General features: G+C 38.9%; 1 protein-coding gene, 2 long non-coding RNA genes and 1 pseudogene across 3 annotated transcripts; all 4 read left to right on the top strand.

Moving 5' to 3' along the window:
* The first annotated feature begins 13,880 nt into the window (after positions 1-13,880).
* On the top strand, positions 13,881-18,272 carry LOC150057204 (uncharacterized). The gene is made up of 4 exons (XR_016537062.1): positions 13,881-13,935; positions 15,034-15,087; positions 16,848-16,901; positions 18,221-18,272. It is a non-coding gene; the product is annotated as an uncharacterized LOC150057204 (long non-coding RNA).
* A 1,782-nt stretch (positions 18,273-20,054) lies between these two features.
* LOC150057202 (uncharacterized) lies at positions 20,055-27,313 on the top strand. The gene is made up of 4 exons (XR_016537061.1): positions 20,055-20,291; positions 22,288-22,407; positions 25,716-25,992; positions 27,264-27,313. It is a non-coding gene; the product is annotated as an uncharacterized LOC150057202 (long non-coding RNA).
* On the top strand, positions 23,330-24,639 carry LOC150057203 (26S proteasome regulatory subunit 4 pseudogene; annotated as a pseudogene).
* A 4,945-nt stretch (positions 27,314-32,258) lies between the features above and the next one.
* Positions 32,259-43,753, top strand: LOC150057201 (phosphatidylinositol 3,4,5-trisphosphate 3-phosphatase TPTE2-like). Its single transcript, XM_090341813.1, has 4 exons — positions 32,259-32,310; positions 32,411-32,499; positions 40,999-41,060; positions 43,601-43,753. Exons 1-4 carry the CDS (start codon positions 32,279-32,281, stop codon positions 43,751-43,753), a joined length of 336 nt encoding a protein of 111 aa, XP_090197939.1. The 5' UTR covers positions 32,259-32,278.
* The last annotated feature ends 15,552 nt before the right edge of the window (positions 43,754-59,305 follow it).

Raw genomic sequence — 59,305 nt, 5'->3', positions numbered from 1 at the left:
ACCTTGCATGAAACCGGTCCATATTTAATTTCCTGACCAGATTCAACTGTATTTCTGTGGTAAAAGGAAAATACTACTTTTCATTTGGTTCTGGTCTGTTAGTTCACACCGGAGTACCAGAGCAAAGAGCTAGAGGGAACAGAGGAGCTGGAGATGGAGCTGTAGCTCAAGTGGCAGAACCTGTTCCTAGGATGAAGGCAGTTATGGTTTTAGTACCCAGCCTTGTAGAAAAGGTTTGATTTCCTCTACAGTTTCCAACTCAATTTTCTGTGTCTTTTTTTTTTTTTTACTTCACTTTTTAGGGATGACACAACGTTAACCGCCATTGCGGTTTGTGAATCGAGCATTAACATTTGGTGAGTTATCTGTCATCTGAATGTAAATTCATTTTTAGTGTGAGTTTAGTACACAGTCTATATGACAGCTGATCGTTGTCTTCATTATTCCTCCTCCTGTATTGAAACTAAATAGAAAATGATAGCATCTGGCAGCAGATACTTGGTCATGGTCTACTGTGAATTCAAACATAGCAACCGTATCTTTATTTACCTATCCTCTACCTTATTTACTTATTGCCTACATGAAACTTTTACTGAGCCAATGGAGGTAAGAATCACAGTCAGGCACATTGAGGTGGTCTCCGTGTTTCTGAGGTGAAAGAGCTGGTGGGCCTCTTTCATTCTCCAGAAATCTGATACTTGGACAGGCCCACTGACAGTTATGATGAGAGTCCAGCTTCTAGGCTGTTGTTCCTTGCCCTTTGGTGAGAAGAAGTTAAGAATACAGCCAAGTATGTGAAAAGAAGGAGGGAGAAGAGCAGACTTAGAAAGCTGAAAATCAGATTGTATAGTGGATTGATTTCTTCTGAAGTGAGTTACATGTACAAATGAACTAACGCATACCAATAAAGAGTGTGTTAGGTTTACTAAGAGAGAAAAATTATTTGACCATGCATAAAAGCTTTCTTTTGTAGAGGTAAAAATATAAGTTCCTGCATACGAATTTCCTTTCTAGGGAAAAAAATGGAAATACCTTGTTCCTTTAGCTAAATATGTAAAAGTTTCAATTTCTACAAATTTGTCAGTGTTAGATTAACTTACTACCTTAAGTAAAAAAGTAAAACTATGATTGCACATGGTATTTGACTGTATATAATTGAATTCTCTTTAGCTTGGATAAAAATGACCCAACAGAATTTGGGACAGAAGAATTCAAGCAAAGGTCAGATATCTATCAATAGAAAAACATACATAAATATATATGTTATGAAACAGACTGATCATTTCTGGGTAGTTTCCAAATATTGTCAGTGTACCTTCTGTCTGTCATATTACTCCTTTTCATTTTGATGAGTAAATGAGAAATGAGTTGCACAAAATGTTTTGCTATTTTAGGGAGCAGTGAAGGAAAACTCCTAACCCCCCCCCCACCACTACAACTGGTTGTGTTCCGTTGGTTTGGTGGCAATGACATACAATCCTTTGCATTTATTTCGTGCCATAACAGTTTCTTCACAGGTGAAGAAATACAAGTGTCAGATCAAAGTGACTACAAGTTTGTTCGGGTCTTTCCATATTTTATTGGCTATGTCCAGTTCTTTGATGGGTATACTCTTTCTCTATATCTATTCTTTTCATTGTGAACTTCATGCCAACTTTTCAAAACTGTGGTTCTAAGGTTTGTGACACTGTGAATACTTTATGGACACCATTTATATTGTATAGACAAATGACTCCACGGCGTTATGACAAGCTCCTTACTGCTCACACCTGTGACTACCGGGTTTGTGAATAAATTTATGTTTGCAATGAAAGAGCTAGGAGACTAAGAGAGAGAGTGTGTGTCCACACGTGTGCGGTAGTGGGGCTCCAAATCAGGTTTCCAGGATTAATCTGTTTTCTTGCTTATCATTGGGCCTCTGCTTCTTGATCCACACATGAAGTGCACCCTTTTGTTGATTCAGTGGAGATGTACTTCTGCAGAAAGGAATACCCTGGATGGCTTTCTATTGCTATCCTGTCTTATTTGCCCCATCTGTAAACCAAAGGTCTGCACATCTATCTAAAATTCTGTTGAAAGCCTAATGGGAAGGGTCATTGATCAGGCAAGCCTAGGCATGAAGGATCAACATGCCATGATCATGGGAGTAGCAAGGATAGTGCTCTGAGTTCTGACCTCAGGAAAAGAAGGGTTGACAGAGACAGAAGACCTAGACACATAGTACATTTGACAGACCACCTGTGTAGAAAAACAAGACCACAGTTTTCTAACCCGGTAGTGTTAGAACATTGTATCATTTCCTCCCACATTTTCCCACTTAATTTTTTTATGTTTTAATATGTCCACAACAAGAACAGCAACTTAACAACTGTTATTGTTCCTTAAAATGAAGACATAAGTAGTGTGCGAGCTGATTTTTTTTTTTTGTTCGTGACAAGGTATAGAGGGGTTACACTTACATTCGTCAGGTAATAGGAAGATTACTTGTCACAAACTGATTCCTCTTTTTCATATTTTTTCCCATTTCTTTTCCCCACCCCTCCCAATCATCTTGTCTTCCCTCCTTTCCTTTCCTATTTCAAATAACCAAATAAGAATATATACAATATACCAGATAATAAAGTCAGATACAATCCCAATAGGAAATTAACCATAAAGAGGAAAAAGGAAAAGAGAAATAACATAGTACCTTATAAACAACAATCACACAAAATAAAGCTCTTGGTTCCATTTTTTAAAGTTCCTTTCAATTAGTGTAAATTGATTTTTTTGTCATCAAGTGATAAATCAGAATTGGATGGTGGTGACTTTTGAGGATACAGAGGACTACCTATGAATATCATATGTAATCCAGATGTGTTTTGAAACTAAGCAGGATATGAAGAGCAGATCAAAAGAGAGTGGTTCATGGAGTGCTGTGATGTCAAGAACTAGCACCTAGAATCCCTAGGTGCCTGTCAGCTACTCACAATGAGCCAAGGTCGCAGGGAATCCTTTTCTGAAACAAAAAGGTACTCTCATTTGTCTGTAGTTCCCAGGAGGTAAGACACTGATAAAACACCAGCACAATGCAAGGGACATTTCACAATCCCTCTACCCACACTGGCAACGCCTTATCTCTGACTACTATTCCATCTTACACATCTGGAATATCAGCTTTACTACCACATCAAAGTTAGTGTGTTTTGCAATCGTATCAATTTTTTCCCATTTCCTTTAAGTAAGTTAAACTTTCTTTCTTGGTTTATCAGTCCTCTGATTGATCAATTACTTATCAGTTAACTTTCATATCTAATATAATCTCTAATACCTTTAGTATTTTTGTAGCTCTATGTCCTTAAATAAGATACACTGCTGCTGTCATTCTGGCCACTCAGCAGGCAGAGATCTGAGGATCACAGTTCAAAACCAGCCCTGGCCTGTGAGACTCTGTGAGTCTCTTACCTCCAATTAACCACTAGCAAAACCATAAGTGGTGCTGTGCCTCTAGGGACAGGGTAGTAGTAGTCTTGAGCTGAAGAGCTCACGGAAAGAGCCGAGGCCTAGTGTTGAAGCCACATGAATTGAAAAAAAGTAAGATACGCTTTTGATTTCAATTTTGTTTTTCGATTTCTTCAGATTAGGTTAGTAGCTCAGCATATGATCTTCTGATAGAATATATATTCTTCAGCTAAAAGATGAAATGTTTTCAAGTGTCTTCTAAACAAATTTGGAATGTAGTAAACTTTGGTGTTTCTTGCTTGATATTTTTTGTCTAACTGATCTTTCCTTACTAGCAATGGATAGAATGCATCTAATGTCATTCAAGTGTATGTCTCCTTGAAGATTTCATGCTGTTGGTTTTATAGAAGAGCAGTTTCCTGCACTATATACCTATATTGTTACAATGACTATTCATGGTTGTTGTTTTTTTGTCGGTCCTGGGGCTTGAACTCAAGGCCTGGGCAATGTGCTTGGACTTTCTCAAGGCTAGAGCTCTTCCACTTAAACCATATCACCATTTCTGGCTTTTTTCTATGTACATGGTACAGAGGAATCGAAACCGAGTCTTCCTGCATGCTTGGCCAGCACTCTACCAGTAGGCTAACCTCCCTTCCCCCCCTTTTAATACACTTATTTGAAATAGAGAAGAGGAGGGGGAAAACAAGATGGGGTTTCTATTTTTGTTAGTTTTATATATTTTAACCTGAGTTCTCCATAAAGAAAGTCTAGAGACAAGAACTTATGACTAATTTCCTTCTTTGGGAATAACACCTCAGAAAAGCAGAAATCAGGAGATATCTATGCTGCCATGGTTGTTTATTTGATATAGTTCACAAAATTTCCTGCCAGTCTTGATACTTTTCCACTGTTTACTGCGCTTTTCTTTTAATTGTGTAACAAGAATTTTCTGTCATTGCTTACATTTGATTGTTTTCCAGAAATAAATTCCTCCATTCCATACTCACTCATGAAATGCGTGTTTAGTGGGCAGTGTATCATTGAGTCAAGGTTAAATTCATTATATTTAAACCATTAAAACCATTGGCATCTTTCATTAAAGAGAATAGTCCTTATCACCCAAATTCTGCTTGATCATAAGGGACATATTGCTCACATTTCTTTTTCTTTACTGTATCCTTGTTTCTTTCCTCCTTTGTTGTTTGGAGAAAGTGTAGAGAAAGTTTTATTCTCTTCTTCTTTGTGTATCTGGCCTATCAATTTACTCTTTACTACTGGCAGTAGTTAACTTAATGAGCAACAGGAAGCATATGGTTAAAAGACTTAATAATCAGTAAAATCTGTGTGGGTGCAGAATTTACACTCTAACTTTCCAAGTGATACATGCCTTCATGTGCATATATGGTAATACTAAGAAACTGTTGTTAAGTGAGGGACAGTTCCACTATTAGTAATCATTAACAACATACTTTCATTTGAATCAAACTGATGACCTAGCTTCATTTATCTACTGATTTTAATTACTTATATGTATACTGAAGTATGAAGTATCAGCGTTATAGCAGTAGAGAAAATTGATCACTTCATGTATAAAGTAAGTAGCTATTTGACTGAAAATGTAGAGTATAGTTGTGCCTTATGACGAGACTTTCTTATCCTGGAAGAAGTGTCTGTAGAATGTTATGTGGGATCTAGCATTGAAATGTGAGTTCAAATCTAGGAAGACTCTCTGAATATATATATATATATATATATATATACATATCCACACATATTTCTAAAGGCAGCATGAAGGAAAGAAATATATTTGTGCGTACACCAACAGATGTCAAAATGTGAAATAAGAAGTATGGGAAGCAACTAAGACACAGGCATGACAGCCCAGCTACTGAGAGACAAATGCACATCTTTCTTCCTTCTTTATAACAACTAGGGTAAGAGAGGAATAGGTCATGAGGAGAATTTCTTCTAGTCATTATGTCAGCTACACTTCCCAAGATGTTACAAATGCAGTCAACCAAAGGATAGAATCCTTTCTGGAACAAAGCAGTGGCATTCTAAATAGGAATATCGGCAGGAAACCCTATGAGATTCTTATCCAGTTTACTTCCCGAAAGCCAGAAGTATGGTTCAAGTGGTAGAGTATTCATCTTAATAGAGAAAGCTAAAGTAGAACACCCAGGCCCTAAGAGGAAACCCAATAGTACCTGCAGAGAAACATAATAAGAAAGAGAAAGAAGGAAGTCCACCTCCCTAGCAGAGACAGTCACATGCTTGATGTGAATGGATGGAAAGAGATATTCCAAGAATGGCACCCAAAAGGAAGCAAATGTAAATGTATTCCTATCTGGCAAAGAAAACTTGAAAGTATTACAACATGAAAGTCATTTCATTTTGCTAAAGACACTGTAATGATTAACAACAAAAAGGCAACTAATCCTCAATGCACCCAATTTGACACAACAGACATCGCTGAACATAAGTGAGTTGATGGATCCCAACCATGTTAGATCCTTTCCAAAGAGTCAGCAAGAAACCATATTTAACTGAAGACCCAGAGCCAAAGGTAGCACATATCTGCAGAATATTCCATCCAGCAGTCCCAGAATAAGTATCATCCAGGCAACCCCAAGCTTTCCCCAAAGGAAATAATATTTAGAGCATAGAGGCAGCATTATTCTCTTTTTTCCTTTTCCTTTCTCTAATACTCCTCTGTAGTAATTATTCAAAGAGGTTTCTTGGCAGAGTCTAAAGAAAGTCTTAACAGGACATATAAGAAAAGATAATATTACCATGTGCTATCATACTAGCACATGGAATTCAACTAGAAATAGACATGGAAGTAAACAATAGAAAAAATTAAAATACATAGAAATGGAACAAAAATCTGAATGTTTAATGGGTTATGGAAGAAAGAAAGGAGGGACATGTAATCAAATGTAGAAAATCATTGGAGCCTCTGACTATATATTTTGGTTTCATTCTTTAGCGATATTTTATCTGATACCTCAACTGAACTTGACAAAGGATCCAACAATGAAGGGTAAGGTCCAAATAAACATACAATGTCACCCATGTGTATTTATGCATATTTACATGTATGTAAGTACAGTCATCCATGAAAGGACAGTCACAGAAAAGAAAGTAATTGAGATTAGGGACCTGTAAGTATAGATGACAATTGAAAGTCTTTGATATTTTTCTAATTTACTTTGGCCATAATATCAGTAGTTCCTTTCTAAAATGTTAGCTATTTCTAAGAAGAAATATCAAGAATGTTTCTTGTTCCTAATCTATTTTAATGGCCAAAAACAATTTAATGTTTTGCTGTAAGATTTAGCAGGTTAAGAAACTTCTTTCTATTGAATTTGTTTTCTCTAGCTAGAGGATGGTTCTCTCCCTCTCCCTCTCTCTCTTCCTCCCTCTCTCCCTCCCTCCGTTCCTCCAGAATGAATGAGTAAAGGCTGGTCATTACTGGGTTTTAATTTGATATGTATTATCCAAAAATGCCTTACCTCTAAGTTCACGTTCAGGCCTAAACAAAAATTTACACAGTTATGTGCTGGATGTCTATTTCAAGAGATGGTGATGAAAAGACCAGAGAATCTTTTCATGCCGTATTCATCCCTGATGTGTCTCCTTCAATTGGGAAGGAGACTGGTTAAAAGATAATGACTAGGATATCAGATGTTCATGGGAGACGTGACAGCTGAAGACACCTCCCTCATACCATTTGTGATTTATTTAGGGGATGAGAAGGCTTTTACCATCAAGTGAGGGTTAGAATTTTATGTGAATGTGAAATACTACTAAACAGTAAAAGCATGTCTGTGCGATCATTCCAACATATATTCTGGATATTAATGCGAATAACTCATGAAATACAAATCCTTTTTATCACTCAGAGAGGCTAGATGGATAGAGAACAATAGTGCCAGCATGGAGGGAAGAGAGAAAGCAGAAATGTAGGTGGTAGATCAGCTTGATTAATTCCATAGCAAGGGAAATGGAAGATAAGGAAACCCACAAAAACAGTGCTACCAGTGGTTTAGGAAAAGAATATTTCAGTCTTGCATAAGTGGTTGTTTAGCACAGGTGAATATTTCATTGAAGTGAGAGGCCATATTTTTAGGAAAGCACACGAAATAATCCCTTTCATATACAGTATATGTAGAGTTAGTTTTCAGGCAGTTATAGCTATTTGGGGAGAAAAAGTAGGTTTTGGAATTCTCACAGTATTTGACTGTGTGCAATTTAATTATTGATGTTGATAATAACTAGCAGGATGCACATGGATGCACACAAGACAGCCTTAAGTGGTCAGATACCCAAATGTCGACAGACTTGTGTAGAAAGCTGTACAGAGACTAAGCACCATGTTTGTGGGAACCATTTGGAAGGTCAGGGAAGTGCAATTTTTTGTGCCATTCTTTCTTTTTGCAAATTGGGTGAAGGATTGGGACTCCAGAGTAGAGGGAGTTCTCTCTGTCCTGGTTAGCAGTGGAGTGTTCTCTGCTTCTGGCCTGCCACCCATTGGTACTCTCTGCAAGTAAGTCAGTAAAGACATCCACGATTGTTGAAAATAAGAAGGGAATAGAAGGAACAGAGGAAGCAGAATATTGGCTGTGACCTCCGGGTTGAGCTCCCTTGAATTGCATTGCATTGAAAGTCATACAAGATGGCATTAGGTACTGTGGTAGGGGGAACAATTCTTCTATCTTGTGTGAAAACTTTACTTTTCTAAGTTCCATGTTTAAGTTCCTGAAGAGATTCAAATCCATTCTATTGTAAAATGGAAATACTGCTTTTCATTTAAGTACAGGTCTCCTACTTCACACCATAGTACCAGAGCAAATAGCTAGAGGGAACAGAAGAGCTGAAGATGGCGATGTAGCTCAAGTGGCAGAGCATGTTCCTCAGATGAACACAGTTATGGTTTTAGTACACAGCCTTGTAGAAACAGTTTGATTTCTTCTAAATGTTCCAACTGATTTTCGGTGGCTGATTTTCTATTATTTTATTTTTTAGAGATGACACAGCATTAACTGCCATTACAGTTTGTGACCCAAGCATTAACATTTGGTGAGTTGAATTTTCTGTCATCTGAGTGTAAATTCACTTGTAGGGTGAGGTTAGTACCCAATCTATATGACAGCTGATCAGTGTCCTCATGTATCCTTCTCTTGTATTGAAACTAAATTGAAAATGATAGCGTCAGGCAGCAGATACTTGGTCATGGTATACTGTGAAGTAAAACATAGTAACCGTATCCTTATTTACCTATTCTCTACCTTATTTACCTATTTCCTACATGCAACTTGTACTGAGACAATGGAGGAGAGAGTCCCAGTCAGGAACAATGAGGTGGTCTCAGTGTTTCTGAGGTGAAAATGTTGGTGGGCCTCTTTCCTTCCCTAGAAATCTGGTACTTAGTAGACAGGCTCATTTTCGGGTATGATGAGAGTCCAGCTTTTAGGCTGTAGTTTCTTGTCTTTTGGTGAGAAGCAGTTAAGAAATCAGCCAAGTTAGTGACAGGGAGAGAGAAGAGCAGACTTAGAAAGCTGAAAATCAGATTGTATAATGGATTGAGTTCTTCTGAAGTGAGTTGCATGTACAATTAAACTACATGATACCAATAATCAGTGTGTTAGGTTTAGTAAGAGAGGAAAATTCTTTGACCGTGCATAAAAGCTTTCTTTTGAAGTGATAAATATGTAAAAGTTTCCATTTCTACAAATTTGTTAGTGTTAGGTTAACTTACTACCTTAAGTAAAAAAGTAAAACTATGATTGCACTTGGTATTTGACTGTATATAATTTAATGCTCTTTAGCTTGAATAAAAATGATGCAGCAGAATTTGGGACAGAAGAATTCAAGCAAAGGTCAGATATAGACATATAGATCAACGTGTATAAGTATATGTTTAGGAAACATATTGATCATTTCTGGGAAATTTCCAAGTATTGTCAGTGTATCTTCTGTCTGTCATATTATTCCTTTTTCATTGTGATGAATAAATGAGAAATGAGTTGCACAAAAGTGTTTTGCTATTGTAGGGAGCAGTGTATTAGGTTTACTAAGAGAGAAAAATTCTTTGACCATGCATAAAAGATTTCTTTTGAAATGATAAAATGTAACTCCCCTACCCCAAATTAAATTCCTTTGTTCATTTAGCTAAATATGTAAAAGTTTTGATTTCTACAAATTTGTTAGTCTTAGATTAACTTACTACACTGAGTGAAAACGTAAAACTATGATTGCACATGGTATTTGATTATCTATAATTTAATTCTCTTTAGCTTCGATAAAAATGACCCACCAGATCTTGGGACGGAAGAATTCAAGCAAAGGTCAGATATCTACAAGTAGATAAACATACATAAATATAAATGTTATGAAACAGATTGATCATTTCTGGGTAGTTTCCAAATATTGTCAGTGTACCTTCTGTCTGTCAGATTGCCCCTTTTCCATTTTGATGAGTAAATGAGAAATGAGTTGCACAATAGTGTTTTGCTATTGTAGGGAGCAGTGAAGGGAAACTCCCACATTGCCAGTGTATGAGATCCTACTACAACTGGTTGTGTTCCTTTGGTCTGATGGCAAAGACACAGAATCCTATGCATTTATTTCCTGCCATAACAATTTCTTCACAGGTGAAGAAATACAAGTGTCAGATCGAAGTGGCTACATGTTTGTTCGGTCCTTTCCATATTCTGTTGGCTATGTCCAGTTCTTTGATGGTTATAGACTTTCTGTAGGCCTAGACCTTAAATTATACATATTATTTTTATTGTGCACTAATGCCAACTTTTCAAAACTGTGGTTGTAAGGTTTGTGACAGTGTGAGTACTTTATGGGCACCATTTCGATTGGATAGACAGATGGCTCCACAGCATTATGTCAAGCTCCTTACTGCTCACATCTGTGAATACAGGGTTCGTGAATAAATTTATGTTTACAATGAAAGAGGTAGGAGACAGAGAGAGAGAGAGATCGATCATGTCCACACGTGTGTGGCAGAGTGGCAATACTCTGATACTATGGCTTCAAGTCAGGGCTCCAGGAATATTTTACTTTCTTGTTTATCACTGTATCTCTTCTTCCTCATTCACACATGCAATGCATTTTGCTCATTCAGTGGAGATGGACTTCTGCCAGAAGGAATACTCTGGAAGGCTTCATATTGCTATCCTCTGCTGTTCACCCCCACTGTAGACAGAATCACACCTGTGAACCCAAGTCTACACATCCATCTACCATTCTGGTGAAATCCTAAGGGGAACTGTCATTGAATAGGCAAGCCTAGGTAGGAGGGATCACCATGCCATCACCATAGGAGTTGCAAGGACAGGGCTCTGAGTTCAGAGTTCAGTACTGGAGAGAAGTTTTGGCAGAGACAGAGGAGATAGAGGCATAGTACATTTGACAGAGCATCTGTGTAGCATGCACAAGCTATAGTTTTCTAACCTAATATTGTTATAAATACAACATTCCTTCCCACATTGTCCTACTTAGTTTTTATATGTTTCAATTTGTCCACAGCAAAGACAGCAACTTAACCACGGTTGTTGTTCATTCAAACGAAGACATCAGTACTGCGTGAGTTAAATTTTTTTTATTTTGGGGATCATGTATAGAGTGCTTATACTTATTTTCCCCAGATAGTAGGTGAATTTCTTCTCACACATTGATACGCCTGTTTATGTTTTCATCCCATTTCCCATTCCCTAGACCTTTCCAATCAACTTGCTTTATCCCCTCCCTCTCCTATTTCAAATAAACATATGTAATATTCCGGGTAACTTTTCAGATACAATGACAATATGAGATTAACAATTAAGGGGAAAAAGGAAAAGAGAAATAACATAGTACATTAAGAACAACTATCACACAAGGTAAAGCTGTTGTTTCTGTATTCTAGAATTTTTTTCATTTACTGTAAGTTGATTCATTTTTCATCTAATTGATAAATCATTTTGGAAAATGATGGCTTTTCAGAGCACACAGGACTACTGTTCGTATCACACGTAATCATGACATGTTTTCAAACTAAGTAGAAAATGATAGAGCAGATCAAAAGACAGTGGTTCTTGATGTGCTGTGAAGACAAATACTAGCACCCAAAACCCTTAGATTAGCATTTCTCATTATAGGCCCAAATTGTCACCATACCATGAGCAAAGGAATAGCAAGGACAGGGCTCTGGGGTGAGATCTCAGTAGTGGCAGGAGTAGCAGGGACAAAAATGGTAGAGATGAAGCTCTGTTGGCAGCATTTTTGTGTTGCATTCACAAGACCTTAGTTTCCTAACTTAGTGTTCTGGAAAAAAATGCATGATTAATTCCCACATTTTCCCAGTTAATTATTGTGTGTTTTTAATATGTCCACAGTGAGGATAGTGGCTTAAGAGCTGTTATAGTTCGTTCCAATGAAGACATCAGTAGTTGGTGAGTTGATTTTTTTTGTCATGTAAGTGATAACTCGTTTTGCACAATGATATCTTCAGGGTACACAAGCACTGCTTATCAATATTGAATGTAATCATGATGTGTTTTGAAACTCAATAGAAATGATAGAACCTGTCCAAAGACACTCGCTCATGGTGTGCTATGAAGGCAACTACTAGCACCCAAAATTCTTAGATTATCACGGTGCCTGTCAGCTACTCCGAATGTGGCAAGGGACCTGGGAATCCTTTGCTGAAACCAAAAAGTAGGCCTAGCACCAGTAGCTAAGAGGTGATCCTTCTTTCTTTTGAATGCTTAAACCCTGAGAGGCCCACATTCATACTGAAGGGGAGCCTTACTTTTAGACTGCTTTTTCTTATTCCTATCTGAAGAGCAGGAGCAGCAGCAGGGAATATTAGATGATAATTAGATGATATGTAAGTCTTGAGTTCTTCTGAAGTGAGTTGAACGTGAACAAGAAGTCATTATAGACTAGAGTAGGTAGACTTGTTGGGTTATGGTATACTTTTCTTTCTCCCTCTCTCTAATATTTTTGTTTGTTTTTTATTTTTTTGGTAATTCATTAGCTTGAACTGGGTGCTGTCCCTAAGTTCTTCAGCTCAAGGCTATTAATGCTCTACCGCTTGTGCCACAGCACCACCTTGGGTTTTCTGGTGGTAAATTGGACATAAGAGTCATGGATTTTCATGGCTGGGTTGGCTTTGAACCATGGTGCTCAGATCTCAGCCCCTGAGAGATTTGTGGATCACTTTCTTTTCTAATACCATTGAAGCGTTGGAGAAAGACTCAGTCATGACAATATGCTTCAAGTACATTGTTAACATTAGTAACATATTCCTCTAGAAAACATGACGTTTGCAACTTGTGAGTCTGTAATTGATTGGACCAAAGGAGCAGATCCTATGTGCAGAAAAGTAAAAGAAACAAAAATAGAGGCTACTGAGTCTGCACAGAACTGCATGTATAAGATCAAGATCATGCATGCATCCCTGATAGTTCAGAGCCCTGTCATTGTGAAATTAGTGTCTACAATGGCACTGTGTCTTGCTCTGCCACCATGGAAGACTTGTTCTTATCCAAGTCTGTTACACACTGAAAAGGCTCGACCTCGTGCCACACATAGTATTAGAGCAAGGCAGATATTTATAATGATGGCAATAAAAAGTTGGCACAAGGAGTGGAGAACCTGGAACTTAACTAGGAAGAAAGAGGAAATTTGGACTGAGAAAACAGAGGGCCATTAGGGAGAAAACACAAAAAGCTAAGAGCACTGCTTTCACTTAGTTGTAAGTCACGAACATAAAGATTTTGTTCTATCTAATCGTCTCAGATTAAATTTTTTCCTTCCCCTAATACTCACACTTATTTGCATGGAAAAGTGGTTGATAAGTTTCAAAGTGATGGATTGACATGGGAATAAATGTTCAATAGAGGGACTACACAAAAATTCCTTGCTCCAAGTCACTCTGATGATTTCCCCAGCATGTGAATGGAGGACACTGAAGTTTTCAGATCAGAAATGAGTCTGTAGCTACTTTTTCTCATCTAACTGTAGTTACTTGGAAAAACTGGAGGTTTTGATTAGATGTGAGGAAGGTCATGGATAGTCGATGAGCCCGCCTTCCCCTTAGTGATTTGAGGCCAAATTTCTTTGGTGGCTTGGTGAGTAATGTGGTTGTTTTCTCTTTTGGAGATGACCTTGCACCTGTCCTCCTTAATGACACACTGAACTAGAAACACACTCACTCCCAGAATGCCAGTCACGCTAACTGTCATTTTTGTGTCATCAAGTGTATTTCTTCATGGTCTGAAACTGTAAGGTTGCATTTATTTCAAATCAACGTGAGAAGAGAACCAGTTATAGGGAAGAACAGTGCATGAATGTAGGACCTGCATCAGAATTTGACCCAGAATTTGAACTCTTCTGTATTCATGTGATATGTGACCATAGGTGTTTTTGTTACTTTAGCACAACTGCACATGATCCTTGTCCAGCACCTGATGATGGCAATGTGACAGAAAGGTAAGCTATAAACCAAGACAAGTGTAGAGGTGGAAGTTTATGTTCATATTATATATATATATATATGTACAGACACATGTACTCATAAGTATGCACATACATATGGCTGGAGCTGAGCACTTGGACACAAAAAACACCAACACCATGAAAGGCGTGATGCAGGGCATGGCAGAAAGTAAAGATCCTGTGTTGGAGCACCAGTGCTGCTAGGAAAATGAAAGAAGCATACATCAGGAAGGGTCAGCCTGTCATACATGCCTCTCACATGGCTGTGTGGTGAGTGGAAGTTGGATGTGATCTCATTTAGAAGCCTGCTTGGGAAGGCACTTATCTCAAGCCGTATCATTTTTATTCTAATTAAATGGTGACCGAATTCACTTATCTTCTGATTTTAGCTACTAATATGTATGGTGTCATATGAAGTAGCAATATGACATGAGCAGTGAAAATCGATTGGTTCATATGTAATCAGTTTTTTGACTAAAAATTTATGCTAAAGAAAGAATCCTTTGTGGAGCAAAGTCGAGGATCACACATAAGCTCTTCTTTAACCAGTCCTAGGTCATCTTGTGAGCCTGTCTGCCTAATTCCACATTATGGTGAGATTTTTATGAATATGACGATACTTTTTCTTCCTATGGCATTTTGTCATCAGAGTCATGTAGTTTGGTTTCTGTTCAGATTGTATAAATCTTTCACTTTTTAATAAAGATACTTTTATAATACTATTTTCTGAGGTCCTCATTGCTAGCCTATAAAGTCCTATTGTAGTAAAAATAAGAAGTTCAACAATACATCTTTCGGCATTTTGCTGCTGTTGTTAATCCATGGTCTCAAGGTACTCTGAGCTCTCCTGGAATGATCTTTCTTCTCCTGCGTTCAGTGTGCATTGATTACAGGCATGCAGAACTATAACCAGGTTGAAATCTTCTGTCTTCACAGGCCTGATATGATCAATTAGAATCATTTTCTAGAACAGATGACATGGTAGATTGCTACATGTAAAGTTTAGAAGATCAGCTTGCTAGTTAAACATTAATTATAACTAACTTGACCCAAACTGACATGGTTTCTTTTGCATTCCTTTTTATTCTTTAGCAAAACTGAAGTAGAAACCAAAAGAGTACCTACAAGTGGATTACCATTTAAAATGTAAGATAGAAAGTTCAGTGTGTGTGTGTGTGTGTGTGTGTGTGTGTGTGTGTGTGTGTGTGTGTCTGTGTATAAAGAAGCAAACATGGAGGTCACTGCATTGGCATCCAAGTGTCCATAGATTTCTTTCAACACTGTTCTTAAAGTCTTCTCACAATTAAGATTTTTTAAAAGAATTATTCTTTATTTTTCAAAGAATTTTATTTTGAAAAGGTATACAGACTTGTTTATTTGCCTCATATTCAGAACAAAAAGAGCAAGGGCCCCACCCACTGATGCTGGCTGAGATGGAAGTGTAGCATTCCTGCCATTCTTACTGGCCCACAGCAATGGGAGAAAAGCCTGCTGTCAGGAGCAATAGCTCCTTAGTGTTCTGAGGCATGTAGTGGCATAGGCTTTCTCATGTTTTCTGAGGTTCCATGTCTTCACACTTGGTTATTTTTAAATTAGCTGCACTGCTCCAGAAGCAATCAGAGGAACAATACTGGATCGAGTGTTGGGAGTCCTCATCCAATCCATCTGTTCATCTGATTCGGGTTCTACCAAACTATGTTATTGCTGTTCTTTTACTCTCAGAAACACATATGAGTCTGGATCTAGTTTGGTAACTGCCCTCTAGAGGTCCACCTTCTGTAAGGTGGGCATGTGCTTTAAGGTGACATTTTTAAGATAAGTGTCCTTGTGAGCCATGTGCTCTTTGGTGAAGGGAAATTCCTCTGGAGAAAGGTTGCAAGGTTAGTTAATTTTCTAGCTATGTCCTTTGCCATACAGAAGATCTGCAGTTTAACGCAGTCCTACTTATCTAGACATAGAGCTCCCCTATGATCCAGCAATTCCACTACTTGGCATCTACCCAACCGTCCAGAAACAAGGACATACTAAAGCCACTAGCACAACGATGTTCATTGCAGCACTAGTTACCATAGCAAAGAATGGAACCAACCCAGATGCCCCTCAGTTGATGAGTGGATCAACAAGATGTGGTATTTATACACAATGGAATTCTATGCTGCTGTCAGGAAGAACAACATCGCCCCATTTGGAAGAAAATGGAAACACTTAGAAAAAATCATATTAAGTGAAGTAAGTCAGACTCAAAGGAACATAGGCTCTATGGTGTCCCTCATTTGTCATAATCAGTAGAAACCTTGAGCTCCCCTAGCAGAGATACACAATAGAACAAAACCTAGATACATAAGTCCATGTCGTATGACACTAAATGAAAGGACCTTCAGGATATAGAAACAAAAGCCATATAATGAGTGATTGTTGTCCTTAATGTACTGTTATCTCTCATCTCTTTTGCTGTCCCTTGGTTATCTCATATTGTTACAGTATTTCACCTTGTTATCTGATATATTGTATATAGGTATATTTGGTTATTTGAAAACAGATAGGGAAGGGGGGAAAACAAGATAATGTTCCGGGGGGAGGGGAGGGAAATGGGGACCAAGACATGAGAAAGGGTATCAATGTATGTGAAGTGATGCACCTTCAATCTGGTGAATATAATGTAACCCTTCTATTAATTACAAAAAATATATGGGAAAAAAGAAATGATTGTATTACTGCATGCTATCATCCCATGATGGAATTCCAGTAGAAATAGACAGCTAGATAAACTACAGAATATATTGAAACACATAGAAGTAGAACAAAACATTTTTGAACGGTTGGTTGATGGTTATTGGAGAAATATGGGGGGATATGTAATCAAGTCTAGAAGATACCTGACAATGTGCTTTGTTTTCATCCTGTAGCGATATCTTGTCTGATACCACAACAAAACGTGATGAACTTAACAACAATGAAGGGTATGTTCTGAACATATATGCACCACTCACCTAGGTATACTTATAGATATTAACATGAATGTAGGTACAGACATACATGAAAGTATAGTCAAAGAAAGGAAAGTGATTTAGATTAGAGAACTTTCTTGGAAGTATTGATGACAATACAGGATTTTTGATATTTTTCTAAGATGCATTGGATGTAATATCTGCAGCTACCTTTCTAAAACCTTAGCTGTCTTAAGAATAAATATCAAGAATTCTTCTTATTCCTAATCTATTGTGGTGGCCAAAGCCAATTCAGTGTTTTGATGGAAGCCCCAGCAGGGTAAGAAACTACTCTGCAGGTGCTCCATTATCTCCAGCTAGAGGATACAACACCAGCATTGATCCTCCTCCTCCTACACCACCACCACCTCCTCCTCCTCCTCCTCCTCCTCCTCTTCCTCCTTCTTCTTCCTCTTTCTCTCTCTCTCTTTCCCTCCCTCCCTCCCTCCCTCCCCCCTCTCTCTCTCCCCCCTCCCTCCCTCCTTCCCTCCCCCCTCTCTCTCTCCCCCCTCCCTCCTTTCCTCCCACCCCCCCTCTCTCCCTCCCTCCCTCCCTCCCTCCCTCCCTCCCCCCCCCTCTCTCTCTCTCAGAGTGAGAAAAGACTAGTCCTTAGGGAAGTTTTAATTTGAAATACGTTTTCCTATAATGGCCCACCTCCAAGGTGTATTTCAAGCCTTAAACAAAATTCTGCCCAACTACGTGTCAGATGTCTATATCAAGAGATGATGATGAAGACACGAGAATCTTTTTGGGCCTGTGTTTATTCTGATGTATCTCATTTCATTGCTCTGGGAATTGGGTTGGCCAATATATAATGACTTGACTAGGTTTCCAGTTGTTCATGGAGAACTGACAGCTGAGGACAGGCCCCTCATATTGTATGTGCTTTATTTAGTGGATGAAAAGTCTTTTACCATCAAGTCAGGGTTAGAATTTTATGTGAAAGGTAAATATGACACTAAAGATTCAAAACTTGGTGTATGGTATATGTATGTTTGTTTCCTCATATATTCTGGATGTGAAGGTGAAAAACTCATGAAACATAAATGTAAATATTTTAGTTGTTTATTAAAAGCATTTCATTATAAAACGGGTGTAGAATATCCCTTTAAATTGATATTATACAGGACTTTGGTTTTGGTTAATCTTGTACAATGCATGTACTTTTGTTTGGATTTGCACCAAAGTTTCGGTTCCTAAGACCAACAGATTACTATTTCCCTAAAAAGGTAACAAAGCCATATCAAGAGAGACAAAATGTGACTGATTTTATTTTTATTCACATTTTACAGCAACCACATGAAGAAAATTGCAAATAAAATTCTACTGTCGCTATCATTCAGGTGGGTAAGACTGTAGAAATACAAGCAATGAAGTATGTATATAAAATATAACATCAATATTTGAAGTGAAAAGAATCTAAGAAAGTCCAAACTGAGCAACAAGACTTTCTACTGTTAAGATGTTGAAAAATAACCCATGTGTGCCTTCATACTATAATTCAATTGATCTTGGAAAATTGTCTTAAGCTGGTCTTATAACTCAGAAAAAAATGGCATTTAAGCAAGTCTATGTAATGACATATGGCTATGTGTTTTTCTACTCATGAAAGTAAGTAAATATAAGTTGGGTGCTGGTGGCTCACATCTCTAATCCTTGCTGAAAGCTGAGGATTACCACTGGAAGCCAGCTTGGACAGGAAAGTTCTTGAGATTCTTATCTCAAATAAATGACCCAGAAAAAGCCAGAAGTGGCATTTTGGCTCAAGTGAGTTTGCTAGTCTTGAGCAAAAGCAGCTCAGGGACAGCACCTAGAGTACAAGGCTCAGGAATGGAAAAGGAAGAAGGAAAGACAGAAATACTGGAAGAATGAGAGGAGGGGTGTGAGGGAGAGGGAGAGGGAGATTGCGAGGGGGAGGGTGTGGGAGAGGGAGAGGGAGTGCAAGGAAGGAAGGAGGGAAGCAAGGAAGGAAGGAAAGTAGGAAAGAAGAAAACAGGGAAAAGTATGGAGGGAGGGAGGAAAGAAGGAAAGTAAAAATAAAGGAAAGAATAACAACGAAGTGTTAAACTTTTGGAAGTATAGGTTGTATTCTAATAACTCCCTTATTTATGTGATTCCTCCATTCTGGAAACACGTTCCTTAGGCTTCCACTCTACATATGAGAATAATTTTATACTGTGCCTTAGAGTACATAAAAATTAATAGTATTTTCATTTGAATTTCAGTTTTAAAGACTTTGAAATCTTCTCAATTCATCGTCATAACGACATAAACGATACAATCAACCAACGGGTAGTTTGTTTAAAATATGTGACAGAAAGGCTTCAAAGCACTTGGAGTTCAATTCCATAAATATGTATGGAATTGAATTCTTTTTCATGTGTCCATAGCTGCGCAAGTAGTACCCCCAAATAAATAATCATATACATGTTAAAATCCTCAATAAAAGTCTTAGGATCCAAGTGGGCATTAGTCGTTTTAGGGCCTCATGCTTCCTGGACAGGCATTTTACTGACTGAACTAGACTTCTAGCCCTTCCTACTTTCTTATTTCTGAGATAAGGTTTGGCTTTTTGCTCTGACTGACCTGGACTTCAGTAGGAAGACTGAAGTTGCCTTATTGACCTGGCTGGGACAAGAGGCTCACATCATCACACCTAGCTTGTCTTGTTGAAGTGGGTTTGTGGAATTTCTTTGCTGGGGCTGGCCTTGACCTGGTATCCTCCTCAGTCTCATGAATAGCTAATATCATAGCTATGAACCACCGCACACAGGCAGGTGGTCCTTCAAGCGCTTAGGTCAGTTATGCCTTCACTGAGCTTTAACTATTACAGTCTGACAAAGATTCAGATTGATGACTTTTAATGTGCTAAAAGAAACTGAGAGATTCATCTTCAGAATTTATCAATATTTAAAGAGTTTATACTGACAGACTAGTCATTTCATTTCCATTTTTGTTCTAGCTTGCAGTTATTGTGTGGTTTCTACATACCCTCCAGTATACTGTTTAGGAGGGAATGTTGTTCACTATTCAGTGCTTCTATTGGATAAACAACTGAACGATGTTTTTAGATAGGAATGCACTAATTCTTCATACCACTGGCCACTATAATCTTAAATAATGTCTTTTTAGCATCTGACATATAGTTTTAGGAATTGTTGAAATGTGGTGCCAAACTCTCATTGTCTTTATTTATTTTAGGATTTTGGCAATACTACTGATTTTTGTCGATCTTGGTCTAATGGTAACAGATATCATAGTTACGACCAGCAAACTACATATTCCATTAGAGTATAGAACAATTTCCCTTCTGATTGCTATATTTTTCCTTTTGGATGTTGTTCTACAATTATTTGTGACAGGGTAAGTTTTATTCTCTCTGAAGCCTAAATCTGAAGAACCCTACTGAGACTGGCTCCCCCACCAAGTAGCTCAGGCTCACTATTTCCCTTAACTGTGTGCTTGAAACTCCCATTTATCTCCTTGATTTACATAAAATAACATTTATTTGCCAGTCCTGGTGCTTGAACTCAGGGCCTGAGCGCTGTCCTTGGACATTTCTCAAGGCTAAAGAACTACCACTTGAGCCACAGCACCACTCCCAGTGTTTTTCTATATATGTGGTGCCAAGGAATTGCACCAGGGTCTTGGTGCATGATAGCAAACATTCTACTAGGACAAACTCACAGCCAAATTTTTTTCAGGATACTAAATTAATTAGAATATCAATCTAAACAAATGTGTGCCTCTTGAAAAGCATTCTTGAAGCCAAGGCCCAAACCCAGATTTTCATTGAGTAGCTTTAATTAGTTTTATATTGCTTGAGACACTCTCATGGAGTAGTTGAGAAAAGTCTTTGAACAGATAAAGCTTAAAGGGATTTACCAAAAGGGACCAGGTAATATGTCAATGTGTATGTTAAGAAGGAGAAGTATGAGTGCCAGGAGTCTGTCTTAATGGTGGAATGCCTGCCCAGCATGCAGAAAGACCCAAGTTCAATTCCTCGGTTCCACATATAGAAAAAGCCAGATGTGGTGCTGTGGCACAAGTAGTAAAGCTCTAACCTTGAGAAAGTCCAAGGACAGTGTTCAGGCCCTGAGTTGAAGCCCCAGGACTTGAGAAAAAAAAAAGAAGAAGAATCTGGGCCCAGTGTCTCATGCCTGTAATCCTAGCTACTCAGGAAACTGAGATCTGTGAATCACAGTTCCAAGCCAGCCCAGGTGCTAAAGTCTGTGAGATTCCTACCTCCAGTTAACTACTAGAAAATCAGAAGTGTTTCTCTGGCTCAAGTGTTGCATGGTATCTTTGAGCTAAATAGCTCAGGGACAGTACCCAGTCCCAGAGTTCAAGCCCCATGACTGTTAAAAAATAGAAGGAGAAGTATATACTTGAGGTCTATAGATCAATACTTTGATTCTGACTGGAATTTCAAGTAACGTTTGATAGTATGTGAAATACTAGATACTGCACTCTAAATAGTCCTGAGTTCATTGAAAGGAAAAGTTTCAATGAAAGCATCTGCAGGTGATGTGGAGATTGCTTATCTCATTAGTGAGATGTAGCAAGAAAGAAATAGATTGCTTCCCTTTCCTGCTTGCTGGTTTTCTGAAAAGTAGGGTGGGTGAGGCAAGCCTTGGGGATGGGCTGCTGGGCGAGTCAGGCACTAGGTTTCCTGGCCTCCCTTTCTCCAAGTCATTTCAGAAGGCAGTGTATGTTCTTTCCTGAGGACTTGTTCTCCTTCTTCTCTTGAGCTAAGGAGAGTTATTCACTGCCAGGTTAGTCTGATCCTGACAGACTGCCTCAGAGTGTGAAGATGCTTTTCCTGGAGGACTAGTGGGCACCTCTGCAGGAGTCAGTGGTGGAAAGGAGTCTGGTAGATGGATGTCTGTCTTTGTCCTTTTAAGGACACAGCAGCCCATTGGGATTCCATTGTGGGTGCAAGGACAGATTATGAGTTCAGAAGCGCAGTTCCTACCCATCTCATATGCTACTCCCATATTGATCTGGGGATAGTATGATGTACTGAAATTGTTGCTCAACAGAACTGTACACTTGCACTTGTCTTCTTCCAACTCCATTGGAGAAGGCAGTGCATACCTCTTGTCCAATGGCTGGGGTACATGGCTTATTCATTAAGCTTTGATTGTCATCAGGTATGCAAGTATGTAATAATACAAATTTACTACTTGAATACCTTCCACCAGTATTATGTTTTCTCTTTCCCAAATCCAGTCCATCCATTTCATAGAATCTATTACAATAACAATTTTAATGAAGTTGAGTCAAGTACTTTTTGCTCTAAAGATTTTCCTCTATCCTCTTAAAGAAGATAACCATTTTTTTAAACTTTCTCCTACAGGAAAAAGCATTATTTTTCAGATTTCCTCAATATTACAGATGCTGCCATCACTATCATTATTTTATTTATGGACATCACATACATATTCTTTAATGCTACATTTTTTAAAGATATCCAAAGGTAGGAAACCCATGACTTAACTGTCACACTTTTCTTTCATTTGTTCCTTAATTTGTGCTTATTCTTGTCTTAAATTGTGTATATTGAACTGATTTCTGTTTAAGTTCTGAACCTGATACATTTTTTTGAAAATAAAATATTAGGGATGATGACATGGATTGAGTGGTAGAGGCCTACTTAGCAAGTGTAAGAACCTGATTTCAAGGGACTGTAACACAAAAATGGAAGAACAAATGAAGGGAAAATGATACATTTTCATACCCTTGAGATCTAAAAAAAGACAGCATTTAAGGCCAGTTAAAGGTGTCTTCACTAAAGTACTTCCATTGGATATAGGAACTGGAACATCATTTTGAAATCCCCCCTTGATGATCTACTAATCTGCTTTTCCTAATATTGCAAGTGTATTGACTTGAACATGTATGAAGTTTCAGTGGCTCTAGTTATACTTCTCTAAAAAATAGCCGATGGAAACCAGGAAATCCCGTATATGGCAACCCACATAATGGATTTTTGCAATGGCAGTTTGGTAAAATGAAGAATGTTAAGGCAAAGTTAAAGCAGTAAGGGATTACTAAGTAATATGTGTATGGGTGTGGCTGTCTGTCTGTATCTGTGTCTGTGTCTGCCTCTGTCTCTATCTCCCTTTCCCTAAATGAGATAGAAAAATACCAATGTACATTGGAGGGCTAATGTTAGGAGGCTTTTAGCTATATTCATTAGAAGTCAAAGAAATAGATTCTTTCTTACCAAAGTTTCTGAGAGGTCCAGTGTGATCCCCAAGTAAATATTGCTTTGGCTAGGATTTGGATCTTGAAAATAACCTCAATCCATATGGTCCTTCAATGGGCAACCTCAACACCACTTGAGACCTTGGTAGCAAGACAACACTTGAGGTAGCAGCTACAGCAGCTGAATCAACATGGATCGGAGTCAGAGTCGTGGTCATGGCCAGAGGTAGCATGAAGGATGATAAGGACAAGAAAAGGAAATATGAAGTACCTGTACCAACTAGAGTGGAGAAATAGAAGAAGAAAACGAAGTGACCAGATGCTGCCAGCAAACTGCCACTGGTGACACCTTACACTCAGTGTCGCTTGAAATAACTGAAGTTAGAGAGAATTAAAGATTATCTTCTCATGGAAGAAGAATTTCGTAGAAATCAGGAACAAATGAAGCTATTAGAAGCAAAGCAAGAGGAGGAAAGATGGAAGGTGGATGACCTGGGGGGGACCCTGATGTCGGTAGGCACCTTGGAAGAGGATCACTGATGACATTTGTGCCATGGTGTCCACATCTGTGGGCTCTGAGCACTGTGTCATCATCCTTTCCATCCTGGACAAGAACCTGCTGGAACCAGGCTGCTCAGTCCTGCTCAACCACAAAGTGCATGCGGTGATAGGGATGCTAATGGATGACACGGTCCCCCTGGTCACAGTGATGAAGGTGGAGAGGCTCCCCAGGAGACATATGCAGATATGGGTGGCTTAGACAACCAAATCCAGTATATTAAGGAATCTGAGGAATTGCCTCTCACTCATCCTGAATATTATGAAGAGATTGGTATAAAACACCCATCATTCTCTATAGGCCACCTGGCACAGGTAAAACTGTTGGCTAAAGCAGTAGGAAATGAAACATTGGCCACTTTCTTGAGAGTGGTGGGCTCACAACTTATTCAAAAGCACCTAGGCAACGGGCCCCTACTTGCATGGGAATTGTTTCGAGTTGCAGAAGAACACGAACCATCCATTGTGTTTATTGATTAAATTGATGTCATTGGCACCAGAATGTTAGATTTGGACTCTGGAGGTGAGAGAGAAGTTCAGAGAACCATGTTGGTGCTGTTAAGCCACTTGAATCGTTTTGATTCAAGGGGGGATGTGAAAGTGATCATGGCCCCAAACCAGATAGAAACTTTGGATCCAGCACTGATCAGACCAGGCTGCATTGACAGAAAGATTGAGTTCCCCCTGCCAGATGAGAAAAAAAAATAAGCTCACCTTCCACATTCATAAAAGCATGACTGTCCTGGCAGACAACGTGACTAGATGACTTGATCAGGGCAAAGATGATCTCTCTGGGGCCAACAATGAGGCAATCTGTACAGAAGCTGAGCTGATGGCCTTGAGGGAACGCAGAGTGAAAGTAACAAATGCAGACTTCAAAAAATCTAAAGAAAACCTTGTTTATTCAAAACAAGAAGGCACACCTGAGGGGCTCTATCTCTAGGAACCACAACTGCCTCAGGAAAGTGATGGGAGTTTTCCTGGCTGTCCACTGGGAAGCCATGAGTGCCTGCCCAGTGGAAACCATGGGTCAGATGATTTTACTAAAAATTCCCCTTTGTCTTAGGAAATGTGGCTTATAGGTCGCACATCTGGCAATTTCTGTTGTCTATGCTGTGCAGCACTCTGCTTCCCAATAAAGTGCGTTTTTCAGAAAGAAAGATAGAAAGAAAGAAAGGAATAAAGGAGGACGGAAGGAAGGAAGGAAGGAAGGAAGGAAGGAAGGAAGGAAGGAAGGAAGGACAGAAAGGAATGAAGGAAGAAAAGAAGAAAGAAAGAAAGAAAGAAAGAAAGAAAGAAAGAAAGAAAGAAAGAAAGAAAGAAAGGAAAATAAGAAAGAAAGAACACTTCAGGCTCCACCCTAGACCACTGAATTGGTAGCTCTGGGATCTGTGAACCATGGTTGAAGCAGTTCTGCCAAATGAATCTTGTTGGACATGTCCACACCTTTGTGTTTCTGAATGGAGGAGAAACACCAGCCAGTATGGTTGGAAAGTATTGCAACCTGTTCCCTGCCTGATATGCATGTACTAGCTGTAGGGAGCCTCTGTTACTAAAAGGAATAACACCAATGTACAAACAATCAAAGTTCATTTGGGGGGAAGATGAAAACTAAAATAGTCTATAAATCTGAATGAACTCGTTACTGTTTGTCCAGACAGTAATTTCTCAATCTTAGCATTACTGATATTTTGAGAAGATAGTTATTACTTGGGTAGGGAAGAGAGGACAAAAACATCCTATCATTCTTCCTAGATTCATATTTATTGTAGGGTGTTTAGCAGCAGTCCTAGATGTGATTAGCACCTGCATCCATTTGGTTGTGACTACCAAGTATGTCCATATGTTACCCAGGGTCCTCTGGGATGAGGGGTATAACTGACTGTTAGAGCACTAGAGCAGAACATGGAGGCCATGGGGGTGGTGCAGAGCGATGTAACATATGTACACAGATTTAAACGTATGTATTGATGAACTCTTCTCTTTCTGAACTAAAAGTATGTATCTATAAATTTTTAGAATGATTGTATTCTTTCGGCTTCTGAGGCTGATAACACTTATGAGGATCTTTCACCTTGCAACTCAGAAAAGACATCTAGAAAAATTAATCAGAAGACTGGTAAGTGGGCAGGACATGTTTGCTTCCCATCCTGGTAAAAGTTTTAGGTAGCAATATCAAATTCTTTGTGGTTGACTTCTGTTTTACAGCTTCATCATTTTTGTTCCTCCCAGGTGTCTGGCAATAAGAGACGATATGCCAAGGATGGATTTGACCTAGATCTAACTTACATCACTGGTTTGTGAAACTTAACTGTTGATTGACTTCTCTTAATTATAGTACTGTTTTTTGAAACTTGTCATGTGATTGACTTATGTTTAATCCACATTTTCCTTTGAAGTAAGAATATTCCCTTTGATTTTCCCAAACCACAATGTTTTTTATCTAAGGCACATTGGTTTATGCTTTTTGTTTTTGATTTGTTACTACGTTGGCTTCTTTGGTGGTTCTGGGAAAAGAACTCAGTCTCTTGCTTGCTTGGGAGGCTCTCCTACTTCTGCCACACCACTAGCACTTTTTATGTAATTGTTATTTTCAAGGTAGGCTCTTGCTCTCTGTCCCAGCTTTTCTGAGCTACAGTTCTCTACTTGTATGCCATTGTACCAAGCCATTTATTGAGATGAAGTCTTTCCATGTTCCTCAGATCTTTGCCTCCTGAATAGCTGATTTCCAAGACTGAGCCAAAAATGCCTAGCTTTTTTGCTTTCTCTGTCTTCTTTTTTGTTTCTCTTCTTTCTTCCTTTCTCTGTCTCGCTTACCTTCTTTTCTTTCTTCTTTCCTTCCTTCCTTTCTATACTCTCAAAGTATTTTTCTCAATGATTTCATAGGCTACTGTGTTATGGTAATAGATTGGTAGATTACATCTGGGCACAGGTAATCTCATTGATTTCAAACCAAGACTCCCTGGTGGTTAGACAGTAAATACGATGCAATTTCAAGTGGCTCCATTAAAATTTCACTTATTATTTATTCAGTTTTGTTAGCTATCTAAGCATCCAAGAGAAAGAGACCTTAATCTTCTAAAATCCCAGAGAACAAGTTCATTATCCATGAGGTCAGGTTTGCTAAGGGAAGAGGGCTTCAAACACTAAGTTCCTGTTGAGCCTAAGGATATTATGATATTGCATAGCTTATTTATTTACTTTTGTATTGTATTGTCAGTCCTGGGGCTTGAACTCAGAACTTGATAACTGTCCTTGAGCTTCTTTTGCTCAAGGCTAGCACTTTACCAGTAGAGCCACACTGCCACTTCTGGTGTTTTCTGTTTATGTTGTCCTGAGGAATCCAACTCAGAGTGTTTTTGCATGCAAGCCAAATGCTCTGCCACAAAATCACCTCCCTAGACCTCTATTGCTTCATCTTAATGCATCATCTTGGTTATATCACTATCATATCAACTCTTCTTGTACTCTGAGAAAAGAACCTGGATAGATGTACAAATAATTTTTGTTATTATTGTTGTTCCCATCTGTACTGACTTTCCTAATAGGGATTCTTTTGCTTTCCAGACCGTCTTGTCGCCATGTCATTTCCATCCTCTGGGATACATACATTCTATAGGAATCCAATGCAGGTAAGCATATGTGTGCAGCACAGAGTGAACTCTATAGACTCAAGAGCTTAGTGTTGACCCAGGCAAAGCAGTGTTCTACCATTTTATTCTTTCTGGTGAAAAATCATAAAAGCATGGTATCAACTTGCTTTTGTTTATGCGAAGCCCTGGAGGTCCTACTGATTAGTAAGAGCACCCATTTATTTATCTCAAGATAGAGTGGTTTGAACATTTGGATGGGGCTTAATGGAGTGGTTCCAATGATTAGATACAGGACTGGCTACTTCACTGGGCTGATCTGGGCATCTCTGATGAGTTGCCGCTCATCTGAGGACTAGCTAATCTGAATTGGCTTTTCTGATTGCCTCTCTGTTATTATGTCTCTTCTCCCAGGCAGCTAGATCTTGGGGACCATTGAGATGGCCTTAGGAACAGCAAGCAAATGAATGTAATTACATTAAGACTAAGTCTTCAAGTGAGCATGGGTGGCCTTGAATTCATTAGCTAAGACAAAAATGAATTACAAGAGCAGTCTGGATTCAAGGATCAGAAAATAGGCTCCATCACAGGATGAGAGGAATTGTGTCCCCATATGTAGTCTTTCAGGGAGAAGAAAGCCATGTCTAAAAATATATATGTTCTTTCACATAGATTCCCTGATAATTAAATAAGGGAAATCCCACTTTTGGCTCTGTAAGTGACTAACTTAATTTTAAGCCCCTTGAAGCTCCTTACTAAGAAAGTACATAAAATTTTGGGTTAGGGATATATGTACATATGTATTCACATACAGTGAATTCCTGTAGTAATTCCTACTGTTTTTCCTTAATGAAATATAATTGGAGATCTGTGTATGGGTTCATATATAATGTATTTACATTCAGTGGTCAATGACAGGAAATGCTCTGATGGGTGATCACTCAGTGTGTGAACATCAATGAATGTACTTGAAGTAAGTTCCTGGAATTCTCAGCAGCTTCATCCCATAAGAGTACTGTTGTGTAAGCTGGGCATCAGTTATCCAAACATAGCCTCAGGACTAAAGGTCTCTTTCCACACACAAGGCAAATAATAAATGCTCCACAATTCTTATGAGACAAGCGAGCAAGTCCTAGTAGTAGAGTGCTTTCCTAGTATGCATGAAGCCCTGGGTTCCATTCCTTGGTATCACATTCACAGAAAAATCCAGAAGTGGTGCTGTAGCACAAGTGGTAGAGCCCTAGCCTTGAGAAAATCCAAGGAGAGTACCTGGCGCTGAATTCAAGCCCCAGGATTGGTAAAAAAAAAAATAGTGTAAGAGAAAATGTAGAACCTCACTCATCATCAGAAAAATGCAGGTGGAAACCACAATGTGATAGCACTGCAACATTCCACAAGCATGACAATTATTGAATAGTTAAGAGGTAACACATGCTAGTAAACTTGTGGAGAAAGATGGCCCATGGCAAGCTATTGATGGGGATATCAGTTAGCATAGACATTCAAGAAAACAGTGTGAAGATTCTCAAACAAATCACACTTCAATGATCCTGGGATCCAATCATACCTCGAGTGGGTATTGATGCGACTTAAAGAGATCATTATGTGGCAGACACATATGTACCCCTGGTTAAAACTCACTGCTCAGCAGTGAATAGCCAAGGGATGAAATCCACCTCTTAAGTTTCCATTCCAAGGTGAATGTTGTGGCACCTCTACATGATAGTGCATTGTTTACTCCTGCAAACAACTGTCTTTGTCAATAACACAAAAGGAGAAGTTATATGTTAATAAAATAAGCCAAATGGCAAGTATGGAATATGTGAAATAAAAAAGCATTGATCTCAATGAAGGTGAGCCTAGACTAGTGAATATCAGAAACTTGGGTGAGTCAGAAGGAGGAAGGTTTGATCAAAGGTTGATCAATGAGCAAGAGGTTATAATGACATAAGAGGTAACTTTTCGCTGAGCTGTTGCACAGTAGATTGATTACACACAACAGCATTGTGTTATATATTATTAAAGAACAAAGTATTTTAAAGTTTCACTATGATGTTATCAAATGCTTGACATAATAGTTGTATTTAACCTGATTTATGTACATGTATGTATGTGTTTTTGTATGTGTATACGCATATACATGTGTGTGTCTCAAAATCTCATGCGATACTTAGTAATATGCATGACATTTATTCTTCCGTATGTATCAATAAAGAACAATACGGTACCACATACCTAGAAAAAAGTCGGAAGTGGTGCTGAGGCTGAAGTGGTAGAGTTCTAGCCTTGAGAAAGTCCTAGGACAGTGCTTAGGTCTTGAGCTCAATCCCAGGACTGGCAAAAAACAACAACAACAAAAAAACAATTGGTGTTTAACTGAAAAACTATCATTATGTAATGCATGCTTATATAAATAAACCTTTACTGATGCAGATTCCACATTGCCCTCATCTTACATTTGTCTATTAACGCAATTATGTATGAGGGCATGCAATGAACACCACTATCAAATTGTTGACAATGTTCTGGCATTTATAATCACTTTTCAAACACTGAAAGTGTTCTTTTGATTTTTGATTGGCATAGATCAGTTTTAATGTTTCTTGAGTTTCTCATAGTAGAATCATATGGTAGCTCTTTTGTAACTGAGTTTCTACCAGCAAAAGAAATTCTAGTTTTGTGCCCTGGTTGTTCTTTTAGAAATAGGATTAATATTTATGGATCTATGGAAAATGCACGCACAGAAAGTATAGTGTTATATACTGCTCCAAAGTGTCATGAAATGCATTATATTCTGCAAATCCATTTGGTAGAAAGGAAAACATGCAACTATGACAAAATAAAGCTGGAGGAAGAGATGTAAATTTGGCAGCTGGAAGTTTTTGAGTGGACATTTTATAGCTCATATGACTTTAAATATTTGAGTTTGAAAACAATGAGGGTAAACATTGTACTTTGTGTTGATCTGTACATCATAAACATAACACTGAACAAACTTAATTCCTGAGGAGGCTAAGCAGGTCATATGCTCCTGCTTGTCCTTCAAAGGGAAGAAGGTTTCAGCATTGTATTTTGCACAACACTGAATATAGAAAGAAAAGGGTCAGAGTGCAGATGCGTGGGACACAGCCACAGTTACTGGAGAAACAAACAGAGTGAGGAAGCATCAACAAGTCTGGCCACTTCTGTATGCAGTCAGGCCATGTCCCTTTGCCCCTAAGTCAAGTAAAAGCTACTTTTGCTGGAAAATACAATGTGTTCTTGATCTTAGCCATGCTCCCTTGCAGTCACTTCATAGATATCTAGGGATCCAGGAAGAACAGGATTTATAAAACTGCAAAAGGCAGACTGCTTTCCAAACACAATGCCTTTTCTTGTCATCTTGAAGAGAAAAATCCAGAACTATAAACACTGGCCAGGCCTCCAGAGACAAAGGCTAAGGGCAGGTCATTCAGACTGAGACTTGGACAGATTTAACATGCCTACCTTAATGCCTCCGATACCTTCCTGTTTAATATGAGGGTCTATATGGAGATAGACAAGAATTAGAAGGCATGAATGCTTGGCTGCTTTGTCCTTCAGAACAAGGGGGGAGCTAGTGTATACTCTTAGGTCAAAAGAAGCATTTCGCAGACTTGAAGAAGAAGAAAATCAGAAGATTAAAGCTGTGAGAAAGCGTTTTCAAAAGTAGACAGCATGTTTTACTAGTATCTTTAAGTAGTTGTACAAAGGAGCCACCTTCAACAATATAGTTTATGAATGTATTTATCTTTTTTAGGAAGTGGCTCGTTTCTTCAACACCAGACATCCTGAGCATTATTTTGTATACAACCTTTGTAGTATGTATATCACTTTAATATATTTGCTACTGTAGATATGTAAGAAAGTCACCTTGGGTATCTTTCATTTAATTGTAAATAGTAAGTAGTAAGAAGTCAGATCAGAAATCTCTGTAATGCACTGGTGCTGTGTGAGCTTGGCAGCACAACATTCCCTAAGAAAGAGATGGGCCAGTGAGACCGAAGAGGCAGACTTACACAGGAAGTACTCAGGAAAGATCTGCTCGTGCTCTTATTCTCAATCAACTCTTCCTGCCTTTCATGCCAGATTGTATCACAGACAATTCAGCAAGTATGTTCTATGATCCACCAGAAAGGGTTGGTGATGAGAACAAGGCGCATGATGAGAAACGACAAAAGAAAACAGAAGAAAGAGAAGAATGTGCCCCCAGTTTCTCTGCTGTGTCTGTCTTCAGTTTTTCTCCTGTCTAGACATTAACACCTGTCTAGATTTTTTTATGGTGCTATGGGGTTTTTTTTGTACTTTATTTAGGGTTAATGTATAGAGGGGTTACAGTTAGATTTTTTTAGGTAATGGTTACATTACTTCTCAAACCGTGATACCCCTTCTCATGTTTTTGTCTCCCTTTCACTGTCCCCTGATTTCCCAATCATGATTTTTATGTACATTTTTATTGCATTTTATTGTCAGAATAAACATTTAATGATATTTTCACAGACTGAGCATTTAGACAGCACCATTAACCTCTGCTTAGTGGTACCTATGTAGTATGATAGAATAAGCAGTCTAGAAGATAGAATAAGCAGAATGCAGGATGATAGGATATGCAGTCTGGAAGATCGAATAATCACTCTGTTAGAAGGTTAAAGGTAAGGAATATAAAGCATGAGCTGATTTTAGATTACTTGGGATGAAAAAGTCTTTAAGGACAAGAATCTGTCCCTAACGTCCTTCATGTCTCTTTGGCTCTTTGGTCCACTGGTCTGCCTGTGTTCCTCTCAGGACCTTTGTGCTGGTGATGTTAAAAATCATTTTAGAACAATGGAAAGGAGATAAGAATTCCTAAGAGAAATTTTAAACTTCATTCCTAACTTTCATGTCAGTAGGCATACAGCTCTGACACATATCTCATTTCTTTCAGGCGAACGGTCTTATGACCCAAAATATTTTCATCACCGTGTGCAGAGAATAATGATAGATGACCACAATGTCCCCACTCTTGAGTAAGTCTGATGCCACACTGATGGTCAGAAAAGCACTAAATTCACTGGGCTTGAAATTTGGGAATGAATTTTAATTAACTAAAAATTTTTGTTCAACCAGAGAGATGGTTTCCTTCTCTAAAGAAGTCATTGCCTGGTTATCCAAGGATCCTCACAACATCATCATAATTCACTGCAAAGGTGGAAAAGGTAATGATGCTTTCCTTTCTGTCTCCTTTGTAAAAAGATAGTTGAGAATAAATATTGACGGGCAGTAGGAAGATACCTACTGCTACTCCTCAGATAGATTCATCATTGCTAACATATTAATCTTGTGTTTAAAGGATGAAAGAAGCAAAGAATACTAAAAGGAAAATAGAGAAGGGGAGGGAAGAACAAAGGAAAAACTAATGTAAAGAAGGGAGGACAATGAGCTACTTCCCTTAATTGCTGATTATATGGGTTTCTTCCATTTTGGTTTACCCATGTATACCTGCCTCCCCCAAACAGTGTTCAACTTCAGGATGGTATTGCATTTGTATCTCATTTGCAGCGATGCCTTTTTCTTCTTTAGCTGACAATGCTGCACTTGTGTATCATGTAAATGTAATACTTTCCTCTTTATATACAATGGGGGATGCTGAATGAAGCTAGTTGACAAATGCATTCTCGCCTTGGGCTTTTAAGATGCTCTTCCCCGTTACCTACTGACATTGAGAATTGTTTCATAAATCTGTTGGCCACTTTAAGGTTTCGTTTTCAGAAATGTCTTTCCAAGTACTGTGTCCTACCACACTGCCTTTTGATTCTTGGGAGTGTGGGGTGATTTTGTATTGTTTCTTGGCATTACTATGGTCGGAACCCAAGGCCTCACACGTCCTGGGGCCCTTTACTACTGGAGCCACTTACATTCCTCATACCTGTTTGCTTTAGTCATTATTCACATTGGTTCTCACCTTTCATCCTGAATCCAGAAAGGCCTAGACTGCGACCCTCTTTAACTTTTTCACACACTTGGCTTCATGGATACGTACTGTGATGCTCTACTTTTTACTTGAGAAGAATTCTTGTATAGATTTGGGCTTGCCTTGAATGACAAACCTCCCCATTGTCTATATCTGAATAGCTAGTAATACAGCCACTATGGCTGGCTTTGTGTTTTGTGAGCATTTGTTTGGTTTTGATTGAGTCAGGATTTCCCTAGTCTCCAGCTTGTTATCTTCCTGCCCTTACCTCTGTGTGCTGAATGGCAGAAATGGCCACCATATCTCCCTCTTTGTCCTGCTTTAGGAAAGGTTAATGTATTGTCTTGCTATTTGTGTTGTTTCTTAACCCATTTTGGAGATTCTCTGGTTCCATAGCATATACCTCTTTGCTCAGCTGATTATCTACTTTATTTTAAAAATTTTAGTGTATAGAGGGGTTACAGTTATATTTGCCAGATAGAAGGTGCCAAACTTCTCACACATCTATATCCCGTCTCATGTTTTTGTCCCCATTTCCCTCTGCCCAACCCCTCCCCTGATTTTCCCCCCCTATATCAAATACACAAGTAAACATCTAGATAATATACCAGGTAACAAAGTGGGATACTGTAACAATATGAGATTAACCAAAGGGCAACACAAGAGTAGAGAGAAGAACATAATACATTACAATAACAGTCACTTATAATTAAGCTCTTGTTTCCATGTCCTGGTAGTCCATTAATTTGGCCTCATCCTATATGGCACTATGTGTGTAGGATTTGAGCTACTGTATTCCTCAACTAGGGGCATCCTAGATGTATACTAATTATTACAAATGGGAATCCATTGAGCCTATGTTTCTTTCAGTACTTCACTTAATATGATTTTTTCCAAGTTTTTCCATTTCCTTACAAATCGTGTAATGTCGTTCTTTCTGATGGCGGCATAGAATTCCATTGTGTATAAATACCACATCTTGGTGTTTCAATCATCTACTGAGGAGCATATGGGTTGGTTGCATACCTCTGCTATGGTAAATATTGTGGCAATGAACATTGTTGTGCTAATGGCTTTAGTATGTCCTTGTTTCTGGACTATTAGGTAAATGCCAAGTCGTGGAATTGCTGGGTCATGGGGTAATCTATGTTTAGCCTTTTGAGGAACTGCCACACTGCTTTCCATAGTGGTTGAACGAGTTTGCACTCCCACCAACAGTGTAGTAATGATCCCTTCTGGCCACATCCCAGCCAGCATCTGTAGTTATTGCATTCCTTATCATGGCCATTCAAACTGGAGTGTGGTGGAATCTCAAAGTTGTTTTGATTTGCATTTCTTTTATGGTTAGAGAGGTTGAGCATTTCTTCATGTGTCTATAGGCCATTCTTATTTCTTCTTCAGAGAAGACTCTAAGTCTTGGCCAATCTTTTTATAGGATGGTTATTTCTTTGGAGCTTAATTTTGGAATGATTCATTTTTTTTAGCTGTAGATATATTTTAGATATGAGGTCTTTGTCTGTTGTATGATTAGTGAAGATCTTCTCTTCCTCTGTGAGCTTTCTATTTAACCTGCTACCTATGTCCTTTGACGTACAGAAGCTCTACAATTTAATGCATTCCCCTCTGTCCTAGCTATATTTAATTTTTTGTGCTTGTTTGGTCTTTATTAAGAAAGTTTCAACCTGTGCCAGGGGGACTTAGTGTATCTCCCATTCCTTCTTGTAAAGTTTTTAAGACCCATTTGGAACTAATCCTAGTGTAGGGTGACATAGAAGGTACCAACTTTAATTTTCTGGAGGTGCTTAACCAGTTCTGCCAGCATCACTTGTTGAAGAGGCTGTCTTTCTTCCATTCTATTTTTTGGGCTCCCTTATCAAAGATTAAGTGGCCATAGGTTTGTGCGTTGACTTTTGGGCCTTCAATTTGATTCCATTGGTCCTCTGTCCTATTCTTGTGCCTGTACCAAGTTGTTTTGATTACTGCAACTTTGTAATAGAGTCTGAAATTTGATATTGATATTCCTTCAGAGTTGCTCTTTCTGCTATATAGGGTCTTTTATTATTCCATATGATATTGTGGATTTCTTCTTCAATTTCATTAAAGAATGACATTGGGCTATTGATGATTATTGCATTGAATTTGTACATAGCCCTTGGCAGGATTGCCATTTTCATGTTGTTAATTCTTCCAATTCAGGAGCATGGGAAGTTTATCCATTTCTTCAGATCTGCTTAAATTTCATTTTTCAGGTTTTTGAAGTTTCCATCATAAATGTCCTTTACATTCTTAGTTAATTAATTCCTATGTATTTTATTTTCCTTGAGGCTATTGCAAACGGAGTTGCTTTTCTGATTGCTGCCCCAGTCCCCTCATTGCTGGTATACAGGAAGGCTGTTAATTTTTGAGGGTTAATTTTATACCCTGCTACCTTGCCAAAGTTTCAAATCAGCTCAAGCAACTTGCAAGTAGAATCTATAGATTTCTTTAAATAAAGAATCATGTCATTTGCAAAGAGGGAAAGTTTCACTTCCTCTTTCCCTGTTTGGATCCCCTTTCTACTCTTGCTTCTTTTCTTATTGCTCTGGCTAGGAATTCTATACTATGTTAAAGAGAAGTGGAGAGAGTGGGCATCCTTGTCTCATTCCTGAATTTAGTGGAAATGGCTTTAGCTTTTCACCACTAAGTATAATGCTAGCTGTGGGTTTGTCATACACAGCCTTTATTATACTGAGGAATGTTCCATGGATTCCTAGTTTCTCCAGAGCTTCTAGCATAAAGGGGTGTTGGATCTTGTCAAATGCCTTTGAGACAATCATGGAATTTTTGCCCTTGCTCCTGTTGATGTGTTGAATTATAGGAATTTACTTGCGTCTATTGAACCAGCTTTGCACCCCTGTGCTGAATCCTGTTTGAGCATAGTGTATAATTTTTTTTTCGTAGTGTATAATTTTTTGAGGAGTTGATGAAGATGGTTGGCCAGTATTTTGTTGAGCAGTTTTGCATCAATATTCATCAAAGAGATGAGTCTTTCTTTGATGAGTCCCTATCTGGTTTTGGGATGAGGGTTAGGGTGGCTTTGTACAATGAGTTTGGCAGAAGAGTGTTCACTTTCAATTTCATTGAAGAGCTTGAGGAGTATTGGTGTGAGCTCTGTTCTGATGGCCTCATAGAATTCAGCTGTGAATTCATCTGGCCCTGGGCTTTTCTTGGATGGGAGGTCTCTTATTGCCATTTCTATTTCGGGACTTGACATAGGTCTGTTTATTTGGACTAGGTCTTCTTGGTTCAGCTTGGGTATGCTAATATTGGCTAGAAATTCATTCATCTCTTCTAGATCCTCAAATTTGTTGGCATAAAGTTAGAAATGTATTCCGTTATGATGTTCTGTACCTTGGTAATTTCTGCTGTGGTATTTGCATTCTTGTCTATGATTTAGTTTAATTTTGTTTTGTTTTGTTTTGTATTTTGGGGTCCTCAAATCTAAACTATATCAGCAGCTCAAAAAATTGAATGACTCCAAAACTAATCTCCAAATTAACAACCATCCCATTAAAAGATGGGCCAAAGGCGGGGAGTTTGGCCTAGTGGTTAAAGTGCTTGCCTAGCATGCACAAAGACCCGGGTTCGATTCCTTGGTACCACATACATACAAAAAAGCCGGAAGTGGTGCTGAGCTCTAGCTCAAGTGGTAGAGCTCTAGCCTTGAGAAAGTCCAAGGACAGTGCTCAGGCCCTGAGCTCAAGCCCAGGACTGGCAAAAAAAAAAAAAAAAAAAAAAAAGATGGGCCAAAGACTTACAGAGAGTCTTCTCTGAAGAAGAAATAACAATGGCCTATAGACACATGAAGAAATGCTCAATATCTCTGGTCATGAAAGAAATGCAAATCAAAACAATTCTAAAATTCTACCTCACTCTAGTTACAATGGCCAGGATCAAGAAATCTAGTAACAACCGATGCTGGAGGGGATGTGGCCAGGAGGGATCACTACTACACTGTTATTGGGAGTGCAAACTTGTTCAACCACTATGGAAAGCAGTTTGGCATCTCCTCAAAAGACTAAACATAGATCACCCCATGATCCAGCAATTCCACTACTTGGCATTTACTCAATTGTCCAGAAACAAGGACATACTAAATCCACGAACCCAACAATGTTCATCGCAGCACTATTTACCATAGCAAAGATATGGAACCAAACCAGATGTCCCTCAGTTGATAAGTGGATCAACAAGATGATGTGGTGTTTATACACAAGGGAATTCTATGCTGAGGTCAGAAATAATGACGTTGTCCCACTTGTAAGGTAATGGAAAGACTTAGAAAAAATCATATTAAGTGAAGTAAGCCAGACTCAAAGGAATATATGCTCAATGGTTTCCCTCATTTGTCATAATAAGTAGAAATCTTGGGCTCTCCTAGCAGAGATTTACAATAGAACAAAATCTAGTAAGCACCTCCAGGATGTAGAAACAAAAGCCATATAATGAGTGATTGTTGTCCTTAATGTACCATGTTATGTCTCATCTCTTTTGCTGTCCCTTGGTTATCTCATATTATTACAATATTTCACCTTGTTATCTGATATATTTTACATATACTTAACTGGTCATTTGAAATTGGATAGGGAAGGGAGGAAATCAAGATGAATGGGGGGATGGGGGAGGGAAATGGGGACCATGACATGAGAATGGTATCAAAGTTTGTGAAGTAATGCACTTTTTATCTGATAAATATAATGTAACCCTTCTATCAATTACAATAAAAGATGTATGGAAAAAAAGAATCATGTCATCTGCAAAGAGAAAGTTTCACTTCCTCCTTCCCTATTTCAACTTCCTTTATGTTTGGCTCTTGCCTTCTTGCTCTGGCTAGGAATTCTAATACTGTATTGAACAGGAGTGGAGAAAGTGGGCATCCTTGTATCATTCCTGATTTCAGAGGAAATGGCTTTACCTTTTCTCCATTTACTTTTATGCTAGTTTGTAGGGTGGTGGTGTAAGATATACTGAGGAATGTTCCATGATTCCTACTTTCTCCAGAACTTTTTGCATCAAGGGGTGTTGGATCTTGTTAAATGCCTTGTCTACATCTATTTAGATGATCATGTGATTGTTGTCCTTGCTACTTTTGATGTGATGAATTATATTAACCCACTAGCATGTATTGAACCAGCTTTGGATCCCGGTGATCAGTCCTGTTTGATCACAGTGTATAATTTTTTGATGAGTTGTTGAAGTTGATCGGCCAATATTTTGTTGAGCAGTTTTGCATCAATATTTATTAAAGAACTGGGTCTCTGGATCTCTTTCTTTGATGAGTTCCTGTCTCGTTTTGACATGAGGGTTAAGCTGGTTTCATAGAATGGGTTTGGTAGAGAGCCTTCACTTTTAACTTCATTGAAGATTTTGGGGAGTATTGGTGTGAGCTCTTCTTTGAAGGCCTTATAGATTTCAGCTATGAATCCTTCAGGTCCTGGGCTTTTCTTGGATGAGAGGTCTCTTATTGCTTTTTCTATTTCATTACTTGAAGTGGGTCTGTTTAGTAGATTTAGATCTTCATGCTTCAGTTTGGTTATTTCAATATTTGCTGGAAATTCGTCCATCTCTTCTAGATTTTCAAATTTGTTGGCATGAAGATTTGACAAGTAATCCCTTGGGATGCTCTGGATATTGGTAATTTCTGTTGTTACATTGCCCTTCTTGTCTGTAATTTTGTTTATTTAGGTGTTCTCCCTTCATTTTTTGATCTGATTTGGTAAGGGTCTGTCAGTTTTGTTAATTTTTTCCAAGAACCAACTCCTTGTTTGTGGATTCTGGGGTTTTTTGGATTCTTAATTCATTTGATTCTGCTTTACTTTTAATAATTTGTTTCCTTCTACTAGATTTTGGTTGGGTTTGGTACTCTTTTTCCAGCATTTTAAGTTGTACCATTAAATTGTTGGTTTGAGATTTTTCTGTAGTAAAATGTATGAAACACACACACACACACACACACACACACACACACAGCACACACACACACAGAGCTCACCACATCCAAAGTCACAAACAAGATATTCTATAAAATGAGAAGTTACCTTGTAACTTATAAGACCTATAAAACTTACAAAGTAAGTCTATGATTAGTGTTTTGAAGAAGACCCTCCATACTGATTTCTCTAGTGGATAGACTAATTTCAAACCAACCAACAGTATACTAATATAGTTCATTCTCACCTTTCTGTTCCATACTTGCCAGCCTTTGCTATTTTTTTTTATGACTTCCATTCTGCCTTGGTGTGATGAAATCAGCTCAGATTCTATTTGTATTTTCTTTATGGTTAAAGAAGTTGAACATTTCTTTAGGTATCAATTAGCCATTTGCATATCTTCTGAGAACCAGACCTCAACATGAATGACTTCTCACCTGGCATTTAAGATACTTTGTTTTTGCCTATGTGAAAGTTTCACCCAGGCACTGGTAACCCATGCTACTCAGGAATGTGAGATTTGTGGCAACTCAGGCAAAAAAAAATCCCTAAGATGGTTGTCTCTGTTTAACAAACAAAAGGCTAGAAGTAGAGATAATATGACTGAATTGGTAGAGTACCTTCTCTTGATCAAAAGAAGCCAAAGGAGTTCATGAGTTGAAGCTCCCAAGACATATACTCACGATGAGATCCATCCTCACTGGGAAGGCATGTCCTCAGTCCAAAATATGTGACTCAAATTGGCAAGCTAGAAAAGGCAAAGGCTAAGGAATTGGCTAGTAAGCTGGGTTACATATGCAATGTTGATTTCTCTGATGAAAAATGTGTACTTTTCAGGTGAAAGGGTATGTTAAAAATTAGATTATAAGGATGAATATAGAAAGAGAAAAGAACATATTTTCAAACTTAAATTTTGTAGGACAAAACTAAGATATAAGTAGAAGGTAACAGAAGAGACTTAGTGGATGAGTGATTTGAAGCAGGAAGAAGTCAAGGACTTGCTATACTTGTCAAAGTATTTGCTACAAAACACTATCACACACACACACACACACACACACACACACACACACACCCAGGCAGAGGCAAAGAGAGAGGGAGAAGAGAGAAAAGCAGGCATGTAAGCTGAGGTAGAAAGTAAGCAAGAACACTACAGCAAAATACTTAGAATTACATAATCTGAGGAATAGGAATATGCGTATTCATTATGCTTGTCTCTCTATATTCTTATGTTTGCAAATGTTCACAATACAATTCAAATAATACAATTACATAGGGACTATAGTTCTAGTTGATAATGTGGGTTCCTGCTTGCATTTGCACTCAGCACCTGGCACGTGCTTGGCCAGCATTCTCCCACTTCAGGTATATGCTCAGCTCTGTTTTGCTTCAATGCTTTTTTTAGATAAAGTATCCTACATTTTCCTGAGCTGGCATCAGTCTGAAACCCGTTTCTATGTCTCCCTCCCAATGAGGGCTGTAGATGTGAAGCACCCGGCCCATCTTGCTGGTTGAGAATGGGGTCCTGCTTATTTTGCCTAAGCTGGTTGGAATCATAACCATCCTGATCTTCCCACCTGGGAATCTGGAATTATACATGAGGACCAGAGTTCTTTTCATTACATTAATGAAAAATAAAGTCTTACTATTTCTCAATTGGAAATTTTGAGACAGCAACACTTCAGAAGAAACAGTACCAATACCAAATGCGTATTTGTGAGTGTATTTTTACACTGGAACAAAGGTTTCTTGAACTCATTTCTGCTCTTTTCTAGGACGAACAGGAACAATGATATCTATTCTACTTCTTGCCACTGGCACATTTTTAACCGCAAAGGTAGGAAAAAGGTTTTGATACTTAGTCTTTTATATGTATTGAATTTGCTAGTTCTGAAGCATTCATGGTAAAATATTAAGGAAATGCTTAGCTCATGGTGATTAAGTGAAAGTGAAAGCCTGGATTAATGCAGCCTTGTTTAATATGCAGTTATTTACTGGACTTGTACCCTTGTATTCTTGTTCTGGGCCAAGCCTATAGTGAGAGCAGTGAGACACAAATGCAAAGGAATGTCCAAATTCAGAATCACTAAGAAGAACAGCATTTTAAGGTATATTTTTTACCATCTATAAGTAGTTGCCATTCAAAAAAGCAGTTTGAGAATTCAGTGCATTGTGAGTAAGGTCACTCGTTCATCATTCTCCTCCCTCCATCTCAACCCACTACTTCCTTCCTACCATTTCTTTAATGTTGTAGGATATACACATGACTTTGTAATTCCGTATTTAAGAAATAAGAATCAACGTTTTCTAAAAAGCTGTATCCTCATTAACTGACTTATGTAATTGTAGCCTCTCTGTATAACACCTTTATAATGAGTTTTAAAAATATTTTTTATTGTAATTAATAGGAGGGTTACATTACTTTCGCCAGATAGAAGGTGCATTACTTCACATACATTGATACCCTTTCTCAAGTCTTGGTCCCCATTTCCCTCCCCCCACTCCCACCCTCATCTTGTTTTTGCCCCTTTCCTATCCAATTTCAAATAACCAAATACGCATATATACAATATATCAGATAACAAAGTGAAATACTATAAAAATATGAGATAACCAAGGGACAGCAAAAGAAATGGGAGATAACATAGTACATTAAGGACAACAATCACTCATTTTATGGCTTTTGTTTCTATTTCCTATAGGTCCTTTCATTTAGCGACATACTGTATGTCCTTATGTATCTAGGTTTTGCTCTATTGCAAATCGCTGCTAGGAGAGCCCAAGGTTTCTACTGATTATGACAAATAGGTGAAACCATTGAGTATATGTTCCTTTGAGTCTGACTTACTTCACTTAATATGATTTTTTCTAAGTCTTTCCATTTCCTTCCAAATGGAGTGATGTCATTCTTTCTGACAGCAGCATAGAATTCCATTGTGTAAAAATACCACATCTTGTTGATCCACTCATCAATCGAAGGGTATCAGAGTTGGTTCCATATCTTTGCTATGGTAAATAGTGCTGCAGTGCACATCGTTGTGCTAGTGGCTTTAGTATGTCCTTGTTTCTGGACGGTTGGGTAAATGCCAAGTAGTGGAATTGCTGGGTCATAGGGGAACTCTATGTTTAGTCTTTTGAGGAGCTGCCATAATGCTTGAATGAGTTTGCACTCCCACCAACTGTGTAATAATGATCCCTCCTGGCCACATCCCCTCCAGCATCTTAATAATATATATATATATATACATATATATATAAAGAAATTAGGCACAATAAAAATGTGTGATGGAAAAATATAGTCTTTTCAATAATTGGTATTAGGACTTCCATATGTAGAAAATTAAAATTGGGTAACAAAGTGAGATACTATACCAATATGAGATAACCAAGGGACAGCAAAGGAGATGAGAGACAGCATAGTACATTAAGGACAACAATCATTCATTACATGACTTTTGTTTCACTATCCTGGAGGTCCTTTCAATTAGCTTCACATTATATGTCCTTATGTATCAAGATTTGGCTCTATTGGAAATCTCTGCTAGTAGAGCCCAAGGTTTCTACTGATTATGACAAATGAGGGAAACCATTGAGCCTAAGTTCCTTTGAGTCTGGCTTACATCACTTTGAAAATTGATAGGGAAGGGGGGAAAACCAAGACGGGTGGGGGGTGTGGGGGGGGGAAACGGGTACCAAGACATGTGAAAGGGTATCAATGTATGTGAATTAATGCACCTTCTCTCTGGCAAATACCATGTAACCCTTTTACTAATTACAATAAAAAAAAAGGTAAATGAAAAAAAAAAAGAAAATTAAAATTGGATCCTTGTTTATCACCATGCACCAATATCAACTCAAATGAATTTAAAGACCTCAAAGTCAGGCCTGAAACATTGAAACTATTGCAAGTTGGAGTAGGAGAAATATTAGAACTGATAGGCATAGGCAGGAACTTTTTGGAAATAGTGGCAAGGCCACAGAAAGTAGGAGAGACTTGACAAATGTGATTATATCAAAATAAAAATTTTCTGCACAGCAAAGAACATAGGTGCTAAACTAAAAAGACAGCCAACAGACTGGTAGATCTTTACCAACAATATATCTGACAAAGTCCTAATATCCAAAATATAGAAGAAGCTCAAAAATTAACATCTCCCCCAAACTAATGAGCTAATCAGTAATTTGGCAAAGGAGCTAGAAAGACCTTTCAAAAAAATAATAAAGTAATTTTTAAAAGAATCAAAGGAAAGGTGGGCATTGTAGACTTGTGCCTGTAATCTTAGCCACTTAAAAAGCTAGGAACTAAGAAAGTTCATAAGTAGCTCTGTCCAAAGAGGACAGATAAGCACTGTGATTGTATTAACCCCTTTTCTGTAGGACAGCCTGGAGTATTTCGGGGAGCGCAGAACTGACAGAAATGTGAGCAGTCAGTTTCAAGGAGTAGAAACTCCTTCCCAAGTAAGTTTCTCTTGTCACAAAGTTATTTATGGGGAAATGTTAGTGGCACATTTAGCCTGGTCGCATCTGTAACCCTTCTTTAACAATCAATGATGGCAGAGGACTTGTGACTCCTAACCATTTCCTGATCTTTGGAGGCCCACATCTGTAGCCTCATAGGCTACTTGGTTTGGTTCTCTGCTGGGGCCTACCGGCAGCAAATTGGGGTTCCTGAAATATGGGGCAGGGACTGGAAACAATAGAAGAGAGACAAACACATGGGGTTGGTAGGTCTGCAGCCCAGGTAAAGACTGCAGCCCCCTTTATCCTCAACTCAAGGCTTATATCCCTTCTTGAAACCAGGGAACTTCCAGGTGTTACATTCATATGGTAAATCTCAGGTCATTTAAACAGAATAAGGCCAGAAAACCATAAGACAATAAAGCAATTGTCTGATGCAAATCAAGGTACAGTTTGATTCCACTCTGGCTCCCAACAGTTCTCAACAGAGCATCACACATTCCATTTCTTATTCTTTATTCCCTACAGCTTCTGGAATTGAGTCCCCTCCCAAAAAGGAAGGTCAAATATCTGAGGTTTTCTGATGCCTGAAGATGATCTCTGGCTAGTAGATGATCTACTAGCCATTGGTTTCCCTAGAAAGAGAGATTGGATCCTTCACCAGTTTTTGCTAAGGCAATGAGCAATTCAAGGTCTTTAGAACACTGCCAGGATGGTTTTGTGATGACCCCAGTGTAGGGGAAAGAAGAGTGCAGAGAAGAGAAAGAATGAGAGCTCCTCAGACCAAGAATGAGAGATAAAGACACACAGAGATAATGGGAGTATGAAAGAAGAAAACAGAATGAACTGGGAAAATAAGTATTTTACAAATCTTGTTCCAGCAGACATTATCATATACTTTCATTCCATATTCTTAACATTGTTTAAACTATCCACTGTTGTCCTATTTTCCTCTGATAATACTTTATTATGAAAATATGAAAAATCCCAATTATATTGGATAGGAGTATTGGTCACTATAAAAAAATAACTGACCAAAGAACTTAAAGTGGGGAAAGATTCATTTGGGCTCACAGTTTCAGGATTTACTTTAAGGCCACTTGATCCCATTGCTTTGGGCCTACACTGACACTGAACAATCATGTCAAGGAGGCGGGTATTGTGGAGAAGGATTGCTCACCTCAAGGTTCCCAGGAAGCTGAGGAGAAGGAAGGGTTTGCGACATGATCCATCCTTCCAGTGACTTCTTTGGTTTCATGAGGCCCCAACTCCTAACATTTTCCCCACCTCCTACTAATGCTTTAAATTTAGGAAGCCCTCAACGAATGAACTCTTCACAAGTGGCACTTTATCAGGGGAGCTAGATCTCTAGCTCAACTTCTGGCTAAGTATATAGAGATGGATTATCTCAAAGTTTTCAGCCCTGGCTGGCATTATTCTTCAGTCCTCTCAGCTTCTGCCTCCAGAGTAGCTTGGATTACAGACATCAGCCACTCGCATGCAGTACAAGTGCTTTTGCTAATTGGAAATGTGGCAGTTCACTTTCTGAACTCTTCTCAGTTGGTTCATCATCAGACATCTGGAGTTTCTCAAAGAGACTTCTAAGAAATCCTGTTTGAGCAACTTGCTAGGAGCCAAACAGTATTGAAAGGTTCCCTTACCAAAAAAAAAAAAAAACCATATTGGAGAAAAAGGCAGATAAAGAATCTCTTCTCTGTAGAGGACCCCTCACTAATGGTACAGAATCATCTAGTGCAGCTATGTGGAGATGTCATTCCTCCTGATGAGGAACTATCTCCCAAACCATAGTCCTTTCTCTAGTGCATGACAACAGATTGTGTCATCGCTGTTTCAGCACCTTCACTGTTCTCATGGTCATAAGCAAGCCTAGAAGCAAGGGCTTGTTCTTTCCATGTTACTGTCTGCAAGTCTCAGCTGGGCTCTTTTTCCACAATGAGGAAAATACATAAGAATGTTGATAATGTAAGGGCTCATTCTAAATGTTGTCTTCCTTTCTTACTGCTGTTCACAAGCTGAAAAAGAGAAGGAGATTAGGATACTGACTTTACATCTGGCATTCCCACTGAAGTGGAGGCTTTTGTTGCTTTACAGAGTCGCTATGTCCGCTACTTTGACATCTTGAAGAATGTGTTGAACTTGGAAATGCCAGTGAAAAAACCTCTTAAAATTGTGAAGTTTGTGATTTACTCCATCCAAGGTAAGTGCTTTAGAAAGGAAGGAGAAGACAAGAGGATGTGCGATCCACTATTTGGGAGGGTTTTGCTTATGTTATGCAAATGATCCTACATCACAGCTAAGTGTCAATGCATGTGACCTTCTCCCTCTTGAGCTGCCATGTCAGCTCTCCTTAGATGCCTCTCTTATCCCTTACCCATTTCCACTTGAGGGGAGGTTCTACCCCTTGCGTTCTGTTCTCGATGTTCTTGTCTCAACCTAGGATAGATTTTTTTTCATAGGAGAAGAGAAGATTACAGAACCCAGTAGAGTCCTTCTTTCTCAGACTCATTTCTCCTTCATGGTTCATCTCAGCATTGCTGGCCCTGCCTCATTTTCTTGGCCAGTCCTTCCAGCGGCCCTTTCTTCTCAGAACTATAGTCTTTTCTCTCTTTCCTCCTCCTCTAAGCATCTCCTCACTATCTTCTCCATCAGGATGCCTTATTTTATTTGTTACCACCTTTGGCCAGGTCATATGCTAGCATTCAGCTGGGGTTGTGAGCAGAAAAGACAAATAAGTGCTTAGATTTTAAAAAACCAACTACAATGCAGGGGTTCTCAAGGCTCTTTACCTAAAAGCCTCCTTACTGAGAAGGCTGACATGTGGAGGACCACAGTTTGAAGCCATCCCAAGCCACTCTGAGTCTCCAATTGCAACCAAAAAAAGCAAAATGGGGGCATGCCTCAAGTGATAGAGTGTCAGCTAGACAAGCTGAGCAGGTTCAAGACCCAGACTTCAAACTCTGCTACTTGCAAATACAAAAGTTAGACTCTGTTGCAGGCCAGGTTTAGGTAGTACAGACAAGGTTCCTAGAGGGCAGCACTTGGATTCCCCTGATTGCCCTTGTTTGACACTCACACCTGAATCTCCATGGACATAGAACAGGTTTGGAGAACTTGTTCTTCTACTAGACTCCTCTAGCAACTGCCAAGTTGGTGCTGTTTCCAAGAAATCAGACTGTCTAGTTTAGACTTCCCAATATTGCTGGAAAGACCGGCACAGACCACCCAGTTCTCCAAAGTTTTCCCCTGGGTTCTCCATCTCAGTCTTCCCACAACTGGGACTACAGGCTTGGGCCGCTCTACTCTTTTCCTAGATGAAGTCTCTCTTTACCCAGGCTGGACTAGAAAAATAGTAAAAGAGGTTATTTATTTAGAGCTAGAAACCTAAACATGTAGAAGGTGAGACAGAGAATTTTCACTTCATTTTGTCTGTATTTTGTTGGTGGGTGCATGGGGGGATCATGGGATTCCAGCCCAACCTGTGAGTTGTACCTGAACTCTTCAGCTCAGGCTACGACCGTACCCCTGTTCCTGGGTGTTGTCCCTAAGCTCTGCAGTACCCTTGAGCCAAGCCCCACTTCCTGTTTTCTGGAGGTTAGATGGAGATAAGAGTCTCGGGTCCTTTTGTGCCCAGGCTGGCTTTGAACCTTGATCCTCAGATCTCAGACACTAAGGAGCTATGGTTACTATGGAAGCCACTGAGCCCAGCTTTGCCTGTATTTTTCAAGGATGAAATTCCTTTGTGTGATGTAAATTGTTTAAATGTGAGGAAAATAAAGGCTTAGCACATTGTACTTGTGCATTTCAGTGGCTTATTGCTAGAGGATATCAGTAGAAAGCAGTTGGACAACTGGAACAAGGGAGAGGAGAGTGCAGCAAAAGCCATGTTTCCATCAGAAATCTTTCTGATGATAGTGTTTGATCCATGAAATTAAGAGACACCAAAACAAGGCAAGATGAAAACCCAATCAGACATGCTTCATGTTAATGTGAAATAGGCAAGGTTGAAAGGAAAAACTTCATTGTGGACTCTGAAACCAGATCTTGGAGGAAAGGCTAAAGGAAGAGGGGCCATTTGAACTGAGGAAAAGGTCACACACCCTGGGTTCACGTTGGTTATCCTAGCTACTTAGGAGGCTGAGAACTGAGGATTGTGGTTTGAAGCCAACCCAGATAGAAAACACTTATCCCCAATTAATTATAAATATTCCAAAGTGAAAGAGTGTCCCATCCAGCGGGACATCAACTAGGGCCAAGAACCTAGAGGGAGGAATGAAAGGGACAGGAGACATGAAGAAGGCAGCAAGACAAGCATCCTGATCAAGCTGCCAATTTTATTTTTCACACAAGGGTTTATATGCCTCTTCAGGAGAGGGATTGGGGTATAGGAACTGCTCGGGGGAGGGGGTCCGGTAGTAGGATGTTTGCTTGGGGTAGAGGCCAGGTAGTAGGATGTTTGCATATCAACGCAAGCAGGCATGTGTTGCTTAGTGACCTACTTACAAGATGCAAGCACATTCTTACAGTAAGAATTCAGGGAGGGGGAGAATGTCCCCGATCTCCTCCCGTCATCTTGAAATAAGTGAGGGGCAAGGATTTAGGCAATATCTGAATTATGGTAGGCATTAACCTGAGAGGGGGGACAGAGGCCCTGATTCCTAGAATGGAGTCCATGTTGAGGAAGAAGCAAGACCCACTGGCTCATGTATCTGTCTATCTGCTGAGGCCAAGCATCTTTTTGCGGGGGAATGGTTTTCATAGATGCCAACCTCCATGCTATTGGGGGTGTCCCTCAGGAGACCCCGAGACTGATGGCTGTTTAGGCTGTCTCCTCGCAGTCTTAGCTGCACCTCATGCAAATGCTTACACCTGTCAACGGTAGATGCATATCCCTCGGGTGGGGATTACGGTTCCTCTGGGGGCCCCATAGTCCTCATACCCATTTAGCATCTCCCTCATCTAGGCTGTTCAGCACTGGATGGAAAATTCACCCATCCAGAGTCACCATAATGGCTGGAACCAACTAGGGGACTTTGAGTTTAGCACAGAATGTCCCATCACCAAGAGTTTTTGGTTCCAGTCCTCTCAGGAAACGGCTGTGGGGTGGTGGTAGAATCAGGCCGAACAGAATATGTGGCAGCAGTTTCATCTCTCAGTAACTCCAATGGAATGTCACACCTCCTGCTGGGTTGCCTGCAAATTTCTGCACAAACTGGTTAAAGAAGCTAAACCTAAGGCCTGACTTCGGTGAATTTTCCCAATGATTCCCTGGTTGCTTTTCCTGAGCACACTCATTTTGTCAGGCTGACAACCCATTAGTTTTTTTTTTAACCTTTTCTTTTTTTTAAAAAAGAATTTATTAACGTTGATTTTTACATCATATTTTAAATGACAAGTTCAACATACAAGTGTTCAAGGAGGCAATCTCTATTTGCAATCACTGGGACTTAGTATTTAGAACTTAATCACAATGAAGCTAAGGTTTGTACGTCATAGAAACACATTAATTTATGAAATAAAACATTATGTCTATAGAGTCATAGGTTTTTATGTCTATATAGAGGAGGAATTTAGATTAATGTGGAGAGAATAGGGGAATGCAGCCATAATATTTAACAACATATATCCTATGAGCCTAGGGAAATGGAGAAGATAGGATAGGGGTTGATATATCCATCAAGATATATTGTACTTATAAACTGATTGGTTAATGTAAACCCATTTGCATAACCACCTAAGATACTAAAAGTATAAGTTAAAATGGCATAGAACTATTTGTCTCTAATGTACACAAACAGGATTGTTTGGGTATACCTGACCAATATTATCCTTGATATTGATTTATAAATTTGACTTAGAGAAAATTAAATTTAGATTATTATTATAGAACTCTAAAGGTAGCATTTCATAAGCAAGAAATTCTGGAAGCTCCCAATGTTTTTTTTTTCCTAGAATGGTGATGTAGTAAGAATTTATCTTGTAGAAGATTAAGATATAATGATTTTTCTCTTTCTTTGCAATATTGTGAACTGCGTTAAGAGGCAGAAACCATTTGTAAAGGACAAATTCTATGCAAGATCAAATGATTAACTAAACCCACAACCTTAGCTGGCCAATATTTTCTCTCTTTATTCTCCATTGAGTTAACTGGCAAGACATTTTGCTCTGTACTCTAACAAACATATACGTTTTCTTTTTCACTTTTATGCAGGAGTAGGAGAAGGTAATGGAGCAGACCTGAAAATTGAAATAATAATGCAGCACAAGACTGTATTTACTTGTACTCGCCAAACCTGCACGGTGAGCCAAAGCTCATAAATAAGAATTCTCATGTTTGTTTCAAAGCTCCCAGTCAAGTGGCATGATGGTCTTCCCCAAAGTAACACTCACCAAAAAGAGACAGCTCTTGCCCTCTGTCACCATTCCAGTTGGCATTGCTTAGTTCAGATGCAAAGCAGAGCCTTGTTCCAAACAGTTTCTGAAAGATATTGTCAAACTGTGCTTCAGTTTAGTGCTGCTTCAAATTCACTTGTGCCCACAAATGCTAAGAATGTCCCCAGGAATTACTCGAGGCTTTAAATGCATACATCATGTCGGTATTTGCCGTATGATCTTCCTTTTGATCATTTTGATCATGTATTACAAAGCTCTGATTCTCAAATGCAGTGTTCTTGAAAGTCACCTTGGCACTTGTGGAAGTGGAAAGTCATAGGTTCAAAGAGTGATGCAGAATCTGTCCACTCAGCAATGGGCTCAGTGACTGTCATTGAGATGTTTTGTTGGCTGTCACCTTGAGATCAGTAGAGACAGCATATGGACTGAGGAGATGCCTCTTTACCCACAGCCATTTCTGAAATGTTCAAGAAATTCTCAAGACTGTGTACCTTTTCTAGGAGAAATTGGCAAATTTCCTTTTTAATCCCAAAGGAAGCTTTCAGAATGATTCCCAGGTTCCTGTTGTAACTTCTGTACATGCACACAAGTGTAGTGTGTTGTGAGGTTTAGGTAATATATTTGAATTTAATCTCTAATCTATGAGTTATCAAATCAGTGTAAAAAGTGACCATTTTCAAACCACTTTGTCACATAGGACACTGATCCCATCAATTCTTAGCCCATATTTATTCTTATTTTCCTGGATTTTAAGCTCTGAATACATAACAACCCTAGTGTAGCCAAGCTATTTCCATCAATATCTGGACCTACAAATTCCCATTAGAGAAGACTGACTCATCTGTTTGGCACATGGAATAAAATTCTCATTTTCATTGATATTTTTGCTGGTTTCTCTTCTCAGGCCTATATTATTCCTCCTTTATTAAAATCCTCCAATGACCAACTGAAATTCTACTTTCTAGAATATGCTTTGTTATTCAAACTTTCTGCTGTATACTGCCCTTGCATAGGACACACTTGCACACTTCCTTATAAAGCTTGAAAACAATATATTATTTTCATATTGTTCTGTATGTAGAAAACTTCCTGAAAACTTGAAAATAATGTGAGAGTCTTCTGTGGTATGTTTCTTGAAGCCTAGCATAGCTTTCTTCTTATTCTATGATGGTATATGAATATCAGAGTAATACATGGGATGATATCATAGTTGTTAATCCCCAAACTTGACCTGTTTGTGGTCATTCCATTCACTGGAATGGCTCATTGACCTCATCAGCAACATAATATTTGTCATGAAAGTGGGGTCAATTATTCATTGCTTCTTGAACATCAATATACTGTTTCAGACTGAAGTTAAAAGCACATCCTTAAAAGAATATAAAAATCGGATGATTCACATAGAACAGTAATGTGTATTACATTAGAAACTCCTGGTCATATAGGATGAGACTAAATGAAAGGATCTCTAGGATATTGAAACAAGAGCTTTATCTTGTGTGATTGTGGCTCTTAATGCACTCCGTTATTCCTCTTCTCTTTAGTTTCCTTCTGGTTAATCTCATATTGTTACTGTATCTGACTTTGTGACCTGGTATATTGTATGTATGTTTATTTGATTATTTAAAATAGGAAAGAGAAGTGGGGAAACAATATGATTGGGAGAGGTGTTGGGGGAGGAAAATGGGGACAAAACCATGAGAGGTGGTATCAATGTGTGAGAAGTAAGACACCTACTATCTGGTGAATATAACTGTAATCCCTCTATACATTACAATAAACAAAAAGACACTTGTCAAAAATGAATACTTTGCTTCTCAAGTGTAGTCTTAAGATAGCTATCAAACATTTGGAGCCCAGTACCTTTACCACTTCAGAAAAAAATTACTGCTATTTTCTATATGAAATTACCGATCTATGAAATTATGAGTATATAATGAATTAAGGATGATTTCATGAATGAAAAAGAATACTAATCACTGGCAACACTTTGAGTTCCTAATTCCATGTGTTCATTAACAGGTTGTCCATGATATTGATACAAATAGAGCAATCTTTTTGGTGCCCAACTGTCCGGACTTATGTGATGATGTAAAAGTAAAATTTTCTTCTTCGGTGAGTCCTCAAGTATCCTGCATGATTGGATGCTCTTTTGTTTGGTCTGGGTTTGCGATTCCTTTGCTGCAGTTCCCTACAATAGAAAGGACAGATAAAAATGCATGTCTCGGGAAGGGGAGGAAAACACAAAACAAAGTCATCAGGATTTCTTGTATATATTTAAAATATTTCTGATCACTTTCTTCTGAATTGTAAGCAATTGATATCTGTTACTTATCAAATGAGAAAATTATGAAAGCAAAGATGCTAAAAAGAAACCAACATTGTTGACTTTCCATAAGAGTAATTACAGTTATGTTGTCTATCTTTTAAACACGCCATGATCAGTGTGTTTACCAAATGTGAGGGAGATTTTACTTTCCTGTCCATAATTATCTATTGACTTGCTATCATTAGTATGACTGTGTAATTTTAATGGATCAGCCGTACATGTCATGTCTGAGTGTCATATATGACTATAGTGATTTTCTATGAAATCATCTATTCCTACACTGAGTAAGAACGTCCATGTGTTCTGTATGGCCTCCTTCATTACCTGCTTGCTCACTGCTGAGCAGTCTTAGGTACTGAGATGTGAATGTGAATGTTGAAGCAAGTGACCACCTGGGAAGTCTCTCCATTTCAATGTTTCCCCTTGGATAACAGAACCACTGTGAATTCTTGCTTAGCTAGTGTCTCTAAACAAACACTGTGTTTTTTCTCCCTGGTGCAGGGGGTCTTGATGAGAGCTAGTTTTGTGATTATTAAGGGTTAAGATGGGATGGCATGCTTGTGAAAAATGAGGAAATTATTGATTACTGGTTTGTTTTGTTTTTGGCCACACTTTGGTTTGGATTTTTGCTTGGTTTACTTGCTTGGCTAAACATCTATCACTCAAGTCATGCCTCCAGCCCTGTTTGTTTGCTGGTTAACGTGGAAACAATATTTTACTTTTTGCCATGGCTGACTTTGATCCTCCAGATCTCAGCTTCTTGTGTAGCTAGCCATCACCAATATTGATGCCTAATTATTCAAACTAGCTGTCAGTTATGGAAAGAGATGTGAGTTGTATGTCTTTGGGCTGACTCTCAAGGACTCTGTCTCTGGACAGGACCATACATTCCAGCTTTGTTGTGATGGAGCTCCAGGTGAAATGGCTGTGGATGCTGTACAGTGTGTCTTTCACAGGATGATTGTTTACCCTGGTGGGGAGTGGCTTCATGTCTAATTGTCCCACTGGTGACCATGGATCCTCCTCACAGGAAACTTGTTTGTACTGACAGATGACCTATAGCTGCTGTCTGACTTGTTGTGTTTTGACTTTCTACCAAATTAATCACTCTAGGAAAACCCTGAATAGAGCAGGTTGTATATGCTTATTACATAAGTCACCAACAAAGCATGAAAACACAACACAGTGAATAAGAGAAGCAGTTTATGACAGAGAAGGGAAAGGCAGCACATCTTGCAGGGCCAGTGGATGGAGGGGAGCCATCCAGGGGAAACTGATACCTGACCAGTGGAGGGACACAAGGCAACCTTAGAAGCAAATAACATTCTCTTGGGGGCCAGGTGTGACCTTAGCAGGTTTTCCATGGGAGGTTTCATTGTGGTCCAAGGTGCTGTAACACAAGTAGTCACTATGACATATCTTCAGAGGTCCCTGGTAGTATGGAGTCACTAGGTCAAGTGCATTGTATCTGCTGTCACATAGACAGGTGATCACTAGAAAATGGGTGCATGAGACAGGTGTCTAGCTCATTCCCACTGAGGAACTGAGAGGTAGCAGAGACTGGAAACTGTTGGGGGTGGCTGTGCCCTGATTCTGGTATTCCAGACTAACATAGTCAAAATGAAAGCAGAACAAACAGAAAGGATGAAGAATTCACCACAGTATGTTTGGTGTGTGTGTGTGTGTGTGTGTGTGTGTGTGTGTGTGTGTGTGTAAACATAGGTCTTTAGTTGATTCTTTAGTGGTGTTCTAATCAGATTGAGAGATCATTGTCTATATTTATCATATAAAAACATCCCTGAAGTTGAATTGGTGCCAAATGGTCATTCTATGTTTAACTTATTGAGAAACCCACAGACCCTTTTCTACCATTGCTTTCCCATTTGGCATTTGTGTCAGCAAGGTCTGAGGAACTCCAGTGGTCTGTGGTTTTGCTGAATTTTGTTGGTGATCCTAGTGGGTGAGACAGTAGAAGTCCAGTTCTGCTCTGCATGTGCTTGCCACCTTTGGGGTATACTCTCTGACTAACTGAAGTATATGCTCAAACCCTTGGTGTTGGTTGCATCTGCTTTTGTTTTTCAGACATTAGTTTTTGAATTAAAAATATTATGAATACAAGATCCCATCCAGATACAAAATATGCCTATGTTTCCCTCTATTTTGGTGCTACATTTTTTCACCCTGATTATGTCTTTTAATGAAATCCAACTGAACACTTGTTTTCTATTTCATTGTAGTAATTTTGATCCTTTATATTTTTAATGAAAAAGTATTCTCTTCAAGCCTCTGAGTACATTGTAATAGATAGGATGTTGCAATTGATGTACACAAAAAGGCAGAAGGAAGGAACGTCAACCCCAACGCAATTATTCGTTTTTGGTATCCATTTTATTATACAAATCATCTCTTTCTTTAATCATGTGTTTTAGAAGCTTCCTAACTATTATGATGACTGTGCATTCTTCATGTGGTTCCATACATCTTTCATAGAGAAAAACAGGTAAGGACAGATTGTAAGACAGATTGGCAATTCCTTTGCCTACTATACTAAGCTCATTTTCTACAAAAATAAAGAATTGCTTAAGCAAACATTTCCTATCCCCTACCATAAGGCAATGTGTCAGTGAAGAGGCAATTACCCAGATCATAGTAATGATCAAGTTCTCTCACGAAGTGTACATCTACCCGGTTCCTGGAATATAGAAAGGTCTAGGTGGATGTCACTTTATTGGGTCATGATTGGTGGGATTAGTCTAGGGAGGCTTTAGCTGGCTTTCTTCTGCTGTAGGCACATTTCCATGTAGGACAGAAGTTTTAAGGCCTGAGAAGTATTAACAATTTCAAAAGCATTGTTGGTTAACCTCCCCTTTGAAAAGGTTTCCTCATGACTGAATGATGTATTATTGCTAAGAACCTACTACTTTATCTAGAAACTCATTGCTGAACCTACAAAGACTCAGTTTTCAGGAGTATTGACCTGTGGTGGTAAAAAGAAAAACACTTTCTAGATCATTCACATCAAGGCAGAAATGACTGTTGCCATGTCATCATAAAAGTGTGAGGATTGATATGAAGACCTTGGAGCTGGGGGAGGTGGCTCAGGCCTATTATCCTAGCTACTCAAGAGCCTGATCTGAAGATGAAGGCTCAAAGCCACCCTGGGCACTAAATGACCTGAGACTCTTATCTCCAATTAACCTCTAGAAAAGGGAAATAGGGGTTGGGTTAAGGGTAGGGTGTTATTCTTGGGTTGTAGAGCTCAGGGACAACACTCAGGCCCCATGACCCACCAAAAGGGAGAGAGAGAGAGAGAGAGAGAGAGAGAGAGAGAGAGAGAGAGAGAGAGAGAGAGAGAGAGAGAGAGAGAGAGAGAGAGAGAGAGAGAGAGGAGAGAGAGAGAGAGGGAGGGAGGGAGGGAGGGAGGGAGGGAGGGAGGGAGAGAGAGAGGAGAGAGAGAGGAGAATGAAGACCTTGGGCCATGAGTTTGTCCTAGTGGTAGAGTGCTTGTCTAACATGCACAAAGACCCAGGTTTGATTCCTTGGTACCACATACATAGAAAAAGCCAGAAGTGGTGCTGGATAGTATTGGTTACATCCAGTGCCAGACTTCTCTTGAAATCTGAACTGGGCCTGATAATACCCCAAATCTATTAAGACAGCAGCAAGGAAGCCTCATTTCTACAGATTTGTAACTCACATACAATTTGATTTTGGAAAGAGTAAACTCTGCATTTAAAGGAAAAATTCTATCAATTTTCCTACGTGTCCAGCTGTCTCTTGAGCAAAGTCCTCGACAGAGGCAGGGTGTTTACTTGTTGCTTCTTGTCAAACTGGTTCTTGCTAAAGGATAGCTTTGTCCTTTCCACCACCATCATCTCATTGGAGATTATAAGAACATTGGATCCTCCTTTTTGTAGTCATTTCTGGAAAATTGGTATCATTTTTTCCTTGCTTGATAAATCTTTTTTACACTGATGAGATTGTGGCTTAGACAAAAACATCATTTCACCGATTCAGGGCGATATAGCTGGGCACTGGTGGCTCAGTGACCTGTCATTCTAGCTATACAGGAGGCTGAGATCTGAGGAACACAGTTTGAAGCTAGCCTGGGCAGGCATGTCTATGTCACACTTATCTCCAATGAGTCCTTGAAAAATCAGAAATGCAACTGGAGCTCAAGTAAGAGAGGGTCAGCTTGAGCAGAGAAAGTTTATTGAGAACTCAAGGTCGTGAGTAGAAACCCCACTACTGACATTAACGAAAACAAAGATAAATACAAAAAAAACCCCAGAACACTATTTAACTACTAGGTTTCATTATACACCCAATTATGTCTTGGTAATTATTGTGACAGTCCTGGGGCTTGAACTCATGGCTTCTGCACTGTTCTTTGGCCTTCTCAAGGCTAGAGTCCTACCACTTGATCCACAGCACCACTGTCAGCTTTTCCTATGTATGTGGTACTGAGTCATTGAACCTGGGTCTTCATGCCCGCTAGGCAAGCACTCTTACACTAGGCCAAACTCCCAGCCCCTTGGTAACTTTTGTCAATTAGAAACACTTAGAATATATGTTTGTTTGTTTATTTGAAGTAGGGAAAGGGGGGAAACAACATGATTGGAAGGGGGTGGGTGGAGGGAAACAGGGAGAAACACATGAGAAGGTGTATTAATGTGTGAGAAGACCTGCACCTCCTACTACCTGACAAATGAAATTTAAAAAGTTTTACAAAACACTTAGATAATATGCTCAAAGTGGGTGTCAGTAATTCTCTAACAGGCACGTTGTGACTGATCAATTTGTTTCTGAAGATTAAGGTCTTTTATGTCATTCCAAAGAGGCAGAATGGGCTAAGTAGTGAAGACAAGTAGGACTTAAATCCTGGTTGCAGCCAGCAAGTCTCTTTGTAAACAAGGGTGTGCTATTGGATGACTCTTCAGTTTTGGTTTTATTGTTCTTTTTTTAATGTCGGGAGAATGTAAAGATGGATTACAGTTATATTCGTCAGGTAGTAGGTGCATTACTTCTCATATAATTGTACCCCTTCTCATGCTTCTGTCCCCTCCTCTACCTCCCAGTCCTCTCTTTCCCCCCCTTCCCTTCCCTGTTTCAAATAAACAAATAAATGTGTACACAATATACCAGGTAACAACTCACACACAGTAACAACATGAGAAAAACCATAAGGGCAAAAAAACAAGAAGAGAAATAACATAGTACATTAAGAACTACAATCACATACTGTAAGCCCTAAAAGAAAATGTAATGACTTTTCTTCCTGTCCTTAGACTTTATTTAACACGAGCTGACCTGGACAATCCACATAAAGAAAAGACATGGAACATATATCGTCCAGACTTTGCTGTAGATATATTCTTTGAAGAAGTCTTTCAGTGAGAAACACACTATATTTATACCCATCATAGTTTAACTTTTCTGTATGTTTATTAAATAAATTATATATTGGTAATAGTAACCTCTCTTCAGAGTGTGTATGTTTCTATGAACTCATCAATGCATGTATACATATGTACATACATCATAATCTTGAATTGGCTAGTTTATGAATTTACCAATTGTATGTCTCCACAACTACTGGCCTTCTTCTCTCAACTCATTTTCTTTCTTCCCTGTGTATCCATTTTTCAGAATTGCTACAAAAAAGCCAGGAGTGGTGGCTCACTCCTGTAATCCTAGCTACACAAGAGGATGAGATCTGAGAATCTGGGTTCAAAGCCAGCCAGGGTACTAAAGACCATGAGACTCTTATCTCCAATTTAACCACTAGGAAAACCGGAAGTGGCCCCTGGCTCAAGGGCCAGGGCAATAGCCTTGAGCTGAAGAGCAAAGGGATAGTGCCCAGAACCAGAGTTCAAACCCCATGACCAGGAGAAAAAAAAAAGTACTGCTAGAAAAATATGCATATAATTTACATCATTCTCCCTCTAATAGTCTATCTATAGTGAAAATAATTTATTTCCAATACACTATGTTACAAGCTCTTTAAATTTTAAAAAGAGTTTTCAGGTAAGATAGGTATTTAGAACTACTTATGTTCCAGCAGTAACCCTCTTGGGAATTTATCCAAAAGACTGAAAGTCAGTATACAATAAAGATATATATATATATATATATATATATATATATATATATATAGATCTCCATGTTCATTGATGCACTAATTACTATACAACCATGTTAAGGAAACAGCTCAGTGCCCTACATCAGATTGATCCAGAGAGAGAGGAAGGGTGAGGAATTTTATATCAAAACGGACCTAGGTAACTTGAGAAATGGAAAAGATTGGGAGAAATTGGGAAAAATGATTGAAGGCGTGGCATGGATCAACATGCATTGCACTCAGAAAGTGACATGTTCAATTGAAACCACTAATTAAATATAATGTACTAATTAAATGTAATGCAAAAAAGATTTTCCAAAGATGTTTCAACTGGGAGATATTGCCTCATGCCTGTAATCCTAGCTACTCAGAAGGCTAAGATTTGAGGATCACAGTTCAAAGACTGCCTGGTCAGGAATGTATGTGATTCAGATGTCCAGTTAGTCACGTCCCCAAAAAGGTAAGAAGTGGATTAATTGGTAGAACACTACACTAGAGCCAAAAAGCTCATGACAGTGCCCCGGCCCTGAGTTCAAGCACATAATGGGCACACATACCCAGGTACATTCCCGCATGTATGGGCTCTCCCCCTCTCTCTCCCTCCCTCTCTCTCTCTCTCTCTCTCCCTCTCTCTCTCTCTTTTTGCTCTCTCTCTCACACACACACACACATACATACATATGCACACGTGCACACACAAATTTTAAAAAGGAAAATAGACTTTTCAATATCATAGAAGAGCAAAGTTATTAGTATACTTCGG

Source organism: Megascapheus bottae, chromosome 11 (genome assembly GCF_031878675.1).
Source record: "Megascapheus bottae isolate mThoBot1 chromosome 11, mThoBot2.hap1, whole genome shotgun sequence".
NCBI lineage: Eukaryota > Metazoa > Chordata > Mammalia > Rodentia > Geomyidae > Megascapheus > Megascapheus bottae.
The sequence above is the reverse complement of the archived record's forward strand: the minus strand, read 5'-3'. Positions and strand labels throughout refer to the sequence as shown.

Bases quoted from the DNA above. Each gene is read 5' to 3' on its own strand.
- LOC150057201 (XM_090341813.1), top strand. From the start codon at position 32,279: ATGATAGATGACCACAATGTCCCCACTCTTGA. The intron at 32,311-32,410 runs GTAAGTCTGATG...TTGTTCAACCAG, and splicing joins CACAATGTCCCCACTCTTGA to AGAGATGGTTTCCTTCTCTA. The intron at 41,061-43,600 runs GTAGGAAAAAGG...CCTTTTCTGTAG, and splicing joins GCACATTTTTAACCGCAAAG to GACAGCCTGGAGTATTTCGG.